The sequence below is a fragment of the Alosa pseudoharengus genome, unplaced genomic scaffold (genome assembly GCF_046254945.1).
Source record: "Alosa pseudoharengus isolate Yale_2024_CS ecotype anadromous, Long Island Sound unplaced genomic scaffold, YU_APseudo_1.1 YU_APseudo_1.1_scf_25, whole genome shotgun sequence".
Lineage (NCBI taxonomy): Eukaryota > Metazoa > Chordata > Actinopteri > Clupeiformes > Clupeidae > Alosa > Alosa pseudoharengus.
In genome coordinates, this window is record NW_027468696.1 from 1,952,000 (window position 1) to 2,024,088 (window position 72,089).

A 72,089-nucleotide genomic window follows, 5' to 3' on the forward strand; every position below is an offset into this window, starting at 1 on the left:
TTAAAATAGCCACACACAAAAGTAGGAGTCCTAAACAGACCAACATATGAATTAAAATAACATCAGATTCAGTGGACCGAGACAGGAAATGTAACCTGGAACCAAAATGCGAAAATAATATTTTAACATTCCCATTTTGCCGGGGTGATGGGGTTAGTTGGGGCTTGAAATTTCCCCACCTCCAAAGTTTGCCAATGGGGCAATGGGGTACCGGCTATCAGTATTACACGTCCCCCATGCAAAACGTTTGACCATGGTTATCCGTCGGGGTTTTTTGAGTTAATAAACTCCATAAATAACCATTAATTTGTCATTTTGTTTCCTATGGAGTTGTCCGAGCTGATGTCCGAGTCCCGTTGAGGCTGGACTGTCATTGGCTCATCAGCGTTCTAAGGGTGGCGCTTAGCGACAGGTCAGTTGTAAGGATTTAGAGTTGAAGGGCAATTGGTGCCCAACGTTTTGTTCTCTAGTAGATGTCACTGGAACGTTATTGACGTCCGGAGCAAGTTCTCCTTTGGTATTTGTGTGATGTCCGATGTCGTACCTTTTCGGGACATCCCTGTTAAGTCCCTCTGTGTCGTCCGCATTGGGTCATTTCAAAAACGTATTTTGTCTTTTATTTTCAGAACCACACACAGGACGTCTCTCGCGTTTGCAACAGCTCGACGTAATGTAGCAGCTAGGCTACTAAGCCAACAACGTGGGCACAGGTTCCCTGTTAAATCCCAAGATGAAAATGCTCATTAACCAACTATTATATTCTTACTACATCAAATATTAACGTAACCTAACATATCTTAGTATCAATCTTCCACTAGCTAGCTAACTTGCATTAACATCAATGGTTTTTGCACGGTGATTTGCACGGCCACAACTGCTTGTCACCTTGTATGTATTCTAAAGTTAAATACACCCCTCCATAGCATAATTAAGTCCCTTTTGATAGCTTCTGGAGGAAAGTAAATCCTTTAACCACCAAAACGTCCTCAAAGCCTGCTTTCATATACTGTCAGCTGCCATTGTCCACAATGTATTTCTAATCAAGTCTGGTTTGTTTGTGCGAGTTTTCAAATGGTAACAATGGGGGGCGGGGCTTAGCGACAGGTCAATTGCTCTTCAATCAACTATTAGTATTAGCAGCATTTTAACAATATCTAAATACATTGAAATAATTAAAATAAATAAAAACATTTGAAATGTGAAACACACATAATATTTAGGCCACACCCCTTCAGGCAAATGCAAAACTATCTCTTTGATTTAGGCTAAATCATTTCTGACATATGGGGGGATATCTGACATATGGGGGGATTTGATGACTATTGCATTGCACATTGGCTGGGGATGTGTAAAATATATGTCAACTTACAATGTTTGCCCTCTGAATTTATTTATTTATTTATGTATTTATTTATTTTTTGCTGGATTCATTTTGATTGTCCTTGTGCCCCTGAGATTCAAATAACTCCTCTTAGCTGTGACAGGCCCAAGTAAGATAGCCTAGCTAAATTCCCAGCTTGTTTAGGACCCCTGAATGCTATTAGATAGGATACACTGTATCCAACACAGTGATACCTTTACTGTCCATGAGGAATTAAAGCCCTAAAGGTAACTCAAGTAAATTAATTGGGTCTTGTAAATTAAATAAATGTTTTACTTAACTTAAATAAAACTTAAATGTAGTGCAACTCATCTTATAAGTGTAACTCATTTTATGAGTTACTCATCTTGTATTAGTGAAAAGGAGTTGATAAGCAGTAGCCTAGGCCAGTTGAGTTGGTTATTAAACATGAAAGCTAATGTCGGGATAAGCAGGAGACGGTCTAACAAGTAGCCTTAGTTTATGATGGTTGTTAGCAGACAAACTGATCAGACATTTCAGATATCTAACTGAATCGTATCATTCTTGAAACCTGAACTGCGATGTTCCAAACAGACAGACTGTAGGATGCAATGCCTAATCTCACTGCCTTCGGCATAACTGCTGAGAACAGTGCGCCTATTACTGTTAAACACCTGAAAAATATTAAGCTGCTGTTTTCTTTTCATGACGAGCACTACGCTTGAATGATTTATGCCTGAATGGAACGTTGCGTTTTTAAGCGCCAGAACTGCTTATCATGTCTTGACAAAGTTACACCAATCATCATCTTCTAATGTATCCTTATGTTGAGATGTCCATTCTCTTTGCCCTAAACATAGGCTATCATATTTGCGCGAAGACTGTGCACAAGCTATTTTTATTGTAGTATTATTGAATGATTTCATGAATAAAGGTTGAAAAATTGTATGCACAGTGTGTACAGGATTACGGCTGGCGGCGCCACAGGACACAGGATACTTCCAGACACAGGATACTTCCAGAAAGTCTCACAGTAACAGATAATATAAATGCCTCTGCAGCAGATTTGGGCTCGATTATGACCTTGTGTAGACCCTCTGACTGTTCTGTTGGTCACCATACTATGTTAGTAGTTTTGAAGATATACAGTAGAAATAAATATCAAATAATTAATGCAGGTATGTGTGACGAGAAAAGATGAGATGACATTTTCTCCATATATTAATTATCTTTGAAAGCCCAATTATGTGTTGTACACAACAGGTGATCTGCACTTTGAAATGCCGTTGAGGTATCATAGGGAATTTAATCTGTCTTGTCTCTTAGATGTCCTTAGTGTGGTTGATTAATTATGGCGTGCCCTGAAAATGACTGGGTAAACATCACACATGAAAACATCTGTGCTCTGACTGAATCATCAGTGGCCATGCCCTGCTCTCTCGCTCCCCCTGCTGGTCAAATGGTGACTAAAGTCTTCTGGGTGATTCACCCCAAAGACGTGAACCCCCTGATCTCAAAAACAACCCATCTTACACAGGCCGTGTTCAGTTCTACTGGAATAAGAACAACAATAAGAACAACTGCACATTAAAACTCACTGGAGTGAAGTGGACATATGCGTCCATACATGCCTCCATATTCCATATAATATGATGTATCTTGCAGATGCCCAGAGTGCAAGTGACACAAACGACCAGAGTGATTGGGTACACATCACTCATCAACACATCTGTGCTCTGACTGGATCATCATTGGTCATGCCCTGCTCTCTTACCCCCCCCCGCTGGTCACACAGTGACTAAGTCTTCTGAGTGATTAACCCCAAAAAGGGTACTGTCCCCTTTTATTTATTACTTAATTAATGACATTGTGTGAAACATTAGGTAGCATGATCTAGTCTTTTAGACTCTAATCCAGGTTGCGTTCTACCCGGCATTTCTTACAGATAGCTGATCATTGCTCTGTCTTACTAAACATTAACACTGAGCAGTACCATTAGAGTGTGATTTTTTTTTTACTTAACACTAAGCAGTACCATTAGAGTGTGCTTTTTGTGTACTTAACACTGAGCAGTAAGATATTATTAAAAATATTCTCATAGCAAGCAGTTGCTTATGCACTAAACTGAACTCTTCAAGCAGTGTAGGAAGTGCTAATGAGCAATGGCAGCCGTGGCCTACTGGTTAGCACTTCGGGTTCCCGGTTCAAAACCCGACCATAGGCACGGCTGAAGTGCCCTTGAGCAAGGTACCTAACCCCTCACTGCTCCCCGAGCGCCGCTGTTGATGCAGGCAGCTCACTGCGCCGGTATTAGTGTGTGCTTCACCTCACTGTGTTCACTGTGTGCTGTGTGTGTTTCACAGATTGGGATAAATGCAGAGACCAAATTTCCCTAACAGGATCAAAAGAATATATATATTTATACTTATACTTACTGTATACAATGTTAATGACCTTAAAACATTAACATACACTCCTCACAGAGAATCACAAACTAAATGTACTGTGTGATACACAATATACATACATAATATTTACATACAAGTTTAAGTATCATGGAATAATCATTTACATTTTTAAATGTATACTATCTCAGAGCTGAGAGCTCTACTGCTGTCCATCACAGTCACAGGTCTGGGTAATTCTCACATTTCTCTCCTTGTCCCTTGTTTTTCATGTCTCCCTCCCTTCTCTCCATCTTAGGTTACCTTTCCATTTATTAATTTACATATAGACACTTTTATTTTTGCAGATATTTTATCCAAAGCGACTAACATATGTCAATTATATTACAAGGGCCATTAAGGCTACAGGAGGGGGAGACAATGATGTCCTGTATGCCAGTGTCCAGCCCAAAAAGGCCAGGGCTGCACCGGGGTGAGTCTATGACCCATAAATACCAGTGACCTATAAAACCAATATAATCAGATTCAGGTTTTTTGTATTTTAGTACCTGATGTGTGTCTGTTCCATATTACATTAAAGTCCTCTACTATAGTGGATGGTAGTTTGGGGGACAACTTGATTGGTCTTAAAGTCTGGAAATAATGATACTAAAATTATATCCACACTTCATATCAAATTGAGATGTTAATGGTAAAGTTTTTTTTTTCTATTCAATCACAAAATAGGACATCATAAGTAAGGGATAATGACGCCGGTCATTATTTTCCCATATACATTATCCCGCTTATTACATGGTAATAAGCGGGATAATGTATTGACTGATATGACTGATATGACTTTAGCCTACATAGCCTAGCCTATTTGTTACCGTTCATTGTGGCATTTGCTGAAACAAATAGTTTGCAACAACACACGCTGAATTTGAATCAAACATTCTTTAGAACACAGCTGATCAACCGTCTGCTTTCACTTTTGAATGAAGTTCCAGTCCTTGCGTAGTGATATGAAATACTTTAATTAGAAGCACAAACTCTGTTGCCATTGACAGCGGTCATTATTTTTTTCAGAGATTCTTTCCTAGAATTTTGGGAAATCCAATATATATTTGGGAAATCCAATATATATATATATATATATATATATATATATATATATATTTACTGAACAGACTGTATTATGCAACAATATACACTTTTTACAGGACAAATCCATTCACATATGCACAGGCAGACATGCCCAGTAGGGGGCATCCCGGACTTACTGTAATTGGGGCATCATATGCAATCAACATTCACTTCATTCTACAACACCTGGACAGTCGGAATACCTACGCAAGACTCTTGTTTGTGGATTACAGCTCTGCCTTTAACACCATCATCCCTGACCTCCTCCACAGCAAACTGACCCATCTGAACATTCACCCCCTCCAGTTTCCTGCAAATGTAAATGTCCGATCATAGAATTTAAAGGAGAGCAGACACAATAGTCATTGCTGCCGTTCTCGGGGGCCCACTCTCAGCTCAGGACATTTGAGAATTGTCTGCTTTGCCTACCTGGTTGTGATGGCCCGGCACACAGATATAAAAGATTACAAGACAGGGAAGAGTTAACATATTATACTGGAAGTACAAACAAGTACAAACTTGTTCAACCAGTTTGGCAATCCCCAAACTCAGGATATATTTGTACCCGCCTATGTCTCTTTGCAACCACATGATTTATTAATGTTTCTTCATATTTTATCAAAGTCCTCAGCCATAAAGGTTTGAGCCCATATCTAAACTCATAAAATAAAACTTGCATGTTTCTGTTAAAAGGGCATGGGCAATGTTAATTACCTTTTCTCACTTTCATATATTTTTTCACATTACCAGCATGATATATAGGTTTTACAATCATAAACATGTTTTTCCTGCCCATTCTGTAGTCATATTTTCAAAAATTCTAAACATTATTATCACTGTGTTTTTTGATGCTCTGATAAATGAATAATAAAGTAAAGATGATTATCAAGTCCTATCAATACTGAAAGTAAATGGCATGGCATAACATGGATATCTTGATCTGTGTTCTCTAGATAAAATTGTTGACATTTTTAGCAGCAACCCAAGAAAAACACTAGATACAGTTATGCCAATCAAAATGAACGAGCAACTGTAATTGATAATCAGTACACTTTGTAAGCTTAAAGGAACATTTTTCATCAAACATCAATCTCTGTTTCCTGAGGTCACTGAGTACTGTCTGAAAGTTATGGGGGAAAAAAGTAATCCGTGCTACCTAGCTTGAGTTGCTGCAGCCAACAGCTAGAGTAGCCAAGCAGCTACAGTGCTACTCTCTTGGGGTATGATTATATCACCCAGGCAGCTGCAGGGGCATGGTCTAGCTGCTGCAACAACTCGAGCAAGGTAGTTCTATTTTTTTGTACCAACAATTCTCGATGACGTCAAAAAAATATATGTGAAAAATGGCTGGAATTCCATGGTTCCATGAAACAAGACTATTTTTTTTTCAAAGGTCATTGCTGATAAATGAGGCAACTAGATGACAGTTTCAAATTATTTGTCACCTAATTGTAGAGAAAACCAGTAACATACATTCTATTTTAGAATAATCAAAGGGGAAAACCTGTTGTCTTGACCCAGTCCCTTAACATTTTTTTTAAATATATTAAATAGAGTGTACATAATTCAAGTCAGCCAACAACTGACAATTATAGTGTGAGCCTGACACCACTACAGAAAGTGTCCACTCTCTTCTCTCAGTCTGATATTATAAACTGGAACAGAGTGTCTGTGTGTGTCTGTGTGTGTGTGTGTGTCTGTGTGTGTGTGTGTGTGTGTGCCTGCCTGCCTGAACTGTTTTGGTTGTTATCTTTCAGTTCACTTTAGGTTAAGGAAGTCATTCTCAAATGACTCATCAATCTGATCCAATCTCCAACCACCCATCCAAATACACACCCATATTTTTTTGGATACCATTGTCTACTCATGAGGACAGTGAACAACCAGTTCTCCTTCATTCTTCTACAATTGCAAATAACTCTTTCATTCTTCTACAATTGCAAATAACTGATGCATTAATTTGCCTGCATGGACTAGCTACAGTGCAGAGGTTGTTGAAAAGTAGAAGAGATGATGTTAGTTGTTATCATAGATGTGTGCCATAGAGGAAATGCAGAAAGTGAGCAGTGCAGAGATATCACCAGGGCAAGACTATTATGACACTGATTGATATAAAATACAAACATGTATGCACTTGGAAGGGTAAGGGGTTCACTATTTACTTTTGAAAGCAGACTTGATTGAATTGAGATACTGCTAAAATGGGGGTTTGGAACGTATACTGCTCTTTGTTGATACATCTAGAATCTTTGTGTTGAATAGCTTAAATAGCTTTGATATAACACATACTGTACCACCTATGAGTTTAGTTGGTGAAAAAACAGAGTGGTTATTATTTGTGTCAATGTCATTACTGCATGGAATATCAACACGCACACAGTCAATGTGAAAATGTGAAATCATCATTGAAGTCAGTGCCTTCTTGACCAAGAAAAAGCCAATCATGTATTTTTGAAAGCCAACATCTCCTGTAAGTAATGGTAACCTTATTGCGTAGACAAGTAGTCTAAATTGAGTTTTTTTTTAAATTATGCATGATTTACTTCTTTTCTTTATTGAGTTTTCCTTGCTCGGGGAATCACATAATTTACATCAGTTATAATTTAAGGTCAGAAAATAACAGCTCTTAAAAAAATAACAAGTATGTTGATGGTTGAAGCAGTACATTAGATCTTATCAGGTGTCTTGTATAAGTACATTTCTATATGCATTCCCCCGTATATGAATGCATGTGAACACATTCAGACACGCACACACCCACACACAAACATACATGCATATACATATATACACAGCCAGATATCCATGCAAGCGCATATACGGAAATGCATAGATGTGCAAGTACAATCTTATATTCTTGTATGTTTACGCCAGCACACGCAGTACATACATACATACATGCATGCATACGGAAGAGCATACATACACAAGTGGCTACATACAAATATATATATATAATTACAATATCTCATATATACATACTGTACAGGCCACAAGTCTATCTACACATCTACACATGAATGCATACATACCTAGACTATACTTCTTCTAAAGACATTGATTATATTAACGTAAGATATGGGATGTGTGTTAATCAGATCATTATTACATTTGAAACATAGATCACAGTGAGCATTTATTGTGTGATCTAACTATAGCATGCAATATTACTATAGATTTGTTTTTTAATTTTGTGCCAAATGTTTGGGGTGCCTGTGTATATGAAGTTAGACATTTGTTCTAGACTCAATAATGTTTCAAATGTTTGTAGCCATGTTCTTTCATTAATGTTGATAGTGGTCTTCCAATTGACTGCTATGACCTTCTTGGCATGATTTAGGCCTACTTTTTAATAAATTTGTCACATTGCCTGTAAATGCATTTATGTGTTTATCTGCATTCCTGTTAGGAAGTGAAAGGGTTAAGTTCAGTTTCATGACATGCTCAGTTTATTTAACGTCATTGACTGAAGTGGTTCAGCCAGTTCTCATTAGACAGTGCCAATGGAGTGGATTTCACAAACAGTCCCATGAAACAACGCTTGCAAGTGCTGTAAGTTTGTTTTGTCATATTTAATTTATATATCATTTCCTTTTCCTAACTGTTGTGGCAATAATAATGTGGGGAATGCCTTTTCATTTCAATCAGATGTTAAACCTCTTTAGTTTGACGAGTATGTTTAAGAGTATGCCTGCTTGGACTAGTTACAGTGCACAAACACTGATTGTTGAAAACATTCACACCCAAGTAGGGTATTTATACTGTTGTCTCAGTGATTTATTTATCAAAACATGTTATTGCCTGACAGTGTGTAACCTGGGTACTAGTCTGAATACCCAGACCTTCACCATTTGTATAATTTTGAGTGTGTCAGGAAAAGGTTCGTTGACTTACGACTTCCAGCAGGGGCGTACATGTAATTAGTAGTGGAATTAAACTTAAATTGGTACATTAAACTCTTACCAAATTGTTTAAAAAGTGTAGCAATCTTGTAGTCAATGTCTTCACTGCATAAAGAATTCCACTAGGATAGTTCTCTCGTCTTACATCAAACACACACACACACACACACAGAGAGAGACACAAATGTTAATGTGTCTGTTCATATGTCATGTATCTATACACCAGAATCCCACATCAAAGATCATTCCAACATTTTTTTATTAATGGATTTTTTAGTAAATACTTGGCAGACAATACACCTGCATAATAATTACATTGCAATGTAACACATTAAACTACAGACAACATTTAAATGCAATCGATATCCACCATCCTGTGCAAAATGTTGTTGTTAAAATATGCAGTGAAGAATACTGTATGTATTGATTTGTGGGCATCTTATAACTAATAATCTAATAAAATATTTTGGAAGAGGTCACTATAAAAAAACATAGGCCTATTATTTTTAAATCAATCCATTCTTCATCTGTGGAGACATATTTTTGTAGTGGAGCTAAAAATTACCCTCAGAGGAGCAAAGTACCCTGAGAGAGTAAGAAGAAAATGGTATGAACTAGATTAATATATTTTTTTTTTTGTAATTGAGATGTTTAGAGAAACCAATATTAACACAGTTCACAACCATAATGCTTTTAAGGAAAATCGTATAGGCCTACCCAAATGACAACATCCTAGCTTATGTTTTTGTTTTGTTTGACTAAGCCTACATTGTTAGCACATTGAAAACATTCATGCAAAAAACAAACATATCTGATGTTCCTGAATGCATATATTCATGAATTAGAAATAAGCTAATTGAGAGAACAGTTTAAGTACAGTTTACAACCACCATTGCTTTACATTGCTTTGCAAAATCCTATGTTTTTTACACTGACTTGTTCAAGCAGGAGAGCTACATAGTCGTTCATGTGTGATTGAAAGTATTGGCTTTTTATGGTGAGCAATTTTCAATCAACCCACATTCCTGCTTATACATTTAAATTTAGACCCTTGGCAAAACAACTTATTTGTGTAACACATTCTCGTTGTGTTTCTTGTTTTTTAATTATTTTATTTCCCTCCTCTTGCCATGGCTGTATTTTCTGACTCTCTGAAATAGCCTAGGCTAGGTGTGCTCTAGGTGTGCTCTGAAATAACAAACCTTTGACAGTCTGGGGACTCATTGGGGAAATGTCAACAGCGGATGTGATTGCAGTTTCCTGCAAATGTAAATGTCCGATCATAGAATTTAAAGGAGTGCAGACACAATAGTCATTGCTGCCGTTCTCGGGGGCCCCCTCTCAGCTCAGGACATTTGAGAATTGTCTGCTTTGCCTACCTGGTTGTGATGGCCCGGCACACAGATATAAAAGATTACAAGACAGGGAAGAGTTAACATATTATACTGGAAGTACAAACAAGTACAAACTTGTTCAACCAGTTTGGCAATCCCCAAACTATTTTTACCCACCTATGTCCCTTTGCAGGACACCACAAGATTCATAATTACTTAGATGAGCAAAGTTCCCTGAGAGAGAAAGAAGAAAATGTTGTAAGCTAGATTAATATATATACTTAGAGAAAACAATATTAACACAGTTCACAATCATGTCCCTTTTGGAAGACCCCACGTGATTCACTTGTCTCTTCCATAGAGGCCATAAAGGATTGAGCTCATATCTAAACTCATAAAATAAGTCTTTGTATGTTTCTGTTAAAAGGGCGAGGGAAAATGTTAATGACTTTTTTCACTTTGGTATATTTCATTACCAACATAATATTTACAGGTTTTACAATCGTAAACCTGCTTTTCTTGCCCAATCTGTAGTCATGTTTTCAAAACTATAAGCACAATTGATACATTTTACTGTTTGAACTCACTCCTGTGTCCATGTAATGTCATCCATATACATGTATTGCTGACTGCTCTTTTTGAAGCAAACACATTTACATTTATTTTCTGTTCAGTCCTAAAGAGATTCTCCCACTGCTGCTAGGATGAGTGTCTCTCAAGAGACAGAGGAGGCTACAGGTCACAGTGAGACACTCACACCAGAGTCTAGTTTGCCCACAGAGAATGATAAGGGCATGGACGATTATGTATCAACACACACTGATGCAGGGTGAGTTAAGATCAGGAGGCACAATTTAAATACTTTTTGGACAATGCCACTATGAACAATGTTGTCAAGGTTGTTAATGAGATTTTTAAAATATTTTTTACAAATATTGTTAATATATTCTGACTATTTGACCGACCGGGTTGACATTTCACCGTGAGAAATCGGGGGGGTGTGGTGTGAGAGCCAATAAAATGAGTGAGTCTCACGGCCGATGTGTGAGAGTTGGCAGACCTGGTAAACATGTAGCACACATATTGCGTGTTTATGTCTAAACCTCACTCCTGATCCGGGTCACGGCACCAATGCCTTGTGTCGATTTGCACGCTTAGTCATGCACTCGCCCCACAAACAGCAACACCTTGGATTCGGGAGTCGAGCGTGCTAACAATCGAGCTAAAAGCCGAGGCTGCTGCAACTAGCACATCTCTTAAGGCGGGAAGGAAGCTAACATACACAACATAGTCCTACATGCACATATGTGCCAGCTAGCTACAGTTTCACAACTAATAAGCCTATAAGCAGACATTAGGGGGTGTCCTCATTTTGGCCAATTTGTCCTCACTTTATAGACAACTTGTTCTCCTTTTCAGAGTCTGGTTGGCGGTCACTAGTTCTGCTACAATATAGCACACATGTAGATTCTACTTCCTCTTTTAAACACAAATTATCACTATCAACTGCTCATGTATTTCTGCTCAGAACCACTCACATGAAGTGAAAAAAAAAATAGCCGTTAATTTTATCCTCTAGCTGGGTCGCGGTTGGTTGTGCTAAAAGGCAATAACCCCTTAAATTAGGACTTCTGGCAAGTTTTGTGCAAATAAATGACAGATTGAGACTTACAAATATAACCATCAACACATTTAAGGCATCTTGCTGTGAAAAAAGATGGCAATTACAAAGCATGATTATCCCACATAGCGTAACCTGTGTTATTTGACTGAGGGGCCCCGTTTAGATATCAGGGTGAATAATATAACCTATGTTATATGATTGAGGGGCCCTATTAAGACATATCACATAACATAACCTTTGTTATTTGGCTGAGGGGCCCTATTCTGATATCATGACTGTTATCACAGGGCATCTGAACACACAAACACAATTTTGATCATTTTCATAACAATTTGGGTCTTTAATTTTAGAACACCCATGTGTATTCCCTGTCAAAAGTGACCGGCCATTAGAAATTAATGGGTGATATAATGGTCAGTGTAAAAAAATGAGGCCAGGCACAGACCTATTGATCAGGACTGTGCCTGTGCTTCTGTACATTCATACACACACACACACACACACACACACTTCACTCATCCTCTTTGCTTCTATGCCAGCCCCCACTGGAACCTTTCCTCAATAGAATAGAATAGCAAATGGAAGTTCAAAACTGGTATTATCCAATAGAATTTTAGTTGATACAAAGGTCTAATATTAGATGATACTGTGTTACTATGGATTTATAAAAAAAATACAACAGGAGGGTAATGCAATCACACATATCCCTCTGTTATTCTGCTCCTCTGGTTTTGCTTGCTGTTAATGGTGTCAAAATGTCGAAGTCTTTCTAGCCTGCAGATGAAGAGAATTCCCTCTCCAGTTCCAAGCCATATGTCAGTGAAGACCAACCGATCTATGAGTCCTCATCCCCACTTCAGCAATGAATCAGCCCCATCAAGTCCAAAGTGAGTTACATTAGACTCTCTCTCTCTCTCTCTCTCCATCTCACAATCACGCTTACACACACACACACACACACACACACACAAATGTCTACACCGAGGGAGCTAAGAGCTGCGAACATTAAACTATTATGAACATATTAGATTGTTGCACTTAGAAATGACTTATGTGAGTGTTCTTCGTTTCTGTGTCGTTGTTTTTCTAGCCTGCAGATGAAGAGAATTCCCTCTCCAGTTCCAAGCCATATGTCTGTGAATACCAACCGATCTATGAGTCCTCATCCCCACTTCAGCAATGAATCAGCCCCATCAAGTCCAAAGTGAGTTATTAGTCCTAGAAACGGTGCATCTCTCTCTCTCTTACAAGTGCACTGACACACACACACACACACAACCACACACACACACACATAACCACACACACAACCACACACACACACACACAAACACACACACACACACACAAAAATGTCCATGCCGAGGGAGCTGAGCACTGTGAATGCCGAACTTCGTAGGAAAATAGACGCTGCCAGTGCAAAAAACGTGATTGGTGGACACAAGCCCTAAATCAGTAGCCTAGAAATCTAGACGCACCCTAGCGGCAGCAAATTACATTTGTTGCCAGGGCTAGTCTAGCAACTCTCCGTTGGTTTGTGAGCTCGAAAAAAATTAAACTACTATCAGGCCAATTAAAATTTCGTGTACAGAGTCGTTAGGCGGGCTTAACATAATGATTAATGGCAGAGCTGCAACGGTTTGGCTTGAATTCCCTGCTACTTGAAAACAAATAAGATAATGTCGCTGTTGGCGAACAGTGTGACACAAGTTAAGCTTTTATTAAGTTGGCAAAAGTTTGAACTAGCCAACTAGCTCCGCTGGTGGAAAACGCATGGGACTCATAGCGCTGTCCTATTGCGTGCAGAGGGAATTTGAAAGACAACCGATTATCCCGCCCCTCGGACTGAGCACTGCGAACGGTGAGTGCCCAGACCCTACAACATTTTAATGTGGGTCTGGCTCGTCAGGCTACTAAATCAGTCAAGTTTAAACATAACAAGAGGGTTAAAGTAAGGACTGTAAAATAGAATTGAGAGTATGGACTTCACAGAGACCTCTGGTGTTTTTCAACTGCAGGTCTATATTTTGGATGTTGATAACTTTCATTTGTCTTTTGGGACCAAAACAATGTCAATCTGTGCAATTTTGTGTAATAACAGAATTTGCATTGACAACAAAATAGCCGGGGCAAAATTGGGGCAATTTTAATACGCCAAAGTAAATTGCTCCTTTAAGCCACTGACTAACGGCTCAAAATAGCATTACACATCTGTGCTACTCAAGAGAAGGTCCTTGTAGAAAAAAAGCATATTTTCACCTTTGTACGTGTATGGGGGGGGGGGGTAAAAGAACTGTTTGAGCAGTCAGTGCATCACCTGTACTAATGGTGCTACTAGGGCTTTGCCAGCACTCAGAAATGACTTATATGAGTGTTCTTATGTGTGTGTTCATCGTTTCTGTGTCCTTGTTTTTCTAGCCTGCAGATGAAGAGAATTCCCTCTCCAGTTCCAAGCCATATGTCTGTGAAGACCAACCGATCTATGGGTCCTCATCCCGACTTCAGCAATGAATCAGCCCCATCAAGTCCAAAGTGAGTTACATTAGACCAGTGTGTCTCAAACTTTTTTTCTGGGGACCCACTTTTTAAAAATGACAGACTATCGCGACCCAACTCGTGACTGTGGTAGTTAACAAACTAGTTCAGTGGTTCTCAAACTTTTTCTTTCATTCCCCACTTTGATCAAGGGGGCCTTCTTGAGCCCCACCTGTCCCTCATCGCTCTAAGAAAGTGGTAGGTCAAGCTTACAATTGTCAAATTTATTGAAATAATGACAAGTTCTAAATATATCCTCTCCAACAGAGTTAAAATCAGCTGGTGCTGCAGATATAATAATAAATAAATACATAACACACATATTTCTGTTTTCCAGCAACTTATTACATTACATTACATTACATTACATTTGGCTGACGCATTTTTTGCCAAAGCGACTAACAACATGGTAAACAGTTTAAGTTTAGAGCAATTCTCAACAATATTAGGACAATTTAAAAAAAACATTAGAGTACAGTAAGAATAAGTGCATCAGTGAGTGCTGTTTTTAACAGTTACGTGTCAGTTTAAGACGGCTGGTGAGTGCTAGGATCAGCAAGACTTGTTGTAAGTGTTGCTATGAGAGGAGATGTTCTCTAAAGAGCTGGGTCTTCAGGAGTTTTTTGAAAATGGAGAGGGATGTCCCTGCCCTTGTAGGAACTGGCAGTGTGTTCCACCAGCGAGGAACAACAGATGAGAAAAGTTTTGATTGGCCTGAGCGTACCGGAGGTAGAGCTAGACGTCGTTCGTCTGAGGAGTGCAGCGGTCTGGAGGTAGCGTATGTCTGTATGAAGGCATTCAAGTAGGTGGGAGCAGAACCGGAGACTACTTTGTAGGCAAGCGTTAGAGCCTTGAATTTGATGCGGGCCGCCATAGGTAGCCAATGTAGCTGGATGAGTAGCGGGGTAACATGTGCCCTCTTGGGTTGGTTGTAGACCAGGCGCGCTGCCGCGTTCTGGATCATCTGAAGTGGTTTCACTGCGCAGGCTGGGAGACCTGTCAGGAGGGCGTTGCAGTAGTCGAGTCGTGAGATGACTATTGCCTGAACCAGAAGTTGGGTGGCATCTTGAGTTAAGTAAGTCCTGATTTTCCGTATATTGTAGAGTGCGAAACGGCATGACCGGGCGACTGAGGCAACATGATCTGAGAAGTTTAGTTGGTTGTCGAGAACAACTCCTAGATTTCTTGCAGTCCTGGTAGGTGAAACAGACAGAGAGTCAAATTTGATGTTGATGTCGTGGTGTATGGTAGGTTTAGCTGGGAGGACCAGCACATACAGGAAGCATCCATTAGGACCAGCATTATTAGGAAGCATAGGCCATTTTACAGCATTGTACAATATATTCAATGAAATACCAACATGCTGCATTAAATGGATCCATAATCCAGTCATACTGAGCACTGCTGGTTGGGAAATATTTTTAAAATAAACTTTGCAGGGATGTGATGTAGGCCTACTGTTAAATACATGGGATCACAAGAGTACCTCCCAATCAGACGTTTCAGCGATTTCGCTCAGAAATCTCAAAGGCTCGATCGAGGCGCCTGTCCCATACTCAAGTTTTTTTGGTGAATGCAGTAATCTTATTTGCTAGGTGAGGTAGGTGCTTGTCTTTGCCTTGTAACTGGACATTTAACTCAAATGTATCGCTAAGATATATCAAATATATCGCTAAGATAGGCCAGCTTCGTCAAGAAATGTTCATTAGTGAACGTGCTTGCAGATTCAAACATGCGCTCTTCCTCCAAGAAGAGGCGACTCGGAGCTCAAACACGCGCGACAGCACTTTACCTCGGGAAAGCCACCTTGCCTCGCTGTGAAACAGTACAGCCTTTTGGTCAGCTACCATCTCTTCGCAAAGTGCGGAGAATAGATGCGCTTTTAAGGGCCGGGTTTTGATGAAATTCACCACTCTCACAACAACGTTCAAAATCTCATGTAGATCGGGACTAACTAAGCTGCCTTGACACGAGCGCTTCCCTGTGAATAACACAGTGCTTCCATTGTGCATCGGGTGCTACCTGGGCCCAGGCTACAGATAAAAAAATAAATTAAAAAAACTCCTGTTTTTCACGTCAGTTCGCGCCCCACCTGGCATGTCTCCGCGACCCAGTAGTGGGTCGCGACCCACAGTTTGAGAAACGCTGCATTAGACTCTCTCCATCTCTCTCTCTCTCTCTTTCTCTCTCTCACTCTCTCTCTCTCTCTGACGAGAGCTGGAAAGTAATTAAAAACATTTACTCACATTACTGTAGTGTATTTGTGTATTTTGTATTTTTTAAGTAGTTTTTTTAAATCTGTAATTTAACATGTTTTTCTGAAAGAGATGGAGATGACGGTGGATCACAAGACAACTCCTATTACATGCATAACCTAGAAAAGTGTATGTTTTGCTCTTTCAATGGGTTGTCTCAGATAATTTTAGCCCTAACAATATCAGAGATATTCAAGCAGTTTAACACCATAGGATTTCTTGTTTTGACATTTGTGGTCACCTTTCCTTGGAAATAAGTTTATAAGCAGTTATTTCCACTAATTTTGATCTCTAACCCGTTAAAGCGATGGTTGGGAGTAATTTCACCCTAGGGTCCTTTGCACCATGAAAAAAGGTTCTGGGAGGGTGTTTGGCTCGGGGTCATGGTGCAAAGGACCCTAGGGTGAAATTACTCCGAACCATCGCTTTAACTGAACTCTGGCCTTTTGTGAGATACTACAATATTCTAAGATGATATATTTTAAGTCAATTAGTTTCTACAATATTCACCAGAAGTCATCATTTAAGGGGTTATTTTTCAAAATTTCCGTCACAGGGGAGCATGCCCCCGAACCCTCCTTGCCTTTGGGCTAGTATAAGAGACAGCAAGGGTGTCTGCCAGTGAACGGCTTTTCACTTTTGCTGGATTACTGTTCACTGCAAAGCAGGGCCGGAGTGGGGCCACTTTTCAGCCCGGGAGTTTCAGGCCCAAGACCGGCCCACTTTTTTAGCGGTGGTGGAAATTGAATAAATAAGGCAACATTTCAGCTCTTACTATCATGTAGTTTTTATTATAGGCTACCAATATTCCACTATTCCACAATTATAGGTTGATAAGTTAACAGGAAGGAAGAAATAAAGCATTTGAAATGTATCCCACAATTCCACTAAGAGGCATATTGAACTACTGTATTGTTTACATGTTTTTTGGTGATTTTCTCCTTTACTACACCCACTTCTGAGCAAACAAGGCATGTAGGTTGATCATGTAGCCTACTGCTGTCATAGCCTACTGTTCTTACATAAAATAACTTTATATTTGCATAATATTTGCAAAGTCTATGAATTGCCATATTGGATGATATAAAAAGGCTAATAATTTAATTAATTTAATATGTTGCTTGCGAATAGGTTGACAACGCTACAACGTCCATAGGCCTATTAGCCCAATAATTATGCCGCTATAATATAAGGCTATCTCTCTTTAACAGTTGCCACTTATGTCTTCTTCTTCAAAACAAAAGCTGGAAGCTTGGCATACACTCTTGTTCGGTCAACCCAATGAGTTGGGTTGATAGTCTAACCCAAACATTGGGTTATCGTAACAAAACTGTTAGGTTAAACCTACATAATTGTTGGGTAGGCTATCTTATACAACCCAGGATTTATATTATTTTCACTGTCATTTCTGGGTTATGCTGACCTAATTTATGGGTTATTCTAAGTATCTTATTTTTCTCCTTAATCCAATCACTATTAATTGATAATAATTCAAATAAATGTTTTGCAAATCATTAATGTTACAATGTGTAAGGGATAATGTATAGAACGCCGGTCATTGTCGGGAGATAGGTCCCGACAGGGCGAACCGGACCCCGACGCGCAGCGGAGGGGTCTTGTTCCGCCCTGAAGGGACCTATCTCCCGACAATGACCGGCGTTCTATACATTATCCCGCTTATTACACGGCTACTTACCAAAACGACACAATAAACTCCCCACGATATGACTCTTTAGCCTACATAGCCTAGGCTATAGCCTATTTGTTACCGTTTCATCATGGCTTTTCCTGAGAAACAAATAGTTCGCAACAACACACGCTGAACTTGAATCAAACATTCTTTAGAACACAGCTGATCAACCGTCTGCTTTCACTTTTGAATTGAAGTTCCAATCCTTGCGTAGTGATATGAAAGAATTGACTTAGAAGCACAAAGCCCATTTTCCTTGACAGCGGTCTGTTATACTTAGCAACGGTCTGTTATTCAGAATTAGCAGACCGCCGAACGTTGGGAAGGCCCATTCAAGTGAATGGAGCATTCTGCAGCACTATGAGGAGCCGTGTAATAAAATGTTTTAAAATCCATCCAATGGGCAACAATAGCCATGCAATGAAATAAAACAGTTCGACATTTATTTATTTGGCAGTTTATTTTTTGAACAGATAGCTAGAAAAAGCTTGTGATACTTCCATGAAGGCAGGCAGATTCTACCGTCCGTTTTGGGGATCATCAAAGAAAAAAAAGAGTGCATTGGTCCGTGTAACGCTTTGCAGTGCTATGTTCTATTTGCAGAATTCACATGAAAAAAATATAAAAATAGGATTAAAAATCCGTTATCCATTCTTTAGGACGGCGCCTTAAATGGGTTATTGTTGCTTATTTTGATTTTCAATTGAGCACAGTTACGGTGTTCTGTTCAGAAGTTAAAAATGGAAATGATGAGTCAATTTTCTAATTTTCATTTTTTGCGCTTGTGGTTGGACTGAACCACGAGCACCGGGGGGAGAACACCATCTAGCTGGGCCAGGCTAGATGGTGGAAGAGAGCGCCGCCTGAAGTTGTCCGTGATTTTGACTCATTACTTTAGAGATTAATAACTAAAACTTCGCCGATTTTTGGAAGAAGGCACGTTAAACATAACTTTCAGCCTGATGTTGAACATAGCCTATCTACAGTATATTTGAATACCATGGCCATGCCATACCATAGCAAATAATTCCCATCGACGTCAGTCTCTACGCCAAGCGCTGTTTGCCATACGGCCATACGGCTCAATTCCATTGGTAATGCTCATGTGGGTCTCCAAAGCAAAGATTCTAGAGCGCTCTAGAATCTTTGCTCCAAAGCCTCCCAGAGTAGGCCCAGAACAGAATTACATGCAGTAATGTCTCCCTCTGCATCTGAAGTTGATCTCAAGCTGACATTATCAATCGCTTGGCACCTTGATGCAAGCTGAACTGTGTTTGATAGCCCTCCATCTCTACATCCGCTGATAAAATGTGATCACCAACACCGCGCGCCAATATGTAGTATCCCCCCCCAGTGGTTCAGCCCAACAAAAACAGTAAAAAAGGCAAAAATCCAATATTAACTGAATTTTACTTTTGTTTCCAATCCAGTTTCTGTTTTTTTTCTTTATCTTGCGTGACTATGACACATTTAGAAAATATCAGCAATTATCTGTTTGCTGACCAGTTAAAAAAAATTGAAAATTGGATTATTGAACACATCAGATGGATGGGGCAAATAGAACAAAGCACTGCAAAGCGTTACACGGACCGTGCATTAATCACTGTTATTTACAGAACTTTATCTCAAGATTTTCATGAACCATTATCATTGAATGATGTTGACAAACATTAAAAATCCACCAGGAGACAAAATATTAGCGCAACACACTCGGAAACCATGACCACCTATGCAGTTATAATAACTTGTAGCTTCTAGTTCTAGATGCTAACGTTACCGGGTAATGTTATCTAAATGACTGTCTGATAGTGCTACTACAACCAGTCTTCTCTGCTACAACCAAAAACACCCAGTAACGTCAAGTTACATGGCTATAATATGAAGCTACCCTGAATGAATTAATAAGATGTTGTTTGCCATTATTATTACCGTATGTGTGGCTTGTGAAGAGACTAACATTACTTCAACTGTGTTGGCTAATATTAGCTGACAAACGTTAGCTGCAACCATAGTCTAGGCTACAACCACCACAAAGCATATTTAATTAGCATTGATGGTCTGCTAATGTCAACATAGCTATATGGTCTGCTAATGTCAACCAGCTTGGTATGCTCATTTTAGTTCGTTGTAAAAGTTCGTTTTGTTTCTGTCAGCAGTTCATACCCAGTGTTTTTATGAGTCTGTCTTTGTGTATATTTAACATGAACAGTAATTGTAAGTTAATGTTAGCTAATGTTAGTTAGCATGAATGACACAATTGTTAACCTGTTTGAGGCTGAACGAAATTGGCAGGCAGAATATCCATTCATATCATGAAGGGTAGCTTCTACATCTCTGGGTGGACTTTTAAAATCAGTCTGGATAAAACATTTTAAAAAAAGTTAAAGATACATACCTTACGAAATCGCCTGATTTCCATTGCATGCTGACAGCTGGTGGAGTTATTCGAACTCTCAAATAACTATGCAGCTGTGTTAAAGTCACCCAGGTGCTGGGTAGTGTTAGGGTTGCCAACTTCCTCAACCCCAAATGAGGGACACTTCACTTCAAATGCGGGACACCCCACCCCCCCCCAAAAAAAAAAAAAAAAAAAAAAACACAGTATTCATAATATTTTGCCAGCTCCATTCAAATATAGCCTATGGTCATTCCACAAACTCTAACATTGTTTGTGCCACATTTAGGCATATCACAATGATAAGTATTGTAACGTTTAATGCACACGACACCAACGTTGTTCAATAGCAGCTTTATTGGCTCACGAACGAGGGCAGGGACTCAGACCAAGACCAAGACACAGAACACAATGCAAACAGGGCATGTCAAGCACGCACACACACCACACATACAGGGGAGGACGCAGCCCCCCACACAAAAAGGATCACACACGAGGGAGAACTAAAAGGGGAACATGTTACAATAAAGACGCTAACTTTACACTTAAAACTAAGGAGAATAACGACATAAACCCCCCAAATGTTCGCCCTCGTGTCCCAGCATGCCTTTCGCTGGAGAACGCTAACACAGTATTTATGCGCCGACGCTACAGTATATTAAGTTGGTGTAAACAACCTTCATTCCTGTGGAAATAGAAGCATGTAATGATGCTAGCTAGATATTTTCTGTTCGCAATTAAATGTGAATTATGAACCTGGTAGCCACCTAGCTATCTACAGAAAGTGGAAAGTGTTTCAATTGGCATAGTTATCATGTGCTTCATGTAAATGCTTAGTTTAAGGGAAAAGGAGAAGGTCCTTGTAGAAAAAAAGCATATTTTCACCTTTGTACGTGTATAGGGGGGGGGGGGGGGGTCGGGGGGTAAAAGAACTGTTTGAGCAGTCAGTGCATCACCTGTACTAATGGTGCTACTAGGGCTTTGCCAGCACTCAGAAATGACTTATATGAGTGTTCTTATGTGTGTGTTCATCGTTTCTGTGTCCTTGTTTTTCTAGCCTGCAGATGAAGAGAATTCCCTCTCCAGTTCCAAGCCATATGTCTGTGAAGACCAACCGATCTATGGGTCCTCATCCCGACTTCAGCAATGAATCAGCCCCATCAAGTCCAAAGTGAGTTACATTAGACCAGTGTGTCTCAAACTTTTTTTCTGGGGACCCACTTTTTAAAAATGACAGACTATCGCGACCCAACTCGTGACTGTGGTAGTTAACAAACTAGATCAGTGGTTCTCAAACTTTTTCTTTCATTCCCCACTTTGATCAAGGGGGCCTTCTCGAGCCCCACCTGTCCCTCATCGCTCTAAGAAAGTGGTAGGTCAAGCTTACAATTGTCAAATTTATTGAAATAATGACAAGTTCTAAATATATCCTCTCCAACAGAGTTAAAATCAGCTGGTGCTGCAGATATAATAATAAATAAATACATAACACACATATTTCTGTTTTCCAGCAACTTATTAGGAAGCATAGGCCATTTTACAGCATTGTACAATATATTCAATGAAATACCAACATGCTGCATTGAATGGATCCATAATCCAGTCATACTGAGCACTGCTGGTTGGGAAATATTTTTAAAATAAACTTTGCAGGGATGTGATGTAGGCCTACTGTTAAATACATGGGATCACAAGAGTGCCTCCCAATCAATCAATTTCGTCAAGAAATGTTCATTAGTGAACGTGCTTGCAGATTCAAACATGCGCTCTTCCTCCAAGAAGAGGCGACTCGGAGCTCAAACACGCGCGACAGCACTTTACCTCGGGAAAGCCACCTTGCCTCGCTGTGAAACAGTACAGCCTTTTGGTCAGCTACCATCTCTTCGCAAAGTGCGGAGAATAGATGCGCTTTTAAGGGCCGGGTTTTGATGAAATTCACCACTCTCACAACAACGTTCAAAATCTCATGTAGATCGGGACTAACTAAGCTGCCTTGACACGAGCGCTTCCCTGTGAATAACACAGTGCGTCCATTGTGCATCGGGTGCTACCTGGGCCCAGGCTACAGATAAAAAAATAAATTAAAAAAACTCCTGTTTTTCACGTCAGTTCGCGCCCCACCTGGCATGTCTCCGCGGCGACCCACAGTTTGAGAAACGCTGCATTAGACTCTCTCCATCTCTCTCTCTCTCTCTCTTTCTCTCTCTCACTCTCTCTCTCTCTCTGACGAGAGCTGGAAAGTAATTAAAAACATTTACTCACATTACTGTAGTGTATTTGTGTATTTTGTATTTTTTAAGTAGTTTTTTTAAATCTGTAATTTAACATGTTTTTCTGAAAGAGATGGAGATGACGGTGGATCACAAGACAACTCCTATTACATGCATAACCTAGAAAAGTGTATGTTTTGCTCTTTCAATGGGTTGTCTCAGATAATTTTAGCCCTAACAATATCAGAGATATTCAAGCAGTTTAACACCATAGGATTTCTTGTTTTGACATTTGTGGTCACCTTTCCTTGGAAATAAGTTTATAAGCAGTTATTTCCACTAATTTTGATCTCTAACCCGTTAAAGCGATGGTTGGGAGTAATTTCACCCTAGGGTCCTTTGCACCATGAAAAAAGGTTCTGGGAGGGTGTTTGGCTCGGGGTCATGGTGCAAAGGACCCTAGGGTGAAATTACTCCGAACCATCGCTTTAACTGAACTCTGGCCTTTTGTGAGATACTACAATATTCTAAGATGATATATTTTAAGTCAATTAGTTTCTACAATATTCACCAGAAGTCATCATTTAAGGGGTTATTTTTCAAAATTTCCGTCACAGGGGAGCATGCCCCCGAACCCTCCTTGCCTTTGGGCTAGTATAAGAGACAGCAAGGGTGTCTGCCAGTGAACGGCTTTTCACTTTTGCTGGATTACTGTTCACTGCAAAGCAGGGCCGGAGTGGGGCCACTTTTCAGCCCGGGAGTTTCAGGCCCAAGACCGGCCCACTTTTTTAGCGGTGGTGGAAATTGAATAAATAAGGCAACATTTCAGCTCTTACTATCATGTAGTTTTTATTATAGGCTACCAATATTCCACTATTCCACAATTATAGGTTGATAAGTTAACAGGAAGGAAGAAATAAAGCATTTGAAATGTATCCCACAATTCCACTAAGAGGCATATTGAACTACTGTATTGTTTACATGTTTTTTGGTGATTTTCTCCTTTACTACACCCACTTCTGAGCAAACAAGGCATGTAGGTTGATCATGTAGCCTACTGCTGTCATAGCCTACTGTTCTTACATAAAATAACTTTATATTTGCATAATATTTGCAAAGTCTATGAATTGCCATATTGGATGATATAAAAAGGCTAATAATTTAATTAATTTAATATGTTGCTTGCGAATAGGTTGACAACGCTACAACGTCCATAGGCCTATTAGCCCAATAATTATGCCGCTATAATATAAGGCTATCTCTCTTTAACAGTTGCCACTTATGTCTTCTTCTTCAAAACAAAAGCTGGAAGCTTGGCATACACTCTTGTTCGGTCAACCCAATGAGTTGGGTTGATAGTCTAACCCAAACATTGGGTTATCGTAACAAAACTGTTAGGTTAAACCTACATAATTGTTGGGTAGGCTATCTTATACAACCCAGGATTTATATTATTTTCACTGTCATTTCTGGGTTATGCTGACCTAATTTATGGGTTATTCTAAGTATCTTATTTTTCTCCTTAATCCAATCACTATTAATTGATAATAATTCAAATAAATGTTTTGCAAATCATTAATGTTACAATGTGTAAGGGATAATGTATAGAACGCCGGTCATTGTCGGGAGATAGGTCCCGACAGGGCGAACCGGACCCCGACGCGCAGCGGAGGGGTCTTGTTCCGCCCTGAAGGGACCTATCTCCCGACAATGACCGGCGTTCTATACATTATCCCGCTTATTACACGGCTACTTACCAAAACGACACAATAAACTCCCCACGATATGACTCTTTAGCCTACATAGCCTAGGCTATAGCCTATTTGTTACCGTTTCATCATGGCTTTTCCTGAGAAACAAATAGTTCGCAACAACACACGCTGAACTTGAATCAAACATTCTTTAGAACACAGCTGATCAACCGTCTGCTTTCACTTTTGAATTGAAGTTCCAATCCTTGCGTAGTGATATGAAAGAATTGACTTAGAAGCACAAAGCCCATTTTCCTTGACAGCGGTCTGTTATACTTAGCAACGGTCTGTTATTCAGAATTAGCAGACCGCCGAACGTTGGGAAGGCCCATTCAAGTGAATGGAGCATTCTGCAGCACTATGAGGAGCCGTGTAATAAAATGTTTTAAAATCCATCCAATGGGCAACAATAGCCATGCAATGAAATAAAACAGTTCGACATTTATTTATTTGGCAGTTTATTTTTTGAACAGATAGCTAGAAAAAGCTTGTGATACTTCCATGAAGGCAGGCAGATTCTACCGTCCGTTTTGGGGATCATCAAAGAAAAAAAAGAGTGCATTGGTCCGTGTAACGCTTTGCAGTGCTATGTTCTATTTGCAGAATTCACATGAAAAAAATATAAAAATAGGATTAAAAATCCGTTATCCATTCTTTAGGACGGCGCCTTAAATGGGTTATTGTTGCTTATTTTGATTTTCAATTGAGCACAGTTACGGTGTTCTGTTCAGAAGTTAAAAATGGAAATGATGAGTCAATTTTCTAATTTTCATTTTTTGCGCTTGTGGTTGGACTGAACCACGAGCACCGGGGGGAGAACACCATCTAGCTGGGCCAGGCTAGATGGTGGAAGAGAGCGCCGCCTGAAGTTGTCCGTGATTTTGACTCATTACTTTAGAGATTAATAACTAAAACTTCGCCGATTTTTGGAAGAAGGCACGTTAAACATAACTTTCAGCCTGATGTTGAACATAGCCTATCTACAGTATATTTGAATACCATGGCCATGCCATACCATAGCAAATAATTCCCATCGACGTCAGTCTCTACGCCAAGCGCTGTTTGCCATACGGCCATACGGCTCAATTCCATTGGTAATGCTCATGTGGGTCTCCAAAGCAAAGATTCTAGAGCGCTCTAGAATCTTTGCTCCAAAGCCTCCCAGAGTAGGCCCAGAACAGAATTACATGCAGTAATGTCTCCCTCTGCATCTGAAGTTGATCTCAAGCTGACATTATCAATCGCTTGGCACCTTGATGCAAGCTGAACTGTGTTTGATAGCCCTCCATCTCTACATCCGCTGATAAAATGTGATCACCAACACCGCGCGCCAATATGTAGTATCCCCCCCCAGTGGTTCAGCCCAACAAAAACAGTAAAAAAGGCAAAAATCCAATATTAACTGAATTTTACTTTTGTTTCCAATCCAGTTTCTGTTTTTTTTCTTTATCTTGCGTGACTATGACACATTTAGAAAATATCAGCAATTATCTGTTTGCTGACCAGTTAAAAAAAATTGAAAATTGGATTATTGAACACATCAGATGGATGGGGCAAATAGAACAAAGCACTGCAAAGCGTTACACGGACCGTGCATTAATCACTGTTATTTACAGAACTTTATCTCAAGATTTTCATGAACCATTATCATTGAATGATGTTGACAAACATTAAAAATCCACCAGGAGACAAAATATTAGCGCAACACACTCGGAAACCATGACCACCTATGCAGTTATAATAACTTGTAGCTTCTAGTTCTAGATGCTAACGTTACCGGGTAATGTTATCTAAATGACTGTCTGATAGTGCTACTACAACCAGTCTTCTCTGCTACAACCAAAAACACCCAGTAACGTCAAGTTACATGGCTATAATATGAAGCTACCCTGAATGAATTAATAAGATGTTGTTTGCCATTATTATTACCGTATGTGTGGCTTGTGAAGAGACTAACATTACTTCAACTGTGTTGGCTAATATTAGCTGACAAACGTTAGCTGCAACCATAGTCTAGGCTACAACCACCACAAAGCATATTTAATTAGCATTGATGGTCTGCTAATGTCAACATAGCTATATGGTCTGCTAATGTCAACCAGCTTGGTATGCTCATTTTAGTTCGTTGTAAAAGTTCGTTTTGTTTCTGTCAGCAGTTCATACCCAGTGTTTTTATGAGTCTGTCTTTGTGTATATTTAACATGAACAGTAATTGTAAGTTAATGTTAGCTAATGTTAGTTAGCATGAATGACACAATTGTTAACCTGTTTGAGGCTGAACGAAATTGGCAGGCAGAATATCCATTCATATCATGAAGGGTAGCTTCTACATCTCTGGGTGGACTTTTAAAATCAGTCTGGATAAAACATTTTAAAAAAAGTTAAAGATACATACCTTACGAAATCGCCTGATTTCCATTGCATGCTGACAGCTGGTGGAGTTATTCGAACTCTCAAATAACTATGCAGCTGTGTTAAAGTCACCCAGGTGCTGGGTAGTGTTAGGGTTGCCAACTTCCTCAACCCCAAATGAGGGACACTTCACTTCAAATGCGGGACACCCCCCCCCCACCCCCCCCAAAAAAAAAACAAAAAACACAGCATTCATAATATTTTGCCAGCTCCATTCAAATATAGCCTATGGTCATTCCACAAACTCTAACATTGTTTGTGCCACATTTAGGCATAGCACAATGATAAGTATTGTAACGTTTAATGCACACGACACCAACAATGTTCAATAGCAGCTTTATTGGCTCACGAACGAGGGCAGGGACTCAGACCAAGACCAAGACCAAGACACAGAACACAATGCAAACAGGGCATGTCAAGCACGCACACACACCACACATACAGGGGAGGACGCAGCCCCCCACACAAAAAGGATCACACACGAGGGAGAACTAAAAGGGGAACATGTTACAATAAAGACGCTAACTTTACACTTAAAACTAAGGAGAATAACGACATAAACCCCCCAAATGTTCGCCCTCGTGTCCCAGCATGCCTTTCGCTGGAGAACGCTAACACAGTATTTATGCGCCGACGCTACAGTATATTAAGTTGGTGTAAACAACCTTCATTCCTGTGGAAATAGAAGCATGTAATGATGCTAGCTAGATATTTTCTGTTCGCAATTAAATGTGAATTATGAACCTGGTAGCCACCTAGCTATCTACAGTAAGTGGAAAGTGTTTCAATTGGCATATTTATCATGTGCTTCATGTAAATGCTTAGTTTAAGGGAAAAGGATTATTGAAGACTTCAAGACCAATTCCATTACTCAAAGGCAATTGACCACTCTTCATATTCTATCAGTCCAAATCACAGTGCGTGCAGCCTATGTCAAAGTGCCCTCACATTGTAAATGGTCAGTAGCATAGTGTGAACCGGATAATTCCGCAATCTCCTCGCGTTGTTTTTGTTGTTCTCATGATTTCTTATATTAAAAAGGTGAAATCAATTACCAATGATCACAAGCCAGCTGGAAACTTCCACCCTCTCTCCCTCTCGTTCCCAATTAAAACGAGTAGCAAAGTTCAAGTTAGATCTGCTGCATAATAGAGAGACCGAGAGGACCCAAAAAGTATCATCCTTATGTAAGATGCTGTTGCTGCATTTTGACATTGTAATCGTTCTCTAAGAAGAGTGAAAAGCAGTTTGCAGTAAAGCTTCTCTGGCTAAATTGTGGTGCCCCTTATGTCCCTTGGTGCCGTGCGCACAGTGCGAGATGCGCGTGGTTGCGGCGGCACTGGACACTTTGTTCCATGTGCGTTTACAGTAGCCTACTATTGACAAGTTAACAAGGCCGATGTAGCCTGACGAGCCAGACCCACATTTGCCTAGAAATCTAGACGCGCCGATGAGCTGTGATTGTAAATCGGGAGTGGCGCTGTCCCTGACGGGACAGATCAAAATCACCCAAAATACGGGATGTCCCGCCCAATTCGGGACGGTTGGCAACCCTAGGTAGTGTACTCCACGTCAGGTGGGAGAGAGGAGGGGCGCTGTCCTAAACTATCAACCCAACAAGCTGGGTTACAGAAAATAACCCAACATGAGTTAAAACAACTCCACAAAATGCCCAGACAAAGACAGCCTCCCAGGGGCGTATCAAGCTTTTTAAAAGTGTGGGGGTTGTGGGATAGGAAAATGAAACAATCTTGCCAAATTATAAATAACTCCCTATAGGGACGTTGTAAGTATTTTTTGAGAGGGGTGCGGACTATATTGGTGTCCGGGAGTTTCTACCCCGAAAGAAAATGAAATTCTGATTGCTAAACACACCATTTTAATGCAGTTTGGGAGGTACAGAAGAAGCAGTGCCCCTCATATGTGTGGCTCATGTGACATGTAGGCCTACATGATCTACCTATCACTTCACTATTTGACACTAGCCTACATGGAGACATAGCTCATGTTATAAATCAAGAAATCATTTCATAAATTATGTTTTGTGCATATGGGTTAGCAGGCTACAATAAATTGCCCTAACAGATAGCAGCCTAATTTCGAGGTATCACTAATACCTAAATAAATATAATAATAAAGAATACAGAACTGTAAGCTCAAATTCAAAAACGTTTGAAGTCTACCCAAACATATGCAAAGGGAATATAAATAAATTGTGTTGCATATAGCCAGCTTAATTAATGTCAATTTAAAGATTATGATTAGCCGTTTCTATGCTTTTTCCATTAATAGTTACAGGAAGCCACGTTGTTGTTTAAACTATTGTTGCTTCTAGCCCACGTTACCTAGTTTCACTTGCTGCAGGGACACACACATTGCATGAGCGCTCATAAGCGTTCTATATGAGTTCTACATGCTGGAAATCGTAGTTTTCAGATGTAGAACTCAAATGTGTCTTTAGGCTACTTGACGCCTCCGTTTGTAAGATGTTCTAAATGGAACGCGATCGTATTTAAGATCTCCAGCACCGGCCATAACTTAATTTCGCGGCTAGTAGGACCAGTAGGTTAATTGTTGAGGAGGCCCATAGTTTGAGAAAAGCTGCAGATCATAGACAGAGAAAGCAAAATGCTCTGAGAACAGTAGCCAAGTAGGCCTAGCCTGACGAGCCAGACCCACAGTAGCCAAGGTCTTTCTGCACAAACAAGTGCCTTGGTGCGCGCACCCCCGCTTTCACTTTGACTCTCTGCATTTATACATTGTGACAAAAACTGTCAGTTAGACAGTGAATTTTGGTTTACTAAATTAGCATAATGTGGTAACAATTATCATTTCAATTCTATCTGAAATCTGCTCACTGCAGACTTTAGGCTATAATGCAGACCCAAGCAGCAGCACCTTGAAAGATGCACACTTTGAATTTGATCAGAGCGGCTCTGGTTCTTCACTGGCTAACTTGATGTGATTGGCTGGATGACCATTCAATCAAATCAACAGGACTATTTGTGTCTCTTTGTGTGTGCGTTATGGTAGATACGGTTCCAACTCTTTACGGGAGCGTTTATTTCCATATTTTACTTTCATTTTAATCTGACAAAAAGTGTGGGGGATAGAATCGTGTTCCAGCAAAAGTGTGTACGTTATAACACCCACACCCCCCACGCTTGCTACGCGCCTGCTCAACCCAACGTTTGGGTTGAGAAAATAACCCAGTATTTTTTAGAGTGTATTTTCCTCCAATACTTTTCGTATTTTTTACCTGGCCTTTTCAGTCCCTCATGGCCTCTTTCTACCACCCATCCTCCCTGACGCTTAAGGCCGGCCCGGCTGGTAACTGAGAATTTTTTTTAGAAAAAACGGGCTATATGGACCCAACCAATTAACTCTTCTTGGGAGGGGAGAACAACCCATGCAAAGGCTGCGGAGTTAGGCATAGAATGCGAACATGTGTAGCCAACTTTAAGAGAAGATAGATTAACGTGGCAAATGTCAATATTTTCCCTCGACCGGCCTAGAAGTGAAGCGGCCCACCGGGAATTCTCCCGATTCTCCCGATTACCCACTCCGGGCCTACTGCAAAGCGACCAAGGATGAGTGCAACTAAATTTGAAAATCAACTGTTGCTCAAGCTTAAAGTAGATCACATATATCTACCCCCCCCACACACACACACACACTTTTACTTGAGTACATTTTCAGATGGGTAATTTAACTTACATGTTTGTATCTTAATAATGTTGACTTTAGGGCGGGGGCAGGGGCAAAATATTACATAAGCAGCTATTCATCAACTAGGATAACATTTTTGAAACATCATGTTGAAGAATACATCATGTGAATAATACAAAGTCAGTTCCACTAGCTGTTCTTCTGGTTCAAAATGTGGTTGCATGTGTTTGCCACAAGCCATAGACGACGCCAGCCATTTTTTGTGCATTTATGCTCAATAGTTCCCTGGGCAGACAGAGGTCAGGTGAACAGTGGCTCATTACTGTTTACACAACCTTACAATGAATCAGTTTCTGCAGGCAGTGCATCAGCAGTCACTGGGAGCAGCCTGGACTACTAGGAGACCAAGCCTGTCCCCAGTGTGGGAAGACATGCAGAACACAACCTTCTCTACAGCGTCCTGTGGAAACCTGCAAACAGCGGCACTCTCAATATACACAAGTCATTAGGACAAATATAGGTGAGGGTTCCCTGATGTTTTTACTTTTGCAAAAATGCAATGAAGGAACTTTGTATGGCCATAACTATTTGATGGGAGGTAATTGTATTATGCAGGGTTGATTATGTTAAATAACTTCCATTTAGGTAATCATACATTTAATAATTATTTGTATATGTCTACAGTTAAAATGGCATGAAGAAGTTTTGGTGTCATACTACTACAAGCTAATAAACCTAACAACACTAAAAAATTACTTTAGAAACAACATAATATTATTAAAGTAATATTTAAAGGGGCCGTATTATACAAAACTCACTTTTTCTGTGTTTTTGTACTGTTTTTTGGTCTCTGCTTCAACAAACACTCCAGGTGTGAAACAAAACCATGCAGTAGTTTTTGTGGGGGAGTTCAGAGAGGTTAATGTTGTTCCGTGAGCTTGTCAGAAATTTCCCTTATTGAGACGTCATAAGAGACATTTGAATATTACTACCCCCAGAGCCATATAGGGTGCTGACTACCCACCCCCATCTGAAAATTCTCACTCCCTAGGTTAGGAACTTCCTGAAGAAAGAATGTTGATTGACAGATGGTTTAATAAATGTTTACAGGCATATAGTTTAATTGATGCTGATAGTTAGTTTAATGCATGTTGATAGACAATGTTTAATGAATGTTGATAGGCAGATTGATAGTTTAATGGATGGATGAATGGTTTGAAGTAGATAAATGGAGAAAAAGTTGTAGGGAAGATGCCTTGTATCTCTATTATTAGTTGAATGGAGAGATATACTGAGAGAAAAAGGAAGTTGAACAGTTGGCAGTTGGAACAGGTTAAACTTTATGATGTCATAATGCCTGATGCAAAGGGGGAAATGGGGAAAAATAAGTTTGTTTTTCGTTAATATCTCAAAAACTATAAAGTTTACAAAAATGATACATATATTGCTTACCAGTCTTTTAGAAGACCTACACAGCAAAATTTGAACAAAGAGTAACAATTTACAGTAAGGATACATGAATTATCATGAATTCATGTGTCACAAGGTCGGTTCGTTCGCCGCTCACAGGCCTCGAACCTGCCACCTTGACACACACACCGGCATGGGAGACGAACGCTCTAACCACTGAGCTAAAAGCCCAGGCTTCCAACTCAGCGGTTATAAGCGTTCTTAAGGTTAGGGCTGTGAGGATTTACACGGGCAACTAGCACGCTAGCTCAGTCTGCCTCCGTTACACTCACCTCCCTAAATCCTCACTCCCATCCGGGTCACGGCACCAATGTCACAAGGTCGGTTCGTTCGCCGCTCACAGGCCTCGAACCTGCCACCTTGACACACACACCGGCATGGGAGACGAACGCTCTAACCACTGAGCTAAAAGCCCAGGCTTCCAACTCAGCGGTTATAAGCGTTCTTAAGGTTAGGGCTGTGAGGATTTACACGGGCAACTAGCACGCTAGCTCAGTCTGCCTCCGTTACACATGCATGAATTAATTCATGATTTATACATTAATTTAGTCCTTTATATCTTATAAATCATCAGAAATTGACATGAGTTATCATTCCTGACCTCATGCATGAACAACACATCAACTAAAGCATTAGGCACGGTGGATACATCATTATGATTTATGATTTCATCAGCATGATCATCATGATTACATGAATTTAAAATTAATCGCTCAACTAAAGTGATGAATAATGGCATGTGTTCAGAGAACTGCAGTTGTGTTCAAATCAGAATTTGAGCAGGGGTGACCACATTTTTGGCAGAAAAAGAAATATCATTATCCTGCTTAATAAATCATAATTCATAATGTTGTGCCCACTGTACATAACGCTTTAGATCAGTGGTCGCCAACCCGTCGATCGCGATCGACCAGTAGATCTTTAGGACTTGCCCAGTAGATCCTGAGAATAACAGGACAATTAAAAACAGTCACCAAATTCCCACATGTTCGCAAACGTTTACAGGACGTAGCCTACATTTCAGCGTGGGATAGGATAGCGCATGATTTATTCAAGACCTAGCCATCATAATGCGAGAAATTCCTGCATACATTTACAGTGCTGTCTGATAACGTTAATCTAATAATGGAGCAGCGGGACCGGACGAACCAACTTCTGACTTGAACCGAACGTAACCCCATGCAGACACACACGCGCACAGCACCACTTTGCAGGTGCTCTCTCTCTCTCTCTCTCTCTAACAGACTATGAACTCATGTCAATTCCTGATGATTTATGCGATATTAAATCATTGAGTGCCAAAAACGTAATATTAAGTTTTTCCTTCCCATGCGTTGAGTGCCAAAAACGTAATATTAAGTTTTTAGCTTTTTTTTTTTTAATTACGAAACTAGACACTCTAACACACCTTAGATGTGATTTTGGAAACTCTGTGATGAATGGAAATGAAATATCGATCGTGAAACTCATGAAAACGCACAATCTGGACATTTTATCTGGACATTTTATCATAACTTGGTTGCCGCTTTGGGTCGAATCAGTGATGCATGCACGTCAGATCAAACCCAGGCCATTTTCGTGGGTCTATCACTAGGTGGCAGTCTCGCCAGGTCTCGCTGATCACTTCCCGGAAAGTTTACACAAGTAAGTAACAGGCAACACTTCATATTTCATGAAAGACGTTATATCTCCATTTCTAGAAAAAAACTGCGATTTTGATGAAAACTAGCCACTGTTTAGCTTGGGATTTCTCAGGAACAGAGGTGTGTAGAAATACACGGTTTGCACCCACGAGAGCTTAAAATCTCACCTTTTAATCAAGCTATTGTATGTGTTCATAGCTATAACACAGAATATGCTGTGGCTGTACAAAAATCATCAACAATGGTCTAGATTGCTGGCACTCTAGGACAAAGCTCCCGAAAACAGCTTGGCATTCAATGAGTTAAGGAATTAAGTAATACATAATGATGGGTATTATCATACAAAACAATACTCCTGAAGATCCATCCATCTGATTTAATGAAGCACCCCAGCCAAAATAATAATAAAAATACCACAATTATCAACATGAACAATAGAAGTTTGATATCTTAGAAGTTTATACCAGCAAAATGATCTATACAAATAAATAAAATCATTGTCACAATCCAACAAAACCTTGTACTTCAATTTATCAAATAAATGTTTGTATCTGGAGTGTCCATGATTGTTGAAGGTTGTACAAATAAAAGGCAATATTAAGATGTATTTTCAAACATACTAATACTAATAGACTTCTTTGTTTATTGCTAATGATGAAAAACAGACGATGGGGTCCAAAGAGACGTTGAACAGAATCATAAAGCCATTTTGAAGAGGAAGTTTGAAGGTATATCTGAATGTATTAATAAGCCCGATGACCAGAGACTTCTCAAAGAGATCTACATAGAGCTCTACATCACAGAGGGAGAGAGGGAAGGGGAGAATAAGGAACATGAGGTTTGGCAGGTAGAGTCAGCATCCAGAACACAAACCACAGAAGACACACCAATCAACTGCAATGACATCTTCAAGCCCTTACCTGGACAGGAGAGGCACATCAGAACTGTGATGACCAAAGGTGTTGCTGGCATTGGAAAAACAGTCTCAGTGCAGAAGTTCATTCTTGACTGGGTAGATGGAGAAGCCAATCACAATATAAACTTTATAATCCCACTGTCTTTCCGTGAGCTCAATTTAGTCAGGGATGATGTGTATAGTCTTCAAAACCTACTGACTGACTTCCACCCTGAGCTGAAGAAGCTGAACAGTGAAGAATACACCAACGGTCAGATTGTGTTCATCTTTGACGGTTTGGATGAGAGTCGAATTTCACTAAATTTCCATGAAGATCTACTGGTATCTGATGTAAAACAAGTGTCACCACTGGATGTTCTAATATCAAGCCTCATTCAGGGAACTCTGCTTCCCTCTGCACTCATCTGGATAACCTCACGACCTGCAGCGGGCAGTCAAATTCCTGCTTGTTTCATCGACCAGTTTACAGAAGTACGAGGGTTCAATGATCCACAGAAAGAGGAGTACTTTAGGAAGAGAATCAGTGATGTGAATCAGGCTAATAGAATCATTGCACACATTAAGGCATCCAGGAGTCTCCACATCATGTGTCACATCCCAGTCTTCTGTTGGATTGCAGCTACTGTGCTGCAACAGATGCTGGAACGGGACAGCACCCAGGAAATCCCCAAAACTCTGACTGAGTTGTTTATACACTTCTTGCTCATCCAGACCACCAGGATGAATCAGAAGTATGAAAGTGGAACTGAGACAAATGAAGAGAAGCAATCACAGAGTGACATCATACTGAAGCTGGCAGAACTGGCTTACAATAATCTGGAAAATGGCAATCTGATGTTTTATGAGGAAGACCTGAGAGACTGTGGCATTGATGTTGATAAGGCCATAAAGTACTCTGGCATGTGCACTGAGATCTTCAAAGAAGAATCTATGTTTCACCAGAGGAAGGTCTTCTGTTTTGTGCATTTGAGCATCCAGGAGTTTCTGGCGGCACTCCATGCCTTTGTTTCATACAGCTGTCTGATAAGAAGTCTCGGCTCACTCATCTGCTTAGAAGGGTTACTGAAGCTCGCAATATCAAAAGTGTTGGAAAGTAGAAATGGACACCTGGATCTTTTCCTACGCTTCCTTTTGGGCATCTGTCTGGAAAGCAACCAGATACTTTTGCAAGATTTCCTGGACTGCACACACAACAGTTCAGGCAGCATCAAGAAAATGTCTCAGTACATTAAGGAGATCAACAAAGAGGATCTCTCCCCTGAAAGATGCATCAGTCTTTTGCAGTGCTTATTTGAAATGAATGATCATTCCATTCATGACGAAATTAAAGAGTACAATCTGAAATCACCAGAGGGCATTAGACACACATTATCCCCTACTCACTGTTCAGCACTGGCCCAAATGCTTTTGATGTCTGAAGAGGTGCTGGATGACTTTGACCTGAAGAGATACAACACATCAGATGAGGGACGCAGGAGACTGCTCCCAGTCCTGAGTTGCTTCAGAACAGCACAGTATGTACATGGAAATACACTTACTTAGAAATAAACATGATCTCATGCATTGATTTGCTGTAATACTCAACAAAATATACCATGCAGTGCAGTGAATACTTTAGGTATTGTCTTAATCAACATGATCAGCATTGGCTAAATCACATCGGGAATTGCTTATTTAGTTCATTTAGTATTTACTTTTCACTTTCACTGATAAAATGTGATAAAATGTGTGTGGGTAGAATGATGCAAAGCACACCACACATCTGTCTACATCTGGAGTGTTTAATAAAATATATTCTAGTTGTGCTTTGAATGTGGCATGGGCACTGCACCCCACCACCTACACATTGTTACTAGTGAAATGTGTGATTTCTTTCTTCCAGCCTTGATGGGTGTAAACTGAGTGGCATCTCCTGTGAAACAGTGACAAGATCCCTGCAGTCTCCTAACTCTTTGATGCAACTCGATCTAAGTCATAATGCCATTGGAGATTCTGGAGTTCAGCTTCTTTCTGCAGGACTCACTAGTCCCCACTGTAAACTGCAGATCCTGAGGTTAATAGACTTCATTATAACACCCCAAAAATAAATAGCATTGTAAATCATAGCTTTCTTTTGTAATTTACATTTTAGTTTTTCTGTTTGTCTGATTATTAGTTGCAATAAAAATAGTGTACCCCCTTGCCTCTTAACCTGATGGAGAATAAACAAAACTAGAAAAGCATTTCCTGAAGGAAATACAGTGCATGAAAATGCAAAACATATGATGTAAAATATCATACAGAGTAAAAACAAACTATATTGGTTGCTAGGTAGATGAGGTTTAATATAGTTGGAATGACTGAGCAGTTAAATAGGTGGATAGTTTATATAGTTAAATTATTTGCTTGGTAGATAAGGTTTAATATAGTTGGAATGATTTAAATAGGTGGATAATTTAAATGGTTAAATTATTTAGGTAGATAGTTGACGATAACTAACAGTTGGAATGGCTCTAATGTTTGCTAGTAATTATGCTAACTATGTTAACAAAGATAATAATGCTAACCAAGTTACTATGCTAACTAGCATGTTAACAATGTTAAAATGTTAACTATGCTAACCATATGACTTAGCTAACCTAGCTAATCATTTTATTAGTTATGCTAACTATGCTAACTATCATGCTAACATGCTAGCATGCTAACTATGCTCACCATGTTACTTAGCTAACTTTGCTAATCATGTTTAGTAGTTATGCTAATTATGCTAACTAGCATGCTAACATGGTTAGCATAATTAGCATGCTAATCATGTTACTTAGCTAACTTAGCTGATAATTTTTAGTAGGTATGCTAACTAGCATGCTAACATGTTAAGTATGCTAACCATGTGACTTAGCTAACTTATCTAATCATTTTTAGTAGGTATGCTAACTATTTTAATTAGCATGCTAACATGCTAACTATGTTAACCATGTTACTTAGCTAACCTAGCTAATCATTTTTAGCAGTTATGCTAACTAGCATGCTAACATGCTAGCATGCTAACTATGTTAACCATGCTACTTAGCTAACTTAGCTAATCATTTTAGCAGTTTTGCTAAAAATGCTAACTAGCATGCTTACATGCTAGCATGCTAACTATGCTAACCATGTTACTTAGCTAACTTAGCTAATCATTTTTAGCAGTTTTGTTAAAAATGCTAACTAACATGCTAACATGTTAGCATGCTAACTATGTTAACCATGTTACTTAGCTAACTTAGCTAATCGTTTTTAGCAGTTTTGCTAAAAATGCTAACAATGTTAGCAATGCTAACATGCTTACTATGCTAACCATGCTAACTACCTACAGTGGGTAGGAGTCATAGTTGATGACAAGTAACAGTTACAATGGCTGAACAGTTAAAAAGTTCAGTAGTTTAAAGGGTTAAATTGTTTAACAGTGAAATATTGTAGTGAGGACTTTTATTTTGAAACAGTTTTTGGCAGAGGAAGCAGTTGAACAGGATGTGTAGTCTTAATTGAGCCAGTTTGTATGCTTAAGGCGAGACACTACAGGTGAATAGGGTAACATTTTTAACAAGCAGATATCACTATGAAACTTACCCGGTTGATTACTTACATTAATATGAGAAAAAAATTTATTACAAGTTTTCTGAAATTTAATGTTTACATATGCAAATTAGGCATTGTCTAATTAAATATGCGCTAATTTGCATACATTTTAAAACAAGAAACCTGAGCATTGGATACAGCCAGGTTCAAAATTATGTTTTCATTGTGTTCAGATAATAGATGTTGAAAAATTTACAGAGGGATTTATGAATATCTACTTTAGTTATCCTGTAAATCAGAATATAATGTCAATAGCCCTAAAAAATCGATTTTTGCCATGTTTTTAGGCATAAAATGTCATGTAAGTCAGGCTAGGAATAATATATCAACAAACCCCTCTGTAAATATCTTCGAAATATAGTTAGGCATAAGTCTAGAAAGTTTGGTGTATGTAAGTGCTTCTGAAGTGGAGTTTCTTTGCTCAGAGTGGGAGAGGAAACTCGTTTTGAGAAAACAGCCTTGAAAGACAGCCAATGAGATTCCGTTCTTAGCCTAGCCTCGTCTTTGAACTTTCGCGATTGGTTGCTGATACAAAGGAAGTGTCCATATATGGATCACATAGCGTGATACAGGAAAAACAGAGCTTTCCAACGGTACTATACACGATATGTTTTGGGTCACAGTCGCGGGAGTGCATGCAAGGTTAGAATGCTAACTTTTGCTGAATTTAGGATAAATATACAGGCGCGAGTAGACACAATATAATGAAATAAACACCTAAATGTGTAAATTGGACTTTTTTGTTGTAGTAGTGTGATAGAATACATGCTAAGGTAACAGACTAGCTCAAAATCTCGAAATTGACCAGTGCATGAAAAAACAATGTTTTCACCTGCCGTGTCTCGCCTTAAAGCCTGAAACTGGCAGTTGATCCAGGTGGCCTGAACACCTGCCATAGGATTCTAATTGCTGTGATGTCATAAAGGGCAATGGTAAGTCAATGGGGAAATTTCAATAGTTTTTAATTAATAGTTTAAAAAGTATAAAAGTTACAAAGCTGAAAAATACATAGCACCCATGTCCTAAGTAAGACCTACGCAACGCAGTTTGAATGAAGTTTCTACGTTAAACGGTTGAAGCTGCATTAAGTGCGTTAGAAGGAAGAATAAGAACTAGAAAAGCATTTCCTGAAGGAAATACAGTGCATGAAAATGCAAAAATATGATGTAAAATATCATACAGACTAAAAACAAACTATACTGGTTGCTAAGTAGATGAGGTTTAATATAGTTGGAATGACTGAACAGTTAAATAGGTGGATAGTTTAAATGGTTAAATTATTTAGGAAGATAGTTGACGATAACTGACAGTTGGAATGGCTCTAATGTTTGCTAGCAGTTATGCTAACTATGTTATCAAAGATAATAATGTTAACCAAGTTACTATGCTAACTAGCATGCTAACAATGTTAAAATGCTAATTATGTTAACCATGTGACTTAGCTAACCTAGCTAATAATTTTTAGTAGTTATGCTAACCAGCATGCTAACTATGTTACTTAGCTAACTTAGCTAATCATTTTTAGTAGTTTTGCTAAAAATGGTACCTAGCATGTAACATGCTAGCATGCTAACTATGCTAACCATGTTACTTAGCTAACTTAGCTAATCATTTTTAACAGTTTTGTTAAAAATGCTAACTAGCATGCTAACATGCTAACTATGCTAACCATGTTACTTAGTTAACTTAGCTAATCATTTTTAACAGTTTTGCTAAAAATGCTAACTAGCATGCTAACGTGCTAACTATGCTAACCATGTTAACTAGCTACAGTGGGTAAGAGTCATAGTTGATGACAAGTAACAGTTACAATGGCTGAACAGTTAAAAAGTTCAGTAGTTTAAAGGGTTAAATTGTTTAACAGTGAAATATTGTAGTGAGGACTTTTATTTTGAAACAGTTTTTGGCAGAGGAAGCAGTTGGACAGGATGTGTAGTCTTAATAGGGCCAGTTTGTATGCTTAAAGCCTGAGACTGGCAGTTGAGATCCAGGTGGCCGAACACCTGCCATAGGATTCTAATTGCTTAACGGCTCTATTGTGATGTCATCAGCCCATGTTAAGTCTATGGGGAAATTTTGAACAGTTTTTAATTAATAGTTTAAAAAGTATAAAAGTTACAAAGATGAAAAATACAAAGCCCACATGTCCTAAGTAAGACCTACGCAACGCAGTTTGAATGAAGTTTCTACGTTAAACGGTTGAAGCTGCATTAACTGCGTTAGAAGAAGAAGAAGAAGAAGCCTAGGAAGAACAGTACAGTGCATTTTCATGCACTGTAATAAGAAGAAGCATAGGAAGAACAGTACAGTGCATTTTCATGCACTGTAATAAGAAGCCTAGGAAGAACAGTACAGTGCATTTTCATGCACTGTAATAAGAAGCCTAGGAAGAACAGTACAGTGCATTTTCATGCACTGTAATTAATATTTTGAAAATAGATATTGTAATTAAAACACACATTTTACTCTCTCAATACATACCTGATCAAATATCTTGTCTTGTAAAGGTCCACATTCATGAAATCTGACATGCTGCATCACTACTATATTTTTATAGTATAGTTTATATAGCTTAACAAATTTACATCTAAACAGGACAGTGCATCTAGTTTTCTAATACTGATACATTTGACATAGTAGTATATTCATTTTACTTTGTCAATGTAATTTGCTTTTCTATTATTTTCTTTTGCAGACTTGCTGACTGTAACATCAGTGGGAAATCCTGTGAAATTGTGACCTGTCTTCTACAGCCAGGATACTCCCTGATAGAGGTCGACTTAAGTCACAATGACCTTGAAGATCCTGCAATCCATCATCTCTCTAAAGGATTGGTTAGTCCTGATTCTAAACTGGAGATATTAAGGTTGGTGTTAAATTAGGGTACTTAATAAATAAAAGTCCTATTTGAGAAGGCACACAGTGGAACATTAACATTTTCTGGAAAAGAAAAAGACTGTGCTAGCCAGCAAAAAAACATTTTTCCACCAGGATGTAACCTGGTTTCACTTGTGGCATTGTCAGTAGTTACAAACATCATTACTATATAAATCACGACTGATACTCTCTCTCTCTCTCTCTCTCTCTCTCTGTCCATTAGGTTGTCAGGTTGTCTAATATCAGAGGAAGGCTGCAGTTATCTGGCTTCAGCTCTGACATCAAACCACTCCAGTCTAAAAGAGCTGGATCTGAGCTACAATCATCTTGGTGAATCAGGACAGAAGCTGTTATCTGCTAGACTGGAGGATCCTGACTGTGAACTGAAGACACTCAAGTATGTACAGAGAACCCACACCTGTAGTTGCATAACTTCCATCTGAATGTAGTAGTTATGTACCTTCTCTCTGTTGTGTAATGATAATGCAAAGCTGTTACGTCTCTATGACACCCAGCCGTTTATTTCTAAAAACAACAGAATCACAGGTTCGCAAAAGAGCTCCAAGTAGCATGGAACAAGCTACTGAAGACTGATAACAACAGAATCATTAGTGTCTCACAGGTTCACAAAAGAGCTCCAGGTAGCAAAATGAAGTCAGAAATTGTTCAACTCACTGTTAGCATTGTTAGCTCACTTATAGCATGAGCTAGGCTATTCATCTTGGCTACTATCAGACTAGCAAGCTATCACAATGTGGTGAACAAAGCAAAAATATTGTTTAACCCTTTAGCCGCCAGGGTTTAAAAAGAATAAATTGGATTTGTACATCAAAATTTCAAAAGGCCATGGCTTGCAAGTGGTCAGAGATAAAGTCCTACTGTAAATGTGAAAATCATTTAGTATGAACAGAAGTTTATGAAGGGGGTAAATTTACTCATCTAATTTGCATATTATGACGTCACTGGATGGTAACCACCGTGAATTATGCACATTTCAGTAAATACTAGATGTTGAACATATTTGAGCAGTTTTACTTTCTTTTTTTGTCATTTCACCGACATAACAAATGAACAGGAATACAGTCACATGTAAACCAACAATAGTAAAGTATTACTATTACCACAAACCTTATTCTACTATACAATAAAGTAGCCTGGTCAAATCAGTTCCTATCGCGGGTGACTTTTGTAGTTCTTCAGAGCCCTATTTTTACTACCCCTGCTGTCTTTACTACGTCCATTACGGACACTATCATCACCTTTACCACTGGCACCTTCAGCTACGTTGGGCAGAGGGTCGACATAAGCTTGGTATGCTTAGTGAACACTGTCGGAAAGACGCAAATGACGCACCTCCATTCACAGACGCAGCGTGACTAGACGATCGCTCATATTCTCCAAAAGGCAGATATTCTCCTTCAGAATCAGACTAGGTAAATAACAGACCCAAGACTTCATCACATGTTAACTTTTTCTTCAACATTTGGTGTATTTCTGCTTCAATTTGTGCAAAACTATGGCCTGCATTGCTTCCGTGTTATGGAGGAAATGCACGTCTTCTTATGTGTTTCTCGTGTGTAATCGCGTGTAATACCACGTCCATTACGGACACCATCATTACTATTACCACTGGCACCTACAGCTATGTTGGGCAGAGGGTCGAAATAAGCATTGTATGCTTAGTGAACACTGTCGGAAAGACGCAAATGACGCACCTCCATTCACAGACGCTCCGTGATTATCACTGCCAATAGATGATCGATCATATCCTCCAAAATGCAGATTTTATCGTTTGGTTTATCGACTTCATCACACGTGAATTTTTTTTTCAACATTTGGTGTATTTCTGCTTCAATTTGTGCAAAACTATGGCCCGCATCGCTTCCGCGTTATGGAGGAAATGCACGTCTTCTTTGTGTGTTTCTCGCGTGTTTTCCCATGCTTCCTGAAAACTTTGAAAAAAAAGGTTGAGCTTGAATCGAAGCTCTGGGTGTCTGCCAACTAGTGGTCAAGAGTACAAATGAGATTTTACACTGTACTCGCGTCTATCGTTTGTTTTATTCAGTAATGACGCTTGTCGCAATATTGCGACATGGGCGGTTAGAGGGTTAATATTGAAAATGAGACTTTTACCAGACTTGTATAAAAAAATATAATCAAAATTAATAAATAAAAAACTAATAATAATTATAGCTTTATGGAGAATTTTACAAAGAAAATAAAATAGTAATATCAAATCTTGTAATGGCAAGTATAACTAGAAATGTAATGCCAGAGGAATTACAATAGTGGATGGAAAGCTGCTGGCTTAATGTTGGTGGGGAGATTGCTGAAAAAAAACATTGAATCACTTAATCTTTGAGTTCATACAAACCTTCTTACCAAAAATCCTTGTGTGTCAGGCATTCTTGATATCACACTCAAGGTGGGTTTGACCTAGACTTGAGTCCATACAAATGTTCACACCAAATTTGAAGCATGTGCGTCAAGCCGTTCTGAAGTTGTGACACAAGCACAAAAGCTGGCCTTTGGAAAATGTAGTTCAGAGAAAGCCTAATTGTATGCAATGCAATAGGCTACCTGCAAAACGGGGCTTTCAGTTGGTGTTGATGATTGCTCCTTCTGCACCCAGATAACAATTAGTCATTGAATCTGTGTTAAATCAAAATAACTTGTTCAACGTTAAAATCATTGAATCAACGTCACACTGCAACATTGATTCTAGGCTACATCACTTTTGCACCCTTCATTAATATTGAAATTCTTACTACAGATCAACGGTATTTCCACTAAAATGAATGTTGAAACAATGTAGAAATTACAACCAAACTAAAGATCAACGTGATTTCAATGCTATTTCAATTGATATTAAACCTCAATAAACCACTATTAGCCTAATCTGGCAAAATGTTGGGAAATTAATATCCTGCTTTATCTACAACCAGGATAAATTTGGCTAGGCCTAGGTATGTCTGGTTTAGGCTACACAAGCTTGCATAAATAACCATCGACAACTTGTTGTCAATTAAGCAAGTGCATTTATTCACTCTTAATTTAGAAATTCACATGTGCTGTGCTTTCCTGCCATCTATTCAGTAGGCTATAACATCCATAACAGTTGCAGTCAGCCTGATCCTCCAGTAGCAGAGTGAGGCGGCACCTAACACAATTAGAAGGGGAAAAAAAATAGACAGTTGTTAGATAAAGATGTTCAACTGAACAACAAACTAACAGTAGTACTAGGCAGTAAAAGCCCCGGTAAGAACCAAACTAGATTTTGTTCAAATCTACATACCATACATATGGCTACTGAAAAATATAAGGTTAATTTATCAAATGTTATTTTGAAGTATTAAAAAACATTGTTGTTTAAGAATTTTTGGACGAAATGGGTAATAAATTGAGGTTTTACGATACTGAATCCTCAGTTATTGCTTAATCAAGTTATGAACTTACTTGACGTAATACCAATATTATCAAACTTACTACAGTTAAACGTAACATCCTCTCTAGATGTAGCAGCTATGAGTGTGTTGCAAATAATTGATGACAGGTAACGCCAGCTTGCTTGCTTAGCTTACTTGTCTAGCCGAGTCGTTAAAAACAGATACTCCATTTGAATAGAAAATACTAATTAATTGTTACTTACATTGGATGTGGTAGGAAAACGTCTGTTTCATCGTAGTTTGTTGGACGAAGCAGACACCAAGAACGTAAACTGTCTTGAAGAGAATTGAGCAGTGTGTTTCAAAAGCGTAAAAAGAAAAGGTTATAATAACTAGATGTACCGCAAAGCGGTACAAAATATGACCGCCGCCCAGTCCAGCACATTTTTTCCACAAAAATAAATCACGCAAAAAGGCCTATATGATTCTAACTGTCTCACTAAATTGCATTATCCACACTCAATTCTCACTGGTATCTGCTAGACAACAAGTACCAAAACATGATTAGTTCATAGATTTCACATGTAAAATTAATTTTATACAACCCCACCCCCATCTTGCCTGTTCATAATTCTGAGAAATTCTTGAATTGTGTGCATGTACATGTTTATGTTATGCGTGTGTGTGTGTGTGTGCGTGCTTGTGTGTGTGCCTGCGTATGTGCCTGTGCATGCAAGCGTACATATGTCTACTGTGTGAGTATGTGTCATACGTATGATTACTGTGAATGTATGTATGTGTGTGTGCGTGTGTATCTGTTTGTGCACATGTGTGCATATGGAATGGGTTTACATGACCCCTGGAGGCAAACATACGCAAAAAATTGGTCATCCTAGGCCCTACGTTTCTCAACATATTCACAGAAAACTGTGTCTGCCCTACCCTCCTTTCAGGGGGTCCAGTCCAGTGGGGGGGCTACAGATCAAAATGAAAAACGATGGTTCCATGCTATCCATGTGGGGTGACATGCCCACCAAGTTTCGTGTACCCCGGTCTTTCAGTGTCCCGGGAATCCTTGTTGGTGTACGGTCACTAAATGTAAACATAAATTATTTTATTGTAAGGCCCCTCATAAACGAAAGTTCACGAAACTTGGCATGCATTCAGAGGGCAATTTCGTGCAGTTTTGACCATGTCAGCCAGATATATGGTGATGAAAACACCTAGGGCCCTATCATGACATTCTAAAGTGCATCGTCACTCGTCAAAAGTCTATTCAAATTTAGTAGGATGTCCAGTTCACATTGGGAGGGGTTTCGTTCTCAAAAGTGGAGCGCATGGCGTAACAAGGTGTTCCTAGGTCTTTTAATCAGTCATATGGGTGTGTTTGGGGCGTAACATCATTTTAAACCAATGAGAATGACATCTGTCATTCCCTTTAACGGCGCAACGCACGATATGTCAAATAAATGCATCTGTATTTTGGCATTCAACGGCGCATTTGAAGGAGGCTGCTTGCGAGACCGTATGGCATAGTCATTCTTAAACCATGCTTTACTAAAACCTAGCATAGCCTTCACGCATTTGCACTCGTCTATTATTTGAACTCATTGGCAAAGTGAAACTAACTTCACCAAGGAGTCAGTCAACGACAAGACAGTTATATGCAGTTACTTTCACTATTGACTGACAATGGGTTACGGGTCAATGGGTTACGAAAACCTAGGCTGGAAAAAGCCACACTTACCCTAATGTTGCTCAAATGACTGAATAAAACAACATTTATCCTGCAGAGGAGTTGCTTATATCTCGTGACAGTGCGTCTTCAGCTGTGCTCCATACGTGTCTCTCGCCTCTCCCCTAATCACTTTTAACCGTCATTACCAATTTGCAAATGATGGTGAATAACTACTCATCATGAGATGTACAGTATTTCGTAATATCTTTATTCTAATTATGTTTCCCATTGTAATCGTGCAATTTAATGCTTTACATGGACGTGCGCTGGTGTGCATTCATGAATGATAGAAGGATGGTGCATGCACCTGCCATGACTGTTGACATGCGCTCTTAAAATAGCATATGAACAACTCGCCATTGACTTCTGACCAGGTTTAGGTGCTGTATGATAGCGATTTTTAGACAATGCGCGAGTTCCCTCCCTAGGTTGTTAATTGCAACACCCCTGGGCGCAATGCTTAAAAAATAAAAGTGCAAAATACCGAATTCAACTTTCCGCGGGTGAATAACGAGTATTACGCCATGCGCTGGTGACCCAAAATACAGCCCCTAATGTTTTGCTTTTTAATTTTTAACTAGGTGGCGCTATACATGAAATAAGTGGTAATGGGATAGGTTGACATGCCCCCTTAAGACCAACATAGAAAAAAAAGGTGGACCTCCTAGGCCCTACGGTTCTCGAGATATTCACAGAAAACTGTCTCCGGCCAACTACAGGCCAGTGGTGTATAGTAACATAAATTAATTTATTGTGTGGCCCCCCATGAACGGAATTCCACGAAACTTGGCGTGCATTCAGAGGGTGTCATAATGATCCTACGCTTCCAATTTCGTGCAGTTTTGACTATGTTAGGTCACAGATACCTGTGATTACAACACCTCATTTTTACTTTTTTGTGTTTAACTAGGTGGCGCTATACATGAAATGAGTGGTTATTGAATGGGTTGACATGGCCCTTTGAGATCAACATACAAAAAAATGGTCCTCCTAAACCCTACGGTTCTCGAGATATTCACAGAAAACTGTGTCTGCCCTACCCTCCTTTCGGGGGGTCCAGTCCAGCGGGGGGGCTACAGATCAAAACGAAAAAAGGAATTTCCATGCTATCCATGTGGGGTTACATGCCCACCAAGTTTCGTGTACCCCGGTCTTACAGTGTCCCGGGAATCCTTGACGGAAATTTGGACATGCGAAAAAGAAAAAAAAAATCTGACTAAACCTATATGACCACCGCGCAGCGAAGTGGCGGTCATAATAAGAAGAAGCCAGGAGATTTCATGATAGTGTGTTTCAATATAATGTTGTTGAATTTAAAGATTTCTTGAGTAAAGAAAGCTTGATGGAGGAACATTTAATCAAAAGTATTTCTCCATAATCACTTCATAATTTATGTCCTATGATTATCAATCCTTTAAGACATATTGATTTGATTTGTGGGGATTCTCTAAAACATCCTCATGTCAAACTAATCCTGTGAGAATAGGACTTGATGAAATCCCTATTAGTTTGACTTGGTGAATTAAATTTGTCAATGAACATGCATCTCTCTCTCTCTCTCTCTCTTTCTCTCTCTCCTTCTTTCTCTTTCTCTCTCTCTCTCTGTCCATGTATATTTATTTTCTCAGAATGGACCATTGTGCTGAAATGAGATTAAGACCAGGTGTACAGAAATGTAAGTCTTCAGTTTTTTTCTTCTTTGTTCTTGTTCTTGTGGGCCATACAATCATTTTTGATCTTGCCCATACCATCCTAGCAGCGACATAGTGGAGGCTAAAGGCACATGAACAAAGTTTACACACTTCCTATAGTTCTATATACCTTAACTGTTAATACTATTAACACACCTCCAAATAAAGTTCACACACCTTCAATACAATTTTAACATTCGCTACAGTCATGTACTACTGTTACTAATGCCCATGGTTTGATTTTGAACTTGCAATGCCCAAGCATCCAAAATTGCACTGCATTATTCACAAACATTATGCTCATTGTGACCAATCACATTGTCCTCTCCTGCACCTGACACATCTGAATTAGGCAGCTGTCAATCTGAGGTAGATTATTGTAACATGTCGATACCCCTTTAAATACAATCTGTGCCCCTTTAGTAAAGACAACCACATTATGCTTTTATTTTGTTATGGGATGAATGAAACATTTTAAATTGTTCCACACTGTCAGCTAATATTTTGCCACTAGCAACCTACATCTGTCCTGTCTAACACTTGCATTTTCAGCTCTGAACAACACTGTTCAGTAGTTATTTAAAGCAAAAGTTGAATGTGTGTTTTATTTCATTTGTCTCCTCCATAGGTTAACATGGCAAAACACACAACTCTTTCTCATTTGGGGTTGTAGTTTACTTTTTTTTTTACTTAGAATACATGAGGTTTACTGCCAGGTCAGGATGATTGAAACAGCTGTAATACAGCAAGTAATACATGTTTATGACATAATGCTTATGTTGTTAAGGGCCATTCGTTTTTTGTCATAACAAGTAAGGGTTAGGGTTAGAGGTAGGGATGTAACGGTATGAAAATTTAACCTCACGGTTATAGTGACCAAAATTATCATGGTTTTCGGTATTATCACGGTATTTCTAAAAGTGTGTTCAATATATTCAGAAAGCACTGATAGGCCTACACAAGCTGAAATAGTTTCAAAAAGTGTCCCGTTCACTTTTTTCTTCATGTTTAATTGGCTATGTGCTTATAGCTTAACTTACCCTACCATAACTTGGAGATTGCTATTTCTGTTATTTGGATGCAATGAGTGAGACCAAAGTAAGTGTTCAAAATAAAACTTTAGGCTACTATATTCTCCTCATAACGTGAGTGGAATGGATTTAATGTGGACGCAAACATAAAAAGACGCAGAGTGGCTACATGATACAGTGCACGTTTTGCGGTGAAAAAGTTCCGCCTTTTAAAATCAGGTGTAGCCTAATCCGAATCGTAGTTAAAACCATCAATTAGACAACAGAATCAGTAGGGTACCAGTTTTGTTCCATTGTACCAGGCCTAATGTATGTCAAAAGCAGGCTCGGATGAAGCTGGGAAGGATTAAACACACGGTTTCCACACCACGGTAATCAAGAGTGATAATCATGATATTTGAAATGAAAACGGTAATTATTATCGTCAACATTTTTATCGCGGTTTACCATTATACCGGTAATCGTTACATCCCTAGTTAGAGGTCATGTGTCATGACAGCGTCATGTCACTCTTATGTAGATACTGTCAAGTAATGTGTTACCGTATCATTTTATTTAACTTTGGTGTAGTTGGCAAATAAGCTAATTACCAAAACCAGTTGTCATGTTCCTTTATGCTTTAGCAATACATTTGAATGCTCCCTATACATATAGTCCATGTATGAGTTACTTTATTTACAATTGATCTGTATGTTTTATGTATGGTGTAGCAAAAAGAAGCACTGATCATGTTCTCTTCTCTATCCTCTCCTCATGTCCTTTTGTGTGCAGATGCCTGTGATCTCTCACTGGACCCAAACACAGCACACAGAGATCTCTGTCTCTCTGAAGAGAACAGAAAGGTGGTGTATGTGACTGAGAAGCAAGACTATCCTGACAACACAGAGAGATTTGACTGCTGGCCTCAGGTGCTGTGCAGAGAGGGTCTGTCTGGACGTTGCTACTGGGAGGCTGAATGGAGTGGGAATGGAGCTGATGTAGCTGTGGCCTATAAAAGCATGCAGAGGAAAGAAGGGGATAATGCTAGCATGCTCGGATATAATAATAAGTCCTGGAATCTGGAGTGCTCCAATGGAAAATACACTGTTAAGCATAATAATGAAAACACTGACATACCTGCCCCCTCCTCCTGCTCCAACAGAGTAGGAGTGTACCTGGACTGGCCGGCCGGCATTCTGTCCTTCTATAGCATCTCATCTAATACACACACCCACCTGCACACGGTCCACTCCACATTCGTTGAGCCCCTCTATCCTGGGTTTTATGTTTGGCCTGACTCCCCAGTTTCCCTGTGCCAGATCACGTGAACTTGTGATGCTGAAGTAACACCAGTCACACATTTGTTCACTGTTGATATTGTACAAATTTGGCAGGTCTGTTGGTGGTTAGAGTGTGATGGTATCAAAACAATGTGTTCTTTGTGAAAAGTGATGTGATCATTGTCAAAGTTAGCCTTTTTATTTTCATTGTACTTAATAAGCTGTACTGTATTCACTGTAAAGCTCAGATATATCTCATGAGTACCTAAAATATGGGTTAGCCTCACTAATTCAGACTATGTATACAGCCTGATTTTAAATAATGTTTCACAAAGCAAAAATAAGATACAGATGTACTTGTTGTGACACCCCAGCTCTATCTTGCTGGGTTCAGTTCTCTCTCCATGGCTGGCCTTATATTGTTTGTGGCCTGTGTCTGTTCCTCCTGCAAGTGATCAAGAGGGAAACTGTGGAGCTTGTGAGTTCTGCTCAAGTGTGCTAATTGGATGGTGGATAAAATCAGTGCTCTCCAGTTTTCTCTCTCTCTCTCTGCTTTCTCTTCTCTCTTGCTTCTTCACTTTTGCACTCTTGGTAGCGCTGGCTGCAGGCCTGCTTCATTTACCTTTTTTGGACTGTCCACATGCTGACTTACACAACAGTTTTGCTTTGCCTTACACAGATTGACTTCTTGTAAATAATACATATATAAAATATACTTTGGTGTGGTCTCCCATTCATGTTGCTTAGATCAGCGTTTCTCAACCTTTGGGTCGCCTGACGTTCTGAAAGGGTCGCGGACTGATTTCCGATGTTTTTTTTTTTTTGAAGTCTACAAACTTCCAAGCCCCCATTATAAGATTATGCTATCTGAATCTGATTCTGCACATGCTTACATGATTCTGCAAATGTATCAACATATCCAGCGTCACTTATTTTGGCGGCGAGCTACACTGGTCTCTTGCAAAGATCTATGCTAGCCTGCTTGTGTAATATGCTATGATGGATAGATTTCTTAAAAATACCGCTAAATCCCCTGTATGTGTAGTGACAAATACATTTATAAATAAAACAAATACATTTATAAATAAAAGTACAATTTGTGTAATTTAGTTGATATATTACTTTGTGCAATAACCTAAGCAGGAGCAGGATGAGGTCCAGTGCAGCGGCATTGACTCCCAGAGACCTGGTTGGAGCAGAGCTGCTGGTCCTCTCACCTCTGACCTGGTTGGAGCAGAGCTGCTGGTGCTCTCACCTCTGAGGCTGTAAGAGGTGCAGAGGATGACGGACTCTACGCCAGAGTCCTGCCCAAGTGTTCCAGAGAGTCTGCAGGAGCAGAAGAAGAAGATGACGTTCAGTACGCCAGTGTCCGGTTCATAAAGACCAGAGCTGTGAAGCGTCTATCACCCTGAAAGACCAGGAACTTATAGTATTGTAATCAAATCAAAACTCAATCTCAGTAATTTATTTTGGTTTCTTGTTCCATTCAACATTCAACTACTCTAATCGATGACAGATTGAAGGAAAAAGTAGCAGTGTTAGTAAGGTCTGAATTATCTGCTTTGGACAACAATTAGTATTACCGTAAGAAGCCATTCTGATTTTTGTTCCATCTTACATGTCCTCTATTTGTTTCATCTTACTATGGAATGCTACATTTGCATAAACATGCTTTAGCTGTGCTGAGATCTGTCAGTGTCATAGAGAGATCACAAGAGAGGGAGGAAGTTCCCCATTGAGCTCAATAACTGATGCTAGGCTAGCTAATTCAGCCAACCCCCCCAAAAAAAACATTTGTTTGAGCAGGGCTCTGCCTCAACTCTCAACCTCTATCTCCACCTGCCACTCAGATTTGCGTGACTCAGGAAGCCCACTTTATTACGTCCCACTTCCTGAAATGTGCATTCGGCCCCTGACCACAGTGTAGATGCTCTTGTTGTACCTCATGGTGGGGCTTAAAGTTATTGTGAGGCCCTTTCATGATATTGAGTTCAAAATGTTATATCTCGGTGCAACTGCTTGTTCTTACTTTTGATTAAACAGGTGAGTGACCTGACAGCCCTATCAGAGAACTATGCTTATGCTCTTCACTGTAGGTGTTTTGAAGGTCATTTTGCACCTGAAACCTTTGTACCAATCTGAAGTACTGACCCCATCAAGCTGTCCACCTTTTGATGGTCAGTTGCAGGAGATGTTGTTACACAAAGTAGGTATTAGGCCATATGCTTTTCGAAGCACAGGCTCTCCCACTCGGTGGAAGAGGCCATCGCTCTAGCATACAAAACGTTGGACATTATCTCTCTCCGAACCCCAAAGTCCACAACAAACTCAGCAATTACTGTAACATACATGGGATGAACCATTGTTTTGTGTTCATGTGGACAAAAGAGTATGCTATCCTCCAACCTGTCTTCAGTGTTAGTTGGACATCTACTGCATGCAATGCATGAATCATTTGTGTTTTTTCACAGATAAAATGCTACGTGGTGCATGGTTTTGTAATTAAGTAATGCTTTTGGTACAGTAGTAGCACATGATTCATTATGTCCCTCTCATTACATGACTCCTGCAATCAGATTGGCACTGGATTCTATGGTAGATTGATAACCAGTGTTGGGCAAGTTACTTCAAAAGCATAATGCATTATTACTGTCATCTCAAAGTAATGTGTTACATTACAATATTACTGTCTTTGAATTGTAAGGCATTACACTACATTTACATTACTTTCACCAAAATGACAGGAAATATGGATTTGGTGTTCTCAATAGATCTTCATGTGTTCAATGCAGCTCATTACACAGCAGGAGGTGATGTGGTATGGCAGTGCAGTTATGGCTCATGGGACAATGTAGGCCCCAAAGGCCAAAGGTCACTCACAACTTAATATAGTAAAATATAGCCATAGTGAAATTGTATGTTGACTTTAAATGGTTCTCATCATTGCTGGTTGCATGGTTGCCTTTCCTTCCACTTACAGTGGTGTAGACTTAATGCAAATAGTTTGAGAATAATGGCTACGATCTTTGTCTGTAAAAGCAACATTTTAGTTATTCTCAGTGCTTGAAATGAGAAGTATAGCCTAACCATGTTAGATCTGTTGCATGAATGGCAGAGATAACTCAAATTCCCTTTCTACAGTCATCTAAACAAGGCAATCAAATTCCAGGACCAGCATAGATTACTTTTTTTTAATTCTTGGATAATCTTCTCTGGTGCCAATTGAGCATTTCTAAATTTTGGATTAAAAAGCAAAGTAACTTCAGTTACTGAGAATTGTACCGAGTAAAATATTACTGAAATTGTATTGGTAATGCATTACAGCAAAAAGCAATGCATTACTGTAATTACATTACATTTTTAATGCATTACTCCCAACACTGTTGATAACTGAGATCAGATCAGAAGAGTTTGTTTTGTCTCCTCTCTTCTCAGAGAGAGAGTGTTCATACTCTATATCTGTAGTCAAAGAAAATATATTTCACCCTCTACAGGGGTAGTCTACCCTGGAACATCCAGAGTTCTCGCAAGAACACATTTTGAATTGTCTCTGCGAGACACTCTGGCAATGAGTAATGATGCATGTTACTTTTGCTACTTGCATTGCGGGGTGCCAATCACATCGGTGTATCTGATATAGGCGGGCCAAAGGCGAGCTAAACTGATGACAGTCGTAGCGTTATCCAATAGCATCGAAGTCCGGAAACAGTCAGTAAACATTGGTCGTATAGTCTTATCCAATTGCGTGCAGTGAGATTTTCAAATGCACACTTGGTGTTGCCCCTCGAGTTGGACCATTACCTTATTTGTGGCCAGACCCTAAATCCTTTTAGATTACCAGGGTCTGGAATCTCCAGGCTAGGGGTGGTCAGCATTACATGAGAAAATAGTTCACACTTTTTTTCTTTGGTCTGTGGTCAGTAGCCTGACAGCGAATGAAAAGCTTAAAGCTGCTTGAGCTATTTCCTGTGTTCAGTCTGTGTGTGGTTTTGCATGTGGTAAGTCAAGGACAGAAATATGTATTGGAGTGCATGTAGCTGAAGTCATACACACACTTTCTGTTGTGTATGGCTAAAATCCTGCTTTTTGTGTAATCATTGGTTATAAGAACTAGTATTTGTGATGATGAACCCTGTACTTGTCGACGCTCTGGATATTTTGACGAGATCACAATTATATACTGTATAATTATATAAGCTCTGGATAAGAAAATAAGAGATCACTGCAAATCTGAATATGACCAAATATCACTTAGCAATCATAGGATGACATCAGCAGTCTTTTATTATTTCCAGAGCGTTATGTGGCATGAAAAAGTGGAAGATGACAGTTACTCTAACACTTTCACTCAAGTCTGTAGTGTAGTAAGTAATTCAATTCAGTCATATTGATCATATCATGTATACATTTGTTTTAGATGTCCCTAGCAAGAGTAATGCAGGAGTTTGTCCTAGATATGATTGGGTAAACAGTGTCTCATGGCCACAGCCTGTGTGCTGTGAGAGGATCATCAGTGGTCATGCCCTGCTCCTCTACTCCCCCTGCTGGTCAAAATATGACTAAAGTCTTCTGGTTCTGCTTCTGTAGTATACCATCATTTTCCTCTATTTTAAAGAATTGTTCTCCAGTATTTTGTAAATAAAATAAATGCAACTGTTACTGTTTACCATCTTCTTTTCATTTTCAGTTAGTAAAGATTGTAATGTGATGTAGTGTAAGAATTATTTTTTATCCATGTCAGAGTCAGAGGTAGAGCTTAGGGTGATGATTACTATGAAGAGATAGAGACTTTCTAATGACACAGCACTCAAAGAATGTCCCGATAAAATGTATGGAGTTAGTTTGTGACAACAATATGGCAGTTGTCTATAGATAACCCAGATAACCCACCCCTTCTGCTGCCAAAAGTCGACATGTGAATACATTGTGCCAATCATCTGTAGTGATCTCTCAGCTGGAGTGAGCTTGGTGTCGTGAAGCCTTGCGCATATGCACAGTTCTGCCTGAAATAGATGCCAAATAAGTGCCCAAAGTGCGTGGCAATATGGCCGCCGATTGGAGGGACATGCCCAAAAGGATTTTGATCAGTGACTAATCAAGGGACTGAGTGACATTGCATTGTAGTAGCACATCATGCCCAGCAGGGGGACTTTCATAACACCACTGGGCTCTCATATATAGTCCTCCTGTCCTCTGTCTGATGCCCTTCTCTTCTTCTACATGTCTTTAGAGCCCGGGACACACCAAGCCATCGGACATTGGTACGCTAGAACAAAACAAGGTAACTTTAGCCTGTATAGGGCTGTATCAAGTTGTCCAAATTAATAGGTCATTGATAATGTTGTTGTATTATTGCATGTGGATGTTATGCTATGTAGGCTACTTTTTTGCTGACCAATGCACGGAGCTAAAACCGGGAAACAGACAAATATTGTCCTCACGTGAATTTTTTTTGCCGGGGGGAGTGATGGGTGTGCGTACCATAGCATTAAAAACATAAAGTTTCGTTTAGTTTTCTTTAACTTGTTTAGCTGGATTCTCCAGTGCAGTGAACAAGCCGCTGCATTCTGCAGTGAGTGAAGACCAGAAGTTAACATTACCACACACGCACAGTGATATAGTCTTTTGTTTTTAGACAGGGCCGGTCCTACGTTATTCTGGGCCGGGGGACAACATGCACTCGCACCCCCGACCGCGACAGCCATTAGGTATACGCACGCAGCACAGGTGAGAAGGAGGAGAAACATCAACCAATTCAGATCAATTATCGACTGGAAGGCTATTCTAAAATCAGGGCCAGTTCTGGGGGGGAGCAACCGCACCGGTCCCGGTCAGGATAAATAATCAAATAAAAGCTTTCTGTGGATTCTGTTTCTGAGATTCTGTTCTTGGTAGGCTCAACTGGATTCTATGTCTGAAAGATAAATGAGTTCAGATCAGATGTGTTTGTTTTGTCTCCTCTCTTCTCAGAGAGAAAGTGTTCATAGGCTACTCTATATCTGTAGTCAAAGAAAAAGACAAATATTTCAACCTTTAGAGTGGTGGTCAGCATCACATGAGAAAATAGTGCACTCTCTTTTTCTTTTGATCTGTGGTCAGACACCAGCAAACAAAAAGCTTAAAACTGGTTGACCTATTACCTGTGTTCAGTCTGCGTGTGGTTTTACATGTGTCAAGGACAGGAATATGTATTGGAGTGCATGTAGCTGAAGTCATACACACACTTCATTTTGTGTCTGGCTGAAATCCTGCTTTTGTGTATTATACATTATTGGCTACAAGAACTAACATTTGTGATGAAGCCTGTACTCGTCCACTCTCCAGATATTATGATGAGATCACAATTATATATGTGGCATGAACAAGTGGAATATGCCAGTTACTCTTTCAATTCCATTCAGGTGTACTGTGTAATAAGTATTTAAATTATATCATATCATTTATGCATTTATTTTAGATATCCCTAGTAAGAGTAGAGCAAGAATTTGTCCTAGAGATGATTGGCTAACACTCTGTCATGGCCACAGCCTGTATGATCATCAGGAGTCATACCCTGCTCCTCTACTCCCCCTGCTGGCCTAAATATAACTAAAGTCTTCTGGTTCTGCTTCTGTAGTAGCATACCATGTCCAGTAGGGGGATTTTCATAACATCACAGGACCCCCAGGAAATTGTGACACACACACAACTTGTATGGATTTGAACTGCTTTCAGTGAAGTGCACTAACAAGCTGCACACTCTCTGTCATTGCGAGATGCTCTTTTTTACACTGAAACCAGTGGATTATATGTATCCATGAAATGGCTTTCAGGGCAATTTATGGTCTGCAAGCAACAAGGCAGTCTGCTGCCATCATGTGGTCAAACATAGAAACTACAGCTTGACCTTGTCCCAGTCATTTCACAGTAAAATACATTTACATTAGATGACCAGCGGTTTCCTTTTATCCTCTGTTCTGATTCCAAATCCTGAGCACCATTCACTCGTTGATAAATTAAATATTTCACAATTTTATTAAAAAAAACAATGTCAGTCTTTCTCCACTTTTTCACATAGAAGTCACATAGAAGGAGCATGCTTGTGATTTAGCAGTGTGGCAATCGGGAACTATTTCTCTGGGCCTTAAAAGAGGTGATCACTCAATAAGGCTATTGTCATCATCACCCTGTGACATTTGCACTTCTGAAAGTGAACTTAAAATCCTGAACTTCCATTAAAATGTCAACTGCCACTTTTGACTCTTGCCTATGTAGGGACGAGCCATGGATTAATGTACTATGTCTGATGCCTATGTCTATGTCTTTGGCTTCTTATCTTTGTTTGGTGTTGTCTTGTCTGTTGTACTGTAGAGCACACTGCAGCAAATTCCTAACAACTTCTGTTGTATGGCAATTAAAGTATTGAATCTTGAGGTCACACTCTGACCTTAGCATACCATTGTGTGCTCACAGCAGTGCAACGTGTAAACATCCAAACAGGCACAGAGGGAACAACTTTGTCTTGTGACAGGAAAACATATGAATTCACTTAATTACTGGAGCTAAATGTTTACAAGTGTGTGTGTGAAGTGGCTGTTCCAACTAAACTTGCCACGTGAGGTTAATGACAAGGGTTCCCGACACACAATCCATAGTAAGCACGCACGGAGAGTTGAAGTAAATGAGATGTTGTATTTATTCAAACAATCCGGTTCTCTTTCTTGGATGGACAAATTATGAAAACAAAGGAAAAACTAAAGCGGTAGTTTGCGGTCTGAAAACTGTACCTTCTTGCCATCTAACCTATTGCACACTTTGTGAATGGCCTAATTAAAGCCACCACTTCGCGCCACAGGCACGTGAAAGGGGTGTGTCTACTACCATGTGACAGGTAATCAGGTAAGTACGTACAGGTAACATACTGCTCAGGGTAATTAAGGTAAGTATGACATTTCTTAAATTAAACTATATTATTTCTGTTAACTTAAAACTGCATTTCCATAAAGTCATAACGTTAACTAAAGTACTTGATCTTATTCCACAGATAAGTTCACAAAACCCAAATATGGCTCCTACAGTGTGTGTGTTTATCATTCTTAAATTCTCTACAGTGAGACAGTATGGAATGTGTCATTGAGCATGCCAGAGAGCTTTTTGCTGAGCGATATAAGTTAACCACTGACCTCTTGCTGTTCATTGGCAGTTATTTTTACTGTTAAACCACAACAGACAAGACTACACCACGGCGCCTGCAAAAGCCTTGTTCCACTTTAACATTGCGTTGAACATAACTGCACATATCACCAGGATCAAGATTAATCTACAACCTCGTATGGTGAGATTTCACAACAAACTTATTTTTTACAATTTATAGATACATGTATCACAACCTATAGATAGATATGTTGTTTTAGGGCACCACTATGGTAAATTACTGTGTTACAGTCTGACCACCCAAAGCATTAAAACAGCACAAGGGACTGAGGGCTGTATTTTGGGTCACCAGCGCATGGCGTAATACTCGTTATTCACCAGCGGGACGTTGAATTCGGTATTTTGCACGTTTATTTTTTAAGCATTGCGCCCAGGGGTGTGGCAGTTAACAACCTAGGGAGGGCCCTGGCGCATTGTCTAAAAATCGCTATCATACACCACCTAAACCTGGTCAGAAGTCAATGGCGAGTTGTTCATATGCTATTTTAAGAGCGCATGTCAACAGTCATATTGGCAGGTGCACGCACCATCCTTCTATCATTCATGAACGCACACCAGCGCACGTCCATGCAAAGCATTACAAATTGCACGATTACAATGGGAAACATAATTAGAATAAAGATATTACGAAATACTGTACATCTCATGATGAGTAGTTATTCACCATCATTTGCAAATTGGTAATGACGGTTAAAAGTGATTAGGGGAGAGGCGAGAGACACGTATGGAGCACAGCTGAAGACGCACTGTCACGAGATATAAGCAACTCCTCTGCAGGATAAATGTTGTTTTATTCAGTCATTTGAGCAACATTAGGGTAAGTGTTGCTTTTTCCAGCCTATGTTTTCGATGGTAACCCATTGTCAGTCAATAGTGAAAGTAACTGCATATAACTGTCTTGTCGTTGACTGACTCCTTGGTGAAGTTAGTTTCACTTTGCCGATGAGTTCAAATAATAGACGAGTGCAAATGCGTGAAGGCTATGCTAGGTTTTAGTAAAGCATGGTTTAAGAATGACTATTCCATACGGTCTCGCAAGCAGCCTCCTCAAATGCGCCGTTGAATGCCAAAATACCGATGCATTTATTTGACATATCGCGCGTTGCACCGTTAAAGGGAATGACAGATGTCATTCTCATTGGTTTAAAATGATGTTACGCCCCAAACACACCCATATGACTGATTAAAAGACCTAGAAACACCTTGTTACGCCATGCGCTCCACTTTTGAGAACGAAAACCCTCCCAATGTGAACTGGACATCCTACTAAATTTGAATAGACTTTTGACGAGTGACGATGCACTTTAGAATGTCATGATAGGGCCCTGAGAGGAAGTTCAGTAAAGCATACTCTGAAGCTACATATGTGAAATAGTAATCAGCAATGTTGGGCATGATACTTTTTAAAAGTAATTTGTTATAGTTACTTCTCCGATAAAGTAACCGAGTTAGTCACTGTGGAACAGTGTTATAAAAGTATCTGGTTATCAGGGAAAGTAAGTATTGTGTTACATTTTTATTTTGTCAAATATGTCATGTAAAATGTCTGTAAAATATCCTTTATTTGAATTCTCTCATAACCAGTCAGTCTCTGTAGGCTACTGCAGACCTGTCGTTACCCCCAGCGAAACAATGTTTTAAAGGCATCCTTTTGCTTGCTTAAGGCAACGTATTACTTTGATCTGTAGCCTATAAGGGTATTGTTGTTGTGAGAGCACATTTTGACGCTGTTTATTTTTTACACCGTTGTTCCCATCACTGGTAATTAGTAACTTTGTAAAATATTGTTTTCTTCATCAGTGTGGCCAAGAAGTCATGGGTGACCTACACCTACTGATGTTTGAGTGATCATGAAAAAAAGTAATGATATGTCATGGACCAAGCTCCTTGGCCACAATGGACATCTAGTTATTCTTCAATGCATCAAGGCATTTGTATATTTGTGCTCTCAAATGTGTTTTATTTTGAAGATGTATTCAGTAATGGGAATAATAGACTGATGTGCGCTGGGTTTAGTTTTACTGCCTCTTAATATGTGTGAATTGCTCTTACTGTAGTTTGTGCGAGATAGCACGTCGTTTTGCAGACACTCACAAGATGTGGTTGTGGGTGACATTGCGTCAATGTGTTGCAAAATGCATGCATACAGTATGTCTGTATATTTTTTGCGCTCTGTGTGTCTTGCTCTTAGTGTGTGTGTATGTGTGTGTGTGTTTGTGTGTGTGTGTGTGTGTGTGTGTGTGTGTGTGTGTAAGAGAGAGAAAGAGGTGGTGTATTAGTCTTTAGCTTTCACTTTACCCATTACATTGCTCTCTCTTGGTTCTTTATAGAACTGTGTAGGCCTACAATTATATGATTGACAACCAAAATGGCATCCACACAAAAAAGACAACTAGGATTGTGCGATCTCATTTTAAGAACTCTTTTCAAAACCTGCCTTGTCTTGTTCTTCACTGCATCTTTTTCCCCTCAAAGCGTTGCCTCTTTCATTCTGACACATGAAATGATAAGATCATGTAGTCACTTTAGCCTAGATTGTTCTTCATTCATTCAAAAACAGCCTACAGCCTAAAATATTTTGCAGTGTAGGCTAAAACCCTTCAGGCAAATGTTTTTTCTGTTTACTGGTAGGCTGAATCTAGGCTATGCTAAGCTAATTATTCAAGGAGACACTGTAGACTGGCCTTTTTTCATAGTATTTACATTGGATGGCTGCTAGGCTACTTGCAGTGTTAACAGACAGTTCATAAGGATCTTGTTTTGCTAAGTCCCGCCTACTGAAATGAGATCAGCCAATAGCGTTTCAGTACCAGCACTAGCTCTCAAACAGCTGAATGGGGAGACCCGAGAGAGATGAGTGGATGACACATTACATTACAGTAACTGATATCTGATTAGCTAATAACAATGTGTTGTAGAAAAAAAAAAGAATCTTGTGATTTTGGGCGGGCACCTAGCCTGGCTAGCGCCACCACTTCTCAATGAGACATGGTCTGGGAACCAAACGTTCATTTTCTCGTATTTGAAAAAAATGCCCAGATCCGTTTATTGGGTGCCACGGATGTCTATCAAATGCGTCTGTGCATAGCTCATCATCGTCTTGCCCCCCCCCCCCCCCTGTTCTGTGATTGGTTCCCTATCTGAGGCAAAAATTTGGGCGGTGGTTTCCAGGCTGCCTTAGCAGCGTGAATCAAATCACGCGCAAGGCAGCATGGGAACACCCAGGCTAGCGGGCACCTGCCCATCATAATTGAATAGGCACAATGCCCCTGAGTGATTCTATAACAAATTGTTTAGAGATTATTTAGTTTAACATTGAGCATTTTCTAATATATGTTTCTATTTTGCTTCAGGAAGAGCATGAGTGAAGATGAAACTGACACTTTCACTCCCTGTGGTTGTGTTTCTCGTATTGACCATCAGCCAAGGTGCGCCATTTTAAATTCCATCTTTTAGAGATAATGGTAGACTTCTGGACATTTTAAGAGAGTTGTGGTATTTGGGTCTATAAATCAGCATTATATCTGAAATGTGACGATCGGAATAATTTAATAAATTCATGAATATGATTAACATAAAGTGATAGTATCACCCTTGTGTCTCTGTCATATGCATGCATATATGAAGAAAAACTACAATTTCTGATTTAGACATTATCCAGGCTCTAAGTCACTGTAAAATAAAGTAAGTATGTATTGCAGGTGTCCTCAGTAATATGAGAGAAAAGTGTTGGGCAATAGTGCTTAAAAGCCATATGAGTATCTGTGCTGTGAGAGGATCACCAGTGGTCATATCCTGCACTTTCAATACTCACACATGTAACTTCACTGTTGCTAAAGTCTACTGGGGGATCACAACCCAGAAAGGAAAGACACCTACAGATCTGAAATTGAATGCTGCATACCAAGGTCGTGTGCAGTATTTCTGGAAAAATGACACCAACTGCACAATGGAAATACAGAATGTGAAGAAGGAGGACAGCTCAAGTTATCAACCCATTTTTGAGACTGAGAATGTCAATCAGTCAAGGATAGGTGATTTTGAGGTCAATATATCAGTCAAAGGTAAATATGATTATTCCTATGGTTCTTGCCATAACAAATACCATGTTAAGATTTTGAGACAATTTGATTATCTGTGTAGTGAAGGGATCCAGCCTCGCACCACGACCAGCCTCGGTCTCTAGAACTGCAGTTTCACAGCAACATCAAAGAGCCAGGCTTGTTATGACAGTCAGAGTGCATATTCAACTGTAGGGACTCCATCACACTGCCCTCCCCTTCAGGAAGCGTGCCCATGCACTTCACACACACTGGCATCCCTCATCACCAGCTGTACTTCTCCCATCCCAGGGTGCCCCACACACTAGTGCTTCAAGCATCTCTAGTAGGGTTGGGTATCGTTTGAATTTGAACGATTCCGATTCCAATTCCGATTTCTTATTTCGATTCCGGTTCCTAACGATTCTCGATTCCGATTTTTTTAAGAGGCAGGATATTTTAAATGAGCTAGCTAACCAACGGTCTTTCTCAGGGTATGTGCACATTTTCCAAGTGCAAATTTAAAGACTTTTAAGACCTTTTCAAGACATCTAAATGAAACTTAAGACTATACCACGGCAAAAAGATATATATGACTGTTTATGCAATAGTTTTTTTTCTACTAATTTTAACCCCCACCCCATTTTGGATGTCTACAGAAGTTACCAAATATATTTTGGCGAAAGAAAAATAATTGTGTGTGAATTACCTTCAAAGCTATAAATGCCCAATTTTAGGGTCTGGGCTGCTTGCTTTTGAAGCTGGCTGTACATATTTGGTTGTGCTTTCTGCTGAGGCTGACTGTTCTTCACCTGTGTCTGTAGTAGCCTAGGCTACTTGCCAAAGACATGTGCACTGGACTGGAATCCCTTCAATATTTTTTTCAAAGTTAGACTATTACATATTTTAATAAGCCTACTTTATATAATTTACTATGTGCATCTATTGTCCAATATGCAGCACAGCAAATTAAAGTTAATCCACTACTTTACATTTTGCATACCAGTTGTATCTAAACCAACCAAAGCTTGACTGAGACATTGTAAAACCATTGACTTGTTTTAAATTAATTAAGAGACAGGTCCTCCTCGCATGATCCTGCTGAAAACTGCTGGTTTCATCTGAAGCACGCACGTATTATGAACGCACGTTTTTTTTTTTATGTAGCCAGTCGCCGACATTCAAAAATATGCGGTTATAGTTCAGAACTTTTGCGAAGTACGCCTACTGGGAAACGCTGGCAAGCAAGCTGCTGGCAGATATTACAGGTAGGCTATTATAACTTAGACATATATTTTCTTCCCTAGGCTAGGCCAGCAACACACGCTGGAAAGATGCAAACAGACCAACAGTATTTCCTCGTGATTGCGAAGCACTGCACATAATTTGACCAGCAGTCTTCGCGTCCATAGTTTGTGAAACGATGCTGCGTCCGAGCAACGATTTAGATGCCAAGCGCAACTCCAAAAAGGAGAGCAAATGAGCGTCCGGCTTGAGGCTGCGCCGGACAGGGCTTTTAAAATCCATATGTCCGGCCTAAATTCAAACGTATGGCCAACCTATCGCTCTTTCTCCCGTAGGCTTCCTCATTCCACGTAGGCTACCTGTATATCTCTCTGGCCTCAGCTACACCACGAAAACGTCAGGCAAATTATTTTGTACATAGGCCTACTGTATTATTACCGTTTTCACACCTTTAACCACACCCGTGAAAAACATCTTCACTCTGCAACCACTACACTTCCTCCCGTAGCCTAATAGCCTAGTCACAATTGCGTTTTAAATACACGAAACTGGATTGAGACATCACTCGCTCTCTTGCACTCGCTGGCGGTCCCATACGCACATTTAATACCTCTCTTTCGAAAATTCAGTTGTATTTAAGGATCCGCGGGAACCCTGCTTTCTGAATGAAATAGTCTGACCTTCTCCATGAATTTTAATTCTATGAACTATGCGCTTCTTCGTTGGTGTTTAGCCGTTTCTTTTTCCGGTCGGCGGACTGGGAATCGAAACTAGGAATCGAAATTTAAACTTTTGAACGATTCCGGGAAAATCGCAAAGATAGTCCCGGTTCCAACCAATACTCGATATTCGATACCCAAGCCTAATCTCTAGGGTCCCACACACGGATATCAAGCTATCCAGGGGTTCCCTTATACAACTCACATTGGGCAAACCATCCCACTTCTGACACCATTTATAGCGAAGGGAGAGAGCTGTGACCCCGCCCAACCTTACACCTGGGTCTCGGGGTACTAAACCTGCAGCTTGACTACAACATCAAAGAGCCAGGCTGGTTGGTAGTGCATATTCAACTGTGACAACACTCCACCACAATCTGTATTCAAATATCTTCATTGTGATTTTATTCTATTTTTCTAATGTTTCAAGACCTTACAGTGACAGTTCCTCAACTTGTGATCGAGGGTCGTGCTGTGAATTTGAGTTGCAAGAGTGCCTGCAATGAGATGGACAAGCACAAAGTGTTATGGAGAAAGAATGGACAAGTTGTAACTGGCAAGCAGAGAGACAGACATGAACTTGAGCTTCTCAGTGTCAGAATTGAGGATGAAGGTGACTATACATGTGCTTTAAAAGGCTACAATGAAACTGCATCTACACCAGTGAAGCTCAATGTAATGTGTGAGTATGAAGTGTGTTCCTCTAGTACAAGTACTGTACATAAATACGGGCCTAATAGTAGCACTATTGAAAAGGCGTTGCTCTGCCAAGCACATGAAGAATAATGGGACAGCCGTGGCGATCCCCGACCAGTACGAAAAATGTGGGTCGGGGGAAGTGTTTGAGCACTGTTCTCCCATGCCCACGTCTACAGCTGAAGTGCCCTTGAGGCAAGGCACCTAACCCCTCACTGCTCCCCAGGTTCCAGTTCCTACTGGTCGGGGTTCAAACAGGCAGCCCTCCGGTTACAAGTCTGAAGCGCTAACCAGTAGGCCACGGCTGCCCGATTGCCCTCTGCGGTTAGACCGGGAAAAACCCATTCTAGTTAGTCCATCATTAAAAACAGAAAACATTGTGTCGGCAAATGTTTGGTAAAACCCAGAAAGTCTTCAATGCTGTGTAAATCCTGGTCAATGTGCCTAAGACGTACTCATCTGCTCATGTTGTTTTAATCTCTAAAACTGTCTTGTTTGTAGAACTACTTCTTTCCGCCACATATGAACTAATTTCTCAACTTGCAGGACAAACTGCCGTTATTAATTCTAAATTCTGATGCAACAAGGACTTGTAGTACTCTTGTGTTTTAATGTCATCTCAGCTTTATTAGTTGCATGAAGTTTGAGTCAAACCCCTTGTTGATTGTTCCACGTTGCAGCACAGAGATGATGGGCAGTAGAGCATCTCTCGCTTGAACCATATCCTTGTTTTTTGGTCGGACATGGTCTGGAGAACATTTACCCCATGCACAAAACTTGCATATTTACCCCCAACATTAACTTTGAGGGTGCATAAAACCCAATGACCCCCCCCCCCCCCCCCCCCATCCACCATCACCACCTCAGATGGCGCCAGTCAGTACAAGTACACAGTGCAAGTAAAGTGCATGAACGCATGAATAATGGATACTAATACTCAACAGGTTTCCCCTCTTTCTCACCAGTTTCTCCAAAGAACACATCAGCTGTTGCTGGTCCTGGTCTGACTCTGACCTGCAGCAGTGATGCCAACCCACAAGTGGAGACCTACACCTGGTTTAAGGTGAATGAGTCCACTGCAGTAGGATCAGGACAGCAGTATAGCATCACTAGTATCAGAGGACAGTACTACTGTGAGGCCAGGAACAAATATGGAGCTGAGAACTCTACTGCTGTGTCCATCACAGATCTGGGTAATTCTCTCGTTCATCTCATTGTCTCCTCCTGTATTTCAATTTCTCCCTCTCTTTCTCACTATGTCCATCACAGACACAGGTATGGGTAATTCTCTTATGTATCTCCTTGTCTCTTTTTTGAGAGTTTGCTCTCTCTTTCTTTCACTCCATGTCTCAAGGTCCTATTCATCAGATCCCAGCAAAGAGTTTATTTTTCACCCTGGTATGTTTGTGTGTGTGTGTGTGTGTGTGTGTGTGTGTGTGTGTGTGTGTGTCTGTGTCTGTGTGTGTAAGAGAGAGGGAGAGAGAGAGAGAATCATAGAATGTTATCAATCTTTAGTTTCCACTTCACTTTACTGTTTATAGACTACTCAGTAATTCCCTGATCTGTTTGTCCCTCACAGGAGCCCGTAGTCCTGTACTGTATGTGGTAGCAGGAGTCTCAGTCTGTGGAGCTGCAGGTCTGATCTGTGTGCTGGTCTGGATCAGGTCAGTACTGATCTTCTCTGCTACAAAGTCACTTTCACGTTGCCATTTGATTCATTAATATGAGTCATCACATTTTAACAGGCACCACAGGTCAGTACTGATAGAGTTCATGTATATGTACTGTAGGTATTTATTTATTTACATTTAAATACATTTAATTTAATTTCTCTTCAATTTCATAGGCACCACAGGATGAATAAAAGACACATCAAGATAAAGGTGAGGTGACATGTCTTTATCCTTAGCGTAAAAATATGCAATTCATGAATTACTATGTTTCCCCTACATCATAACATAGGCTGTAGAATAATGTAATTTCTGTAATCGTCTCAGCAGGATCAGGCTATTTGTCCAGCCAGTGCTGGGGCTGCAGGAGGAGCAGAGGGTAATGTCCTGTACGCCAGTGTCCAGCCCAAAGGCAACAGGCAGACTGCAGGAGTGGAGGACGACGTCCAGTATGCCAGTGTCCAGCCCAAACGCAACAAGCAGGCTGCAGGAGTGGAGGACGACATCCAGTACACCAGTGTCCAGTTCAAACACAACAAGCAGACTGCAGAAGGAGGAGAAGATGATGTCCAGTATGCCAGTGTGCAGTTTAAAAAAGCCGAAGCAACACAGTGGTGAGTTTTTGACCCACAAATGCCGGAAACATAAAAAAACAAATGTCATCAGATGTCATTCTCTTAGTAACTTTTCGTCTGTTTCTCCAAATTACATCCTCTATTAAAATGGGTGGCATTTTGGGAGACAAGTAAAGTACTAAGTACTCTGTCACTATCCTGATATTGTCCTGCAGTTCTCCTGACCAACCTGAGGGGGAGCTCTGATCTACAGCAGTGTGGAAGCAAGAGTCTAAAGGTGTCCCAGCTAGTGTGGGGGACAGCAAAGCCTGAGATGAGAAGACCTTCTCATTTTTTTTCTTTCCCCTGGATGCATCTGAAATTTGCTTTTGCTGAATAGATGCAACAAGATGCTGAATCAATGCAACAATGACTGAGCTGTATACATGTCCAGTAGGGGGCACCACTAACTGAAATGGGGCCTAAAACACTCTACACTGCTTCCTTTTCTGGGTTTGAATTCTCTTCTCTTCTCTTCTCTTTCTTCTCTTCTCTTCTTTGCTCTTCTTCTCCCTATCTTCAGGGGCTTTTCTACAGCCATTACAAAACATACATTGACTATTATTTTCCCCTTATGCCTCCACTAAATCTGCATCAAATTGTGTATCACTGTTGCATGTAGTGCTATTTCTGTTGTGTTGCATATGAATAAAATAACATTTAATTTTATTGAAATAAATTGTTAAAGTTAAGAATAAAGTGTAGTCAGTCATGTTGTGCAGATACAGATGTCACCACACCTTCATATGAGGGGTCAGGGCTTCTTGGGGTTAGAAGCCAATTTGGCTCTTTGGATTGAAAGAAAGCACACACACACACACACACACACACATACACGCACGCACACAAGACAGTAGCAACCTGAGAAAGACCTATGAGAGTACCTCTGTTACAGTAAGTTAAATGTACTGATATGGTTTAAACATCAATTTCTATGGTAATACAGACCAGAAGGGTAATACAGAGAGATGTTTAATTTAATTATTCACTAAGAACCCAAGTGGTGCTGACTGGCTGTGTTCACTGATATGTTGCCCTGTGTGTCAGCATCTTTGGCAATATAACACCATATTTCCATCTAGTGGTTAAGCTTAGAAGTGCAACATTACAGACACATTTTCCACAGCCTATTGTTGTTGGGCACCTCAGGAGGACAAACACCACATTATTGCCCCCCACTACCTCTGTCTCTCCTTCCACACGTCTCTTCTTTCACTTATTGTATTATTCTTTCCTTCATGCTGTTTGAATGGTTTGACATAACATACTGTCTCTCTATGAGTTCAACAAAATGTTATGTTGTATGTGATTTCACTCAGTTTACTCTTAGGCCAATTATCAGTGTCTTACAGGGCCCACCGTTTGTAACCGTCCATTTGTAACAGCTTTCACACAGAGACAGGAAGTACAAAAATAAACCAACTAGCAACTAGCATCACATGTACTGCTGTGGCGAGGGAGTTTCTGAGTGCAGGCATGTTTGCCCCAGAGGTTATCACACCACACACCCTTGAGATTTAGGTCACGTTGACCATAATGGAATCTTGTGTGCTCACAGTTGGGCAAAGAGTACCACTGGTTGATTCACACACAAACATACAAACAAAAACAAACCCTCCGTTGCTGAGGGAATAACTTTTTGCAGTGACAAAAATATATACAGTATTTAAGTATTGTGGCTTAACTGTTTGAATGTGTTTGGTTATCATTCCTATTTAAACTGGGAAATAGTTTGGTTGGGGAAAACACAATTAAAGCAAAATATAAGTAAATTGTAATTTGGGCTGTTTGATGAATAATCTGTTATGAATCATATCAAATCAATATTTTGTTGTCCTACCTTATAAAGTTGTATGATTGGTAAATCTTGCAGTTATTGTATTCTCCCAACCATACCATCTCACAGTTCAGGTAAGCTACATCATTTCAGAATGATTACAGTAAAAAACACAATTCAAACAGTTAAGACACATTCAATCTGAGATCAGTAGGTGTTTTCCCTTTCCGAGTTGTGATCCTCCAGTAAACTTTAGCGACAGTGAAGTTACAAAGATTCTTGAAAGAGCAGGATATGACCACCATACAATTCTGATTTACATCCGGAATCTGCTATTTTAAGGTCATTAAGCCCACCAGAGAGATATCCACTGAACATTGTGAAGTACTCAACTACTGTACTCTTGCTGTCTGTGCTCATTGGATGTTTCAAAGAAAAAAAACAGCATCTATAAAAGCAGAGTTCCGCTTCAGCATTGCTATGAGAATAACGTGTTGCACACATCTGACAGGATAAGATTCATCTGCAACTTTATAAGGTAAGACAACAAATTATTGATATGATATGATTCATGACGTATATATTATTCATCCAATAACCTGCTTAACAATTGAGTTTTAGCAGTCGTGTAGTCTACGTGATACGCAAGACTATGCAATATACCCACTTCAAAAGCGTCACCATCTCAGTATGCCCACTTAAAATGGGCAAGGATAGGTACTAAAATGTGGGGTTGATCAAAGTATACCCACTACAGCTAACTAGACGACATCACAGTATACCCACTACAGCTAACTAGACGACATCACAGTGTACCCACTACAGCTAACTAGACGACATCACAGTGTACCCACTACAGCTAACTAGACGACATCACAGTGTACCCACTACAGCTAACTAGACGACATCACAGTGTACCCACTACAGCTAACTAGACTACACCACAGACTTTTACTTTTCTCCAGTTTATCCAGCCGTTCTCAGAGTCTCTCTTTTAGCTCCAGCCTAGCATAGATCATTGAATCGGATTAGACCATTAGCATCATATTCGCCCGTTAGCATCATGATTAAAAGTGACTAAGATTTCTGGTAATTTCCTTTTTAAAACTTTCTCAAAGAAAATGGAACGTGGCGATTTTCTTGGCTGATTTGACATGGAACTATACTCTCATTCCAGTGTAATAATCAATTAACGTTGCGAGTTATACTGTAGCCCACGGGGACTATTTTCAGGTGCTGTGTGATATCACAGTGCTGCTGCGCCGATGGTACGTTCGCAGTGTTCCTTGATTATTCCAAGAGGTGGAAAATGAGCGTATTTCCGCTAATGGTTGTGTATCCCTTTAACCTAAGAACGTAGGCTGTAGCCTATTTTGAATAACCAATGCCAAAGTTGTTTTTAGGTTATGCCATTTATTCATTTAACTCGTTTAATGAGGTGTGTGTGTGTGTGTGTGTCATTAGAGTGTATGTGTATGTGTGTGTTAGCATAGTGCTTAAGGACCTGGGCAAGTATGCAGTAGCTAGAAATGTTGTGGGTTCAATTCCACAACAGTTGTTTCAGAACGCATTCATGAATAACAAGAGACAGAGAGAGAGAGAGGGAGAGTTGCCAGTTTTTAGTTTCCACATCACTTTACTTGAATGAGTCTTCCTCTCCTACAGTTATGTAAAGTGTTAACTTCTTCAATAACAAATGTTTTTGTGACGATTTCGTGTTTTATAATGATTAGCTCTAGTGATTGAGTATTGTGTAACATGTAGCTGTTTGCCACAGGAAGAGCATGAGTGAAGATGAAACGGACCCTTGCACTTCCTCTGGCTTTCTTTCTCGTATTGGTCACCAGCCAAGGTGCGCCATTTTATATTCCATCAGATTAGAGTGTCAGACAAGAGAGTTCTGGTCAGTTCTTACAGCAGTTCTGCATGTTTGTCACATCTGAGAGTAATGATGATTGCAAATTGAGTCAAACATCAATCATTTTGTTAATCCATGAGTATGTCCATTAACATTTTTGATTTCAGACATTATCCAGGCTCAGACTCACTGTTATGTAAAATAAATTAAATGTATCTTGCAGGTGTCTTGAGTAATAATGGAGAAAAGTGTTGGTCAGTAACACTTCACAGCGATATATGTGCTGTGAGAGGATCATCAGTGGTCATACCCTGCTCTTTCAAGAATCTTTGTAACTTCACTGTCTCTAAAGTTTACTGGAGGAGAGGAAAGACACCTATTGATCTCAGTTTGAATGGTTGAAGGTCGTGTGCAGTATTTTTGGAAAAATGACACCAACTGCACAATGGAAATACAAAAACTGAAGAAGAAAGACAGTTCAAGTTATCAACTCATTACTGAGACTGATGATAAACATCAGACAAGGGAAAGTCCTTTTGAGGTCAATATGTCAGTCACAGGTATATAAGGTTATTCATATAATTATATGGACACCTGCTTATCATGTACGTACAATCACATCACCATTTTTGCATTTTGTTGTCAGTAAAATTACATGTTAAGATTTTGACACAAATTTGATTATTCTGTATTAAAATATCTTCTATATTCTTTATAGTTTGTTTTATATAATTTAATTTATTCTATTTTTTAACGACTCAAGACCTTACAGTGATGATTCCACAACCAGTGATTGAGGGTCATGATGTGAAGTTGAGTTGCAGAAGTACCTGCAATGTGATGGGCTCCACAGTGATTTGGAGAAAGAGTGAACAACAATCACCTAGGAAACAGAAATACGGAAATGAACTTGAGCTTCTAGGTGTCAGTATTGAAGATGAAGGCTACTATTCCTGTGCTTTAAAAGGCAACAAGAAACAAACTGCATCTGCACCAGTGAAGCTCAATGTAATGTGTGAG

At 39.7% G+C, this 72,089-nt stretch overlaps 2 protein-coding genes across 6 annotated transcripts; both read left to right on the top strand.

Moving 5' to 3' along the window:
* The first annotated feature begins 8,266 nt into the window (after window positions 1–8,266).
* LOC143099210 (NACHT, LRR and PYD domains-containing protein 3-like) lies at window positions 8,267–51,347 on the top strand. Of its 3 annotated transcripts, none has more exons than XM_076262292.1 (13): window positions 8,267–8,424; window positions 10,783–10,937; window positions 12,506–12,619; window positions 12,823–12,936; window positions 14,151–14,264; window positions 21,665–21,778; window positions 31,000–31,169; window positions 34,428–36,192; window positions 36,561–36,731; window positions 40,971–41,141; window positions 41,376–41,549; window positions 47,905–47,951; window positions 49,770–51,347. In XM_076262292.1, the coding sequence occupies exons 2-13, from the start codon at window positions 10,813–10,815 to the stop codon at window positions 50,303–50,305; spliced, it is 3,615 nt and encodes a 1,204-aa protein (XP_076118407.1). In that variant the 5' UTR covers window positions 8,267–8,424; window positions 10,783–10,812; the 3' UTR covers window positions 50,306–51,347. The 3 variants fall into 3 exon arrangements, with proteins under 3 accessions (XP_076118407.1, XP_076118405.1, XP_076118406.1); XM_076262290.1 differs by having other exon boundaries at window positions 8,268–8,424; window positions 12,497–12,619; XM_076262291.1 differs by having other exon boundaries at window positions 8,268–8,424; window positions 12,497–12,619; window positions 31,009–31,169.
* Window positions 51,348–58,494: 7,147 nt separating this feature from the next.
* LOC143099171 (sialic acid-binding Ig-like lectin 12) lies at window positions 58,495–67,941 on the top strand. 3 transcript variants are annotated; one of them, XM_076262241.1, is made up of 9 exons: window positions 58,495–58,571; window positions 61,804–61,878; window positions 62,152–62,514; window positions 64,885–65,136; window positions 66,116–66,343; window positions 66,730–66,814; window positions 66,997–67,033; window positions 67,148–67,434; window positions 67,611–67,941. In XM_076262241.1, exons 2-9 carry the CDS (start codon window positions 61,821–61,823, stop codon window positions 67,639–67,641), a joined length of 1,341 nt encoding a protein of 446 aa, XP_076118356.1. In that variant the 5' UTR covers window positions 58,495–58,571; window positions 61,804–61,820; the 3' UTR covers window positions 67,642–67,941. The 3 variants fall into 3 exon arrangements, with proteins under 3 accessions (XP_076118356.1, XP_076118357.1, XP_076118358.1); XM_076262242.1 differs by having other exon boundaries at window positions 67,151–67,434; XM_076262243.1 differs by having other exon boundaries at window positions 64,885–65,067.
* The last annotated feature ends 4,148 nt before the right edge of the window (window positions 67,942–72,089 follow it).

Coding starts and splice junctions, on each gene's coding strand:
- LOC143099210 (XM_076262290.1), top strand. CDS start 10,813: ATGAGTGTCTCTCAAGAGACAGAGGAGGCTACAGGTCACAGTGAGACA. Junction 10,938..12,496: donor TCAACACACACTGATGCAGG/GTGAGTTAAGAT, acceptor AAAATGTCGAAG/TCTTTCTAGCCTGCAGATGA. Junction 12,620..12,822: donor TCAGCCCCATCAAGTCCAAA/GTGAGTTACATT, acceptor TTGTTTTTCTAG/CCTGCAGATGAAGAGAATTC.
- LOC143099171 (XM_076262241.1), top strand. CDS start 61,821: ATGAAACTGACACTTTCACTCCCTGTGGTTGTGTTTCTCGTATTGACC. Junction 61,879..62,151: donor CGTATTGACCATCAGCCAAG/GTGCGCCATTTT, acceptor TATGTATTGCAG/GTGTCCTCAGTAATATGAGA. Junction 66,344..66,729: donor TGTGTCCATCACAGATCTGG/GTAATTCTCTCG, acceptor TGTCCCTCACAG/GAGCCCGTAGTCCTGTACTG.